This window comes from Cyanistes caeruleus, chromosome Z, assembly GCF_971803275.1.
Source record: "Cyanistes caeruleus chromosome Z, bCyaCae1.hap1.1, whole genome shotgun sequence".
Classification (NCBI taxonomy): Eukaryota; Metazoa; Chordata; class Aves; order Passeriformes; family Paridae; genus Cyanistes; species Cyanistes caeruleus.
In genome coordinates, this window is record NC_141732.1 from 9,193,494 (window position 1) to 9,265,582 (window position 72,089).

Consider the following 72,089-nt stretch of genomic DNA (forward strand, 5'->3'; position numbering starts at 1 on the left):
ATAAATTGTCCTGGAACAGAGCAATATATACAGTCATGCACAGTCTGGCTTGTGATGTCTTTGAGAAAAGATTATTTGCTGGCAATTCATGTAATTGTTCAGAAAAAATATGAGGAATTCTACTCTATTCTTGGGGGTTATTCAGATTTTTAATTATGAAGAAATGTTAATTCAATATCACATAAATGAATGACTCAAAATTACTTTTAAAAGACTCTTCTATATACACATGAAGTTGTGTATCATCTGGGTCTCATTATAGATCTCATCCCAGACTAAAATTCTCTACATAAGTTTAGATCTCTATGTTATCACAAGATGGAAAGAGAAGTTCAAGACATAAAGGCTTTTTCTTTTATTTACAGAATCTGTTTTGTTGAAATTTGGTTTGCTGATGAATTAGCAGAGCTACATCAGAGAGCCCTTCAAATAATTGCTACAAGAGAAAATAAAAATTGTACTTTGAGTATATTTCCTTGGATTAGAATGTATCTTTTTCACTTTTTTATATGATAATATATAATAATACGTTTGCATAAAATCAAGTGGGAGAAAAGGTTTCTCTTCAAATACGTACACGATGTTGATATTGACATGCTTAGACTTCTTAGCATTTGAGCTCTATTTCTTCCTCAGAAATAGATGAGCTCATCTCAGATGATAGATGATGCTCAGCTTGAGCATTTTTTGAAACTTAACTGTTCCTTTAAAAGAAGTGTTTGGTTCATTCACAAAAGTTAACCAACCAAAAGTTCGTAGAGACTTTTTTGTGGAAGAGTACAGCTGAGGACAGGCAGGGCCATGACAAAGAATGGACTTTGCATGATTAGAACCAGTTGAGGAGACCAGCACAGAACTCTCTGGGGAGCTGCCTCTGTTCCTGGCTCCTGTGTGCAAACTAAAGTGCTACTAGGTGACAGGGTAGCATATATCTCATAGGCTATACATTTTGGAACAGGGACATTTAAAAGCACAATGTCTAAAAAAATAATGAACAAAAAGTGAAGTCTAAAACAAATCCAGTGAGTAAAATAATTTGTAATTTGTAGTAGAACTGGACACTGTGCTGAATAATGTAAATCAAAATATCATGCAAATGGACAGCTAGTTCTGGGAAATGGGAAGAAGAGCATGAAGGGGCACATGTGGACACAAATACCTCTGCAGCCACAGGCCGTAGCTCTCCCAGCAATGCAAAGCTATCCTTTTGTGAACAATACTCAGCACCAGCAATTGGATCAGTGGGCATTACCCACCACAGATACAGTAAATATTACTACTGGTTATCTTATAAAAGTATCCTTGGAAGCATGGGGACCTATTGGCAAATGCTTTAAGTGCTCTTTTGGTTGGACATTCCAGTGCTACCTTATTAGGACTTAATGTACATATTGGAGTAATTGATGCTGATTACATGAGACAAATCTGTTCTATGATTTCAACTAATTATCCACCTGTTACTATACCTAAAGAACTTGCCCTGCTCAAATTATCCCTTTTGTGAGCTGTGTTTCCAAAACAGAAAATCGAGTACGTTCCACTGGAGCCTTTGGGTCTGCTGGGACACCTCAAGTCCTTTGTGCACAGACAGTTACTACCCAGCTACCTCAGCTGTTCTGCACTTTAAATTCTGAGAATGCAAAGGCTCGAAAGACACAACTGAATGGTTTGCTGGACACTGGGGCTGCTGTGATAATTCTGTCTTTACACTCATAGCCACCAAAATGGCCCTGGCAAACAGGTGACGCTGGGGTGATTGGACTAGGGGGCACCACAAGGGGTGGAATTTCAGTTAATGCTATTTTAATCACAAACCCTGAAGGGCAAAATATGACCATATGTTACCTCTGCTCCTTTGAATTTACGGTGTTGAGATTGTCTTAGTCAATGGGGAGTGAAAATTACTGCAGATTTTTGGCAGGAGCCACTGTGTTGCAAGGTGTGAGCAACGCACTCTTGCTTTGAGTTGGTGGACTATTACACCTGTGTGGGTTAATCAGTGGTCTCTTCCTGAAGAGAAATTAATTGCACTACAAGTATTGGTTCAGGAACAATTAGCTGCAGGACATATTGAACCCTCACACAGTCCATGGAACACTCCTGTGTTTGTTATAAAAAAAAAATCTGGCAAGTGGTGACTTTTACATGACCTGAGGCAAATTAATTGCTGTAATGGCCTCCATGGGAGCTTTACAGCCTGGCTGACCATCCCCTGTCATGATTCCTATGGAATGGAATATTATTGTGATAGATTTAAAAGATTGTTTCTTTACTATTCCTTCAGTAGAACAAAATAAAGAGAAATTTGCTTTCATGGTGCCAAAGATTAATCATTCTGCACCGACACAGGTATCAATGGAAAGTTCTTCCTCAAACCATGAAAAATTTGCCAAGTATTTGTCAATGGTTTGTAGCACAAGCTTTGACTCCAGTGAGAGAAAAATATCCTAACTGTCATTGTTATCATTACACAGATGATATTTTGTTAGCAGCCAAAGAACAGAAGCAGTTGACTGATTTGCAGTCATTTACAGTACATTCGTTACAAAATTATGGCTTAATTAAAGTGCCAGGAAAAATTCAAACTGTTGAACCTTGGAAATCTTTAGGTCTCATTGTGTCTCAGCGACAAGTGAGACCTCAACAAATACAATTACAGAACAAAATTAAAAATTTAACTCATGTGCAAAAATTAATGGGATCAATTAATTGGACAAGACCTTATTTGGGGCTTACTGATTCACAATTGCAACCATTTCTAGAAATGTTAAAGGGGTCAGAAAACCCTACTGATACCTGTGAGTTGACCCCAGAAGCCCTTTTTGTTCTTGAATTGGTTGAAAAAGCTTTGTGTGAGAAATTTCTCTTGCATTGACCTGGCACAAATGGTACAATTATTTGTTTTGATTGATGACTCGTTTTTCAATTCTTGTACAGTGGAGTGATCAGTGGGAAGATCCTTTACATATTTCAGAATGGTTATTTTTACCTTTCAATCTATAAAAACTGCCCCTGGTCTTTTCAAATTAATTGCTGAAATTATTATTAAGGCTCATAAACAATGTGTTGAATTGACTGGTTGAGATCCTGAAGGAATTGTTTTGCCTGTTCAGAATTAGTATTTTGAGTGGTGTCTTACCAACAGTTATCAGTTACAAGCTGCTATGGCTGCTTTTACAAGTGTTTTATCATTTACCAAGCCACCTTTTATTGAATTTTTTTCAGGAAGTATCAGTTGGCCAAAAGAAGTTAAGTATGGAAAGTTCTGTAGGTGGACCTACTATTGTTTTACAGATAGCTCTGGAAAAACAGGAAAAGCTGCAGTTGCATGGAAAATCAATGGTAATGATTTAATAATGGTAATGTGATAAAATTTCAAACTGGTTTGCCACAAACAATTGAACTGAGAGCCATGGCTACTGCATTTCAATTGTTCCCTTAAGCTGTAAATATTGTGACAGATTCTGCCCGTGTAGCAAATTTGACCCAAAAATTGGATAAAGTTTTTTTATCTGAAATCGATCACTGATCAATTATTCGATGTGTTGCTGGAATTGCAGAATACAATTCAGCAATGTACTGGATCATATTTTGTGATGCATATTCGCAGTCACACTTCTCTCCCAGGATTTTTCACAGAAGGAAATGCTGTAGCTGACGCTCTTGTTGCCAGTGTTGCCTTAACAGTTCCTGACCACAGACAACCAGTTATCTTATCAAGGAGAAAATGGAGTGTTTGTACAAACTCCAAAAGAGGTATATTCTCATTTCTTTGGCAGCTCTGCCTCCCTTTGAGATCACTGTTAGCACACCCTACCTCATCCTCCACATCACACAGCTCTGCAGGAGCTCCAAGGAATCCAGCCCCCACCCCCAGTGTCATTTTCATGATGATTTTAACACCTAGAATTATCCTGACCTGGTAACTCTGCACAGCTGGCAGGGTTTGAAGACATGAGGAGAATCTATTGACATTTTTTTGTTAGAGGGGAGGAAAACACCTGACAGACGACTGAAAACTTGCAGCTGCAAAGCCACAGAAGAACCATCTTGCTTTGAATGCCCTTTTCTTTCCAGAGGTGAGAGGAGTGCGTATCTGTGCTGGTATGTGTTGGTATGTGTTGATGGCTGTCCTACTGTGCAAGCAGAAGCCTTAGTGTGCCTCAATTACAGAGCTTCCCAGTAAGTCCTTAAGTAGGATTCCAACTTTTTATAGTGCACACTCTAAACTTTTCCTGATACTCTATGAATTAATAGAGCAAGTGCACACTGATTTTTGTTTGGAAATTCAAAACTTTTAAGTTTCTGCAATGTCAGCAGCATATTTCCTTTGCAACCTAAAATGTCTTGTTTTTTACTTCCATTGGGAAAAACTGGTTTGTGTTATAAGGGATCTTTTAGTTGAACTTGGGAGGCTAATTAAAGTTGTTATTGTTGGAGAGTTAATTGATGTTATGACAAAAGTTAGCTATGTTTAATTATGTTGTAAAGTTGTTAAGATGATTGTTAAGATGATTGTTAAGGATTCTGGAGCGTTTTGGGTTGATACTGGATTGGGGACGAGTGCCTAGAATGGGCCATTGGTAAACAATATAAGGGGGCTTATGGGGGCCTGGAAAAGAACATTCAAGAACATGATGTCATCAGCACCACGAGTAATGATTGGAAGAAACATCCACCAATCATTCGACGCTCTGGGAGAATGATTGGACCAGGATGAATGTGGCTATGGACCAATCAGAGCCCAAGAAAGCAACCAATCCTGAAACGGATCCAAAACGGACCAATCCAAGCCTAAGGGAGGGTATAAAACAGAGTGTTAGGTGTTAGCAGGGGCTTTTTCTGTTCGGGAATTTGGTTAGGTGTGTTGTTGCTGTCCCAGTTTGTAGCACGGAGCACACAGGACTAACCTGTGTTCTCCTTGGGCGGCAGCTCAGTATTAATAAACAGGCCAGGCTTTAATTACACCAAAAAGTCTCGAGCCTCAATTATAACAGTTTGGGTTGGAAGGAACTTGAAAGATCCAGGTCCGGACACTTCCTGCCAGACCAGGTTGATCCAAGCCCGATCCAACCTGGCCTCAAACATTTCTAGGGATGGGGCATCCACAGCTTCCCTGGGCAACCTGTGCCAGGGCCTCACTACCCTCACAGGGAAGAATTTTTTCTTCATCTTTTGTCTAAACCTACACCCCTTCAGCCATTTCCCCTTGTCCTGTCACTGCATGGCCTTGTAAATAGTCCCTCTTTATTTTTCTTGGGAACTCCCTTCAGGTACTGGAAGGTCACAATTAGGTGACCCCAAAGCCTCTGTTCCAGGCTGGACAATCCCAATTGCCCCAGTCTTCCCTCATACGTTGAAACTGTATTTAAATACACAAATATTTTCCCTTTTGTACAGTAATTGGAACCATTTCTCAGTAGCAGTTTTTGTGAAGATCAACTGGTGTTACCTTGGGGAAACTCCATTATTAGAGAGCACTTCTCATATGTGAATGTAGAGGACAAAACACACAAATGAGTTTCTAGACCCATTATGTTGGCAAATCAATACAAATAAACTGCTTAAGAGGGCATGACACATTAATTCCCTTGACAAATGTAGGCTTTATAAAGTTAGCTGCATTTTATTTAAAAAATAAAAATAGCTGAAGTGCATATAATCTAGTTCACTTCAAAGCATGTCAAAATGTTTATGCAACAGTTACCTACTTGACAGCAAACTTTTTCCAGGGTTTTTGGAGGCTTTTTTGAACGTATTGGAAATAAAAAAAAATCCACATCTTTCAAAGAAAACACTGTAGGTGTTTTTAAGCTCCTGAAATACGAGTAGCTACATAAGTATCCTTCTCCTCACTGCTCTCAAGTAGCTGTTGAAGTGACACGTACCTCCTTTGCCAGGGTATGCACATACTTGGTTTCAAGAATCCTCTTTTCCATGCCTTTGTGTGGGGTTTTTTCATGTATCATTTTGCATGTACAAAGCTAGTCCATGGGAAGAGTATCTGACAATCCTGCCCACGCTTGTACTCTGCAACAGGTTTAGACTGATACCTCTGTCTGTGGAGACCATAAACATGTCAGGGGCCTGTGTGGACATCAAAGGTGTCACATCACTTTGAGTGGTACTGAACCGAGCCGGTATCAGCTAGGAGAATCAAGGCATCCGTGCATATTGGTCATTCCTCCTACAAATAATGCTCAAAGGCTCCAGAATTACATGCATAAATTCAGGATCCCGTTTCAGGTATCAGAAACTTCAGTGAGTTACATTCACAGCTGCAGTAAAAGCAAAACTAACCTTTTTCTTTTCTGAAGACATCCTGAAACCAAGAATCAGGAACACTAGTTTACAAGTCTGTTGCTTTTTAAAATTGAGTTTGGGCAAAGACATGAAGTGCCTTGGCAGAACGGAGTCAAGTTCCATGCAAAAAGGCTCTTTGTTCTGGACGTGCCTTAGTGCTAAGCCTCAGACTGTGAAATAAGAGCAACACTCAGAATTTCAGGTAGAAGCTAAAACATTGCTTCTTATTTTATTACTTTGGTGGGTACGAGTCACATTATGCCCCTATGTTTTCAAAACAAGAGAAGAGTGATATAATATTTCCCCCAGATCAAGCTGCCGCAGGCAATATGTACTGCAGCCAACTCATTAGCAGTTTGTACAATAACAAACAAAAAAATCTGTAACTGCCTTATTAGACTATTGTATGATGGTATTTGCACGCACTGAATGGGTGTCTCAATTTGAGTGGAGGATGTAGAAGCCTTTTTTTTTTTTTTTGTATTGAAAAAGCTGAAAGAATAGCTGTTTTTTTTAGTTAAGTCAGTTTCCAAGTATCGAGAGAAAAGAAAGGTATATCAGAGTTAAAACGTGATTTTAATTTATCCTTAAAAACACCATTTGAAACATAAAGGCTGAAATAGATATAAATATAACATAAATACACACAAAAAATATATTACTGTATTATATTGTATATATACTACATATATACATCTGGACATTTCTACATTTTATTAAGCTTTTGCAATTGAGAACACTGATCACTGAATTTTGTTTCTCTGCATTTACGGGCAGTCTTTACATTCCATTTTCAATATTGCTCCTTTTCTGCCCCAAAATTATGTTCCAAATTTGGCAGGCTGTGTGAGGCTGGAGTGTAGAAGGTAAAGAACAAAATACCTTTATTCTATAAAAAAAAAATAAAGAAATCTGAAGTTACAAAGTTTTCCAAGTCCTTAAATTCAGATTTGCTTTTGAAGAACACATGTCAACAGTTTTGATCAAATGATGATCTTCCCTCCTTCTGCCCTTGCTGGAGATACGTATTACATATTCTGAAGCAAAATTAAACAGTCTATTCACATTTTCCCATCAACTCTCTTCCCATTCAAGTGAGGGAATGCTGCCATTATATGCTGCTCTTGAATCTCATCGCAACAACCATTTAGCCAAAAAATTTAGTGTGTAATCCCTTCTCCTTCATTATCACTGAAGAGGTAAATAGTTTACCAGTGACCACTGCTAGCCCTGAATGATACCAACAAAAATCTTAGAGCTGAGCAAGAAGCAGTGTATTAATGGAGAGATAGGCCTCATTCACTCATTTACATTGATTAGGTTCTTCAGGTGGTTTTTACTAACTCCCAAAATAAACTTCCCCATATTTTCACTAGGTACTGAAGGGAGGCTGACAGGCCTGCAGTTTCCAGGGTCATCCTTCTTGTCCTTCCTGAAAACTGGGACAATGTTCATCAGCTTCCAGTCAACTGAGACTTCTGTGGATTCCCAACAATGTTCAAAAATCATTGAGAGAGGCTCATGACGACATCAGCAGCTCTCTGAGTGTTCTCAGATGAATCCCATCGTGCCCCATAGACTTGTAGAGATGCAGCTGGAGCAACAGGACCTGCACAGCTCAGGGTCAGCTGGGAGTCTGTCACTCTCACAGCCATGGTCCTCCAGCTCCGGGCACTCAGACCCCCTTAGCCCATCAGCAGTGCTGGGGACAGAGGCAAGGAAAGCATTAAACACCTCTGCCTTGTCTCTGTCCCTGTTAGGGAGGTGACCATTCTAATCCTGCAGTGCACCAGTGTTATCTCTGCACTGCCTTTCACCATTAATGATTTCAGTAAACTCTTTTCATTGTCTCACGCAGTTCTGGCCAGCATCAACTCCAGCCAAGTTTTGGCTGCATGAATTTTCTTCCTCACAGCAGCATCTCCGTTTTTCTCCCATGTCACCTAACCTTCCTTCCACTGGCCATACACCTTCTTTTTCTTATTTTATCTCCAAAAAATCCCTGCTCAGCCAAGCCAGCCTTCTGCCTCACTTGCTTGACTTCCAACATTTTTGGAATTCCCTGTGCATTTAGGAGGTAGTGCTCAAAAAGTGACCAGCACTGATGAACTCTAGCACCCTCTAAAATGTTGGTTCAGAGACCTCATTACTAGTTCCTGAAGTCTGCTCTCCTCATGCCTACAGCTGAGGCACTTTTCCTCCTGTCAACAGATTTTAAACTCAATCAGTTTGAGGTCACTGTGGCCAAGATGGTTGTCAATCACCACTTCAGCCACTAAACCTCTGTTACTGGGCAGCAAATCAAACAAGGCATCTTTCCTACTCAGCTCCTTTACTACCTGTGATGCCATGGTACCATGAAGCTATCATGCAGGAGGCTTTAGGAATATTCTGGACACCTGAAGGACCACACAGTTATCTGTCACAGCCTGCAAGCCTTCATGAGGGGAAAGTCCTGTTTGTCAAACGTGATTTCTTTTTTGTACAAGGTAACCCACCTAGCTGACAAATGGAAACCAGTTGATGCAGGTTTTTTGGACTTCAGTAAAGCTTTTTATACTGCCACTCACAGGATCCTTCTGGACAAAATGTCCAGCCCACAGCTGGATAAACGCATCATGTGATGGGTGAACATCTGGCTCATGGGTTGGGCACAAATGGGGACAGTGACTGCGGTGACATTATGGTGCTGACCTGCCACTAGCAGCGTTCTGCAGGGCTCCATCTTTGGCCCTATGCTCCTCAACATCTTCATAGATGATCTGGACACAGGACTGCAAAACACACTGAAGTAGTTTGCTGATGACACAAAAAATGGAAGGAGCTGTTCAGAAGAGACCTTGATGAATTAGAGAGCTGGGCAATCACCGACGGTGTAGAGTTCAAAAAGAAAAAGCGCTGGATTCTGCACCTGGATGAGCAGCCCTGGCTATATGGAGAGATTGGGGAATAAGAGGCTGGAGAGCAGCCCTGTGGAAAGGGACCTGGGGATCCTGGCTGATGGCAAATTGAACATGAGTCAGCAGTGCCCTGGAAGCCAGGAGGGACAACCCTGTCCTGGGGGCATCAGGCCCAGCATCACCAGCTGGGCAAGGGAGGGGATTGTCCTGCTCTGCTCTGGGCTGGGGCAGCCTCACCTCGAGTGCTGGGGGCATTTTGGGGTACCACGATATAAAATATAAAGATTTTAAAGAGCGCCCAAAGGAAGCCCATAAAGATGATGAAGGACCTGAAGGAAGAGCTCTACAAGGAGCATCTGTGGTCACTTGGCGTGTTCAGCGTGAAGAAGAGACTGAGGAGAGACCCCACTGGCGTCTGCAAACTTCTTTGTGAGGAGAGGAAAGGGGAAGACACTTAACTTTGTGTCTGGTTACCAGTGACAGGGTGTAAAGGAATGGCCTGAAATTGTGTTGGGAGAGTTTTAGGTTGAGTATTAGGGAAAAGTTATTACCCTCGAGTGGGTTTGGGCATTGGAACAGGCTCCCCAGAGAAACAGTCTCAGCACCTGAGTTCAAGAAGTGTTTGGACAATGCTGTCAGGCACTTAGTGGGATTTTTGGGGTACCATGTGTGTGGCCAGGAGCTGAACTTTGATGATCCTTGTGGTGGGTCCTTTTCAATTCAGGATATTCTGTGATTCTACTCTGTGTTTGTAGCTGCAGGCATGTATCCAGCTGAATGACCATGTGAGATGAATACCTTCCACATACTTGCTTTGAACTTGCTGCTAAATTCAGAGGAGCTAAGAAAAACATGTAATTTTGAGTCTTACAAATTCTGCATAAATCTGTAAAACTGGACATTTCACATTATTACAGACAATATCCAGGGGCAGATCAACTCATGTGTGCCTCAAAGTAGATCTGCTAAAAGGAATGAACACAGCTGGAACAACCTTGGAGAATTCAGTATTGGCAGTGACACTGGATCTAAAAACTCCATTGAAACACAACTAAAAGCCAAGTGTGATCTGTATGCTGTCCATGAAAGAACACAGGCAGATATTTGCCTGTTTCCAGGAGGCCTCATAGCTCAAAGTTTCCTGCTTGGTCTGTTGTCACTTACTGCACATGAAGGCTTTCCTTATAAGAGACATGGATAAGAAGCCAAGTAATTCTTCACTGGGGAAAACATTAGTCTGTCTTTCTTCAGAACACCGACCTTCTTGAAATCAGCTCTCTTCTTTAAATATAAAAAAAAAAGGTAGTAAGAAAAAGTACAAATAATTGCTTCTATCAGGCACAGGTGCCTAAGAATTTTTCATGTTCCACCACAATTGACTTTCTACAGCCAATTCAGTATTTTGTAGTATTTGTAATATTTCAGTGAAATTTCTTGCTGAAGCCATCTACTGATCATTTGTGTGAGCTAAAAATTGAGTACTTCAGATTTTAAATCCAAATGGAAACCAGAAACACTTATGATTTAAAAGGTTAAAATTACTTTTTTCAGCCCATAGTCATTTACATTTTTGCACAGGCAAAACCCCAGCAACTTCAGACAAAATGTATTAAGTGTTTTGGAAGATTAAAAAAGTATACATGAAAAATCTAAACATATTCATTCTAACTGCTGGGAAGAGGACCAAAAAAGAATATAGCCCAAAGCAAAAGGTTTTTTTCCACCACAGAACAGCTGCTCTACACACAGCATTCTTTCTCACCCTGCTTAAAGTTAAACGTCTGAAAACCTAGACTGCAACTGTAAATTGTCAGCAAGGAAAGCAAGTCTTTGACACAATGAAATACTGTAGCAGTGCCTAGTGCCACTCTTGAGAACTCAACTTCCGTCTTGAAGAATACATAAAGGCAAGTCCTTCAATTCACAAGGCAAAATGCCTACAATTTTATTCCTAGAAAAACAGGATTGGCCAATTTTACAGATACATCTGGAAGTGCAGACTGCAAGATGCACTTAGTTACTTCTTCACGGTAATTGTGATAAAATGGTTGGCTTCAGCTCAGTTTAACACCTTTGAAAAGGTGTTTTAATACAGTTTCATGTATTAAAAATTTGACTGGACAGGGCATATACAAGTCAATGCTGTCCTTACTTAGAGCAGGAATTTGGACTGCATGACCTGATGAGGTGCTTTCCAGTCTGGATGATTCTCTGGCATGGCCATCTTGATACTCTTAGAAATTTTATAAGAATCCAACTCAGGAACTGAGTATTTTACCTAAACTCTTGCATGTAGTTTAGTTCATCATGTTCTTGCACTTAGAGAGGTTGAGGAACTTGAAAATACCACTCTGGAGTCTATACAGTAAAACATAACACACAAAACAGAATTTCTTTACATGCCTCTTTGGTGAATTATTTTATAATACATACAGCGAATTCTCTTTTTATTTCATACACTGTACACTAAAACTGCAATCAACAGTATTTCAAAAGAAACTAGTTTCCAAGTTCACCATACCTTCCATTTCAACACTTAGGCATTTAAAATACATGAAAGTTAGATTAATAATAAAGTAGACCTGAAGTCAGAACTTACAAAGAGCAACATCTTTGCATTATTTTACCATGACTACTTTCCATAAGTGATAACTACACAGTGATTGATGATTAAAACGCAGATCAGTTTACAGCATTCACAAAAACAGACTTGCCACATGAATGTGAAAAAAGCAGCAGCCTCTCATAATTTAAAAGTGACTTTCCACATGCTTGTCTTAACTTGCAAAAACCATCTCCCCACCCCTATATTTACTGATGAAACCAAGGACTTGGTTATTTAGAATAATTAAAAATAATTTTCAGGCTGAGTCTGAAGGGGGAAGAGGGCAAAAATTATATATTTCAGTGTCTCCTTTGCACATAAACAGGCTTAGCTCTGCTCCACGAAATATTTAAACCAGCAGAGATTTTAAATTACAGACATCAGTGCTAAGTACTTAAGGAGACAATTTTATACACACCCTTCCAATCTAACAAAAGAGAAACTCTAGGAACAGCCAATTGTTTTTTAGGTTTTCTGTACACTTTGAACACCACCACTACTACTACTACTACACCACAGATTTGTATGATTACTACACTCTCATATATGGAGCATTAGATTAAAACTAAACCCTGAAGTTGTCAGTGGAAAGTCAGCTGAAAATGACATGCACACAACAGTTCCTATTTTGCTTTATTCACACACTTAGTTAATGCAAGCCTTGCACACAAACTGCAGGACAGCCAAATCTGCATTCTGGGCAACTTTGCCCCACACTCATTTTTTGTTGTTTTTATACAAAGCAAGAGATTCCCATTTGTCACCTTCTGTGACACTGTAGCAATGTAAGTCTTCTATGAAGTCTTCTATGTACCTGTAAATTATTACATTTAAGTCTACTTAAGTCACTTTTACAGGCTCTATTTTACTCACAGTTCCATTAACAGTGAAGTTAGAAACATTTTTAAAAGACCAGTAAAGACATCAGTCCCCTTCTTGAAAGTCCTTACAACTTAAGAAAATAAACTCCTTTCAACTGGCTAACAGTCCATATTAAATATCAGATGTGATGCTTATAAAGCAGATACTAACAATTCATATCCATTCCTTACGTCAGAGAACTGGTAAGAGGAAAAGTAAATCCTCAATGCAATCATATTTGAAATCTGATCCCCTTTGTATGACTGCATATGACATACTCAGTTTGTGTCTGTAATTTTTAAACAGTCCATTTTTAATTACACTTCGGAAACTATATCCCCATTTTTAAAACAAGTTGTTCTACAGTGTAAGGAGAATCCACAGGGTGGATTCCCCAAAGTTCATTTTCTAAGCCATTTAAACAGTAACAAGGTTAGCAAGTCAATCATGTCCAATGTGCTAGATCCAGACCTGGACAGATTAAGGAACATTTTGAAGCAGTGTTGAGTAAATAATTTTGGTAAGCTGTAAAACTGCCACATGCAAGGTATACTGTACTATAACAGCTCCAAATCCTTTATAAAAACCTTGCATTCCTTCTTCCCGTTTTATAGTATTTATGCAGTCTTTCATTCCCTCATACTGAGTATTGATTGGAAGCACTTCATAGCCAAGGTCTGTATTGTCAATTATTGTGCGTGTCCCTTGAATATGAAGGCGGTGCAAAACTGTTTCCAGTGGGTAAAGCATGACATCAGCACAAAGGCTAGCTGCAAAGCTAGCAATAAGTTCTGGAAAATACGCATCCAGTATTCTCTGCACGGAAGTGGAGCTCTCAGTTGAAAGGTTGTGGGAATTATCCCTTTTCAAAACAAACAAGACAAGCTTCTGGACAATAGAACTGATGACGTAGTGAAGAACTCCATGCAGAGCAGTGGGAAAAGTCAGGATCATCAGAGGAAGGAGACGCTTGCTATGGGGTACTCCCAAGCCTACAACTCTGCCAATTCCTTCTTTCACACAGTCCAGGATGCCGGGATTGTCTCGAACGATTTCACTCTACAAGCACAAAGAAGGAGTTACAACTTGTGCTGAGCACTTCAAAATCATTCTGACATCCAATCTGACACTTCATCACTGCTGAACTTTTAAAAAAGAGCTAAACACTTCCATGCTATTGTATGTACACAGCTGTAGAAATAAAAGTCCCTTCTAATAACACTCTTCATAGCATTCAATTAAGCTGCTTCTTAAAAGAATGAACCTATCTTAAAGAGGTGAGTGTTTTTTAATGTATATTGCAGTCATCTGTGTTTCTCCTAAAGAAATTTAACTTTCAGCTTACTGCTGGAAGTATCAGAATGCAAAACAGTCATGAACTTAAAATGTCTACATATGAAGCAAAATGCGAGGAAGTACATATTTCATTCCAAATTCCTTTACAGGCTATGACTATAACCTCTGAAACTTTGAATCTACATAGTAAAGATTTATTATATAACTAGTGTTGAAAGGTCATTTTTGACATGAATTTAATAGGTTCTGTTTGGAATGTTTTCATGGCATTATATGCATTTAAAGCAGTTTTCTTTACCCATGCTGTCTTAGAGTTCTGTTCATGTACTGAAAACAAACATTGTGTAATAATTATTTACTCTGTTACATTCCACCTGTGAGTGTGGATTCAGCTAAAAACATTATTTACCCTACTAATGGTTACACTCCAGTGTTTTATCATGGGGTTTATTTTACATCCAAAATTCAAGATTTTGATGTTCTCCTAAATGTCCAAGTCTTTGAGTCCATGTGGTCTATGTCCTCACCTCTTGCCAGAATAAACCACTAGAATATTCTTAAGTATTTTGAGGTAATACTGAACAGCCTACAGAGCCTTCACAGTCTTTTCTCTGCAGTAGAGAAACTAGTTCAAATGCCTCAGAACACAATGTTGTTGCAGACTTCAAATACAAATTAAGCAGCAAGTTAAGCAGCACATCCCCTACTGGCTCCTCTTCTGTCCCACATCACTAAGTCACTGCACTTCATTCTTGCTTTGGCCTAACACGCCACCATGAGGTTTGACATGCTAATGACAAAGGAACAAATGTGACAGCTACAAATTTTCACCATTTACAGCTATTTTGATAAAATGTATTTACTTGGATAACTGTCAGATACTTTGAACAGCATGGTTTACCAGAATTAAGACAATCAAAGTCAATATAACCCTGCTAGAAGGAAATCCAACAATCTTTAACTTTTCTGGTTTGTCACTGGTCATTATCCTCTTGCAGCACAGGAATATAATGCAAACCTGGCAAGCCAAGTTGCTCCCCTGCACCGATTAATACAGTATAAAAATCTTCACAAATTATATTATTACCTCTGCTGTCCTTCTTACAAGCTTATGACGTTTCCAGGAACTCAAGAACATACACACACACGTTCACTAAAATACCTGCACACAGCTGAAGCTATGAATCTTAAAATCCTCAGACCTCAGTGGAATTTTCATAACCAATCCATTATAGAGAAGACCACCTACCTAAAAGCTGGAGAGATGCTTTTTTGGGCTTTTTTACTGTTTTCTTAATAAGTTGCTCTCTAGCAAAGAAACCTTATACATCTTTATGTTTTATCTGCTGAACACATAGATACAGCATGTTCCTATTTCATATGCAATATAGTCCAACTGTCTGCGTTAAATGTCCTTTCCAATTCTAGATGTAGAGTTAAGATAGAACACTAATATATCCTTCACAGTAAACACCCATTTCAGCTAAGTCACACAACCTCAAGCAAAACAAATGCAACTACTGCAACATACACTTGAATTCAGATTTATTTCTCCACATAATCTAATCTATAGAGTAACAGGAACTTTCTAAATGTTGCAAATATATATGTTACCTGTACAGTTTCAATCAGGCTCGCAGAATAAAAAGGCATTGCTATCACATGTGTTAACCTGTAGAAATTGACAATGTAAGAATTAACATAATGACAATACTATAATTTTAGCCAAACAGGCACCTTAAAGTTGATAAAGTTATCTACCAAATTATTGTACCTGAAAGAAAATTAACAAAGCATAACTCAATTACTAAAATGTACATCAACAAGTTGAGATAAGCTTCAGTCAAAAGTTTAGTTAAATTCTATTTCCATGTGACCAGACTAATTAAGGTCTAAAAGAATCTAATATTTTAAATCAGTTGAGTTCCATTGACACCGGGATCTAGTATGAGAAAACCTGTGAAAGTGGTATATGTAATCAAGATTGTTAAAAAAAATCAGCATTTGAAAAGTACTGTTAGCACCTTACCAAATAAACATAGCAGTAGACTAAACTTATGTTCATTTGCTAGTTTTATTATGTTTAGATAGTAAGACATAAGACACATGCCATACTTACCCTTTGAGTAAAAGGTGTCCACCTATCTGCTTGAAGTTCCATTTATGTGAAAGCTCTCTAAAAAGAGAAGTATTTATCACAATATTAATAATCATCCACATCTAATTCTCAAGAAATTCTTCCATGCGTGTCAACAACCAGTTTTCATATTGGTGTTCTATGATTTATGTTGAAGCATTTCCCATTTTGGAAAGACACAGCAAAACATTTAGTAAATCATGCTTAACTTCTAGTAGTTTTTTGGACCTGACAGACTTCTATTTGAAAATATTTCAGTTATTATAATAACATATTAAAATAATGTATTTGCAGCTCTCACTGACTGTACTGACTTTAATCAGTTCTGCATTTATTTAGCAACCTTATGTACAAGCGCTTAAAGCAATTTTCAGGGATCACTGGAGTACTTTAAAATCTTCATACTTCAACAAGAAATCATTTTTATTTCATTTTGGTTTGGTTGTGCTCTTCTCTTCTTTAGATTATGTCTACCCTGTTGTTGTTTCTGTCCAGAAAATCTGAATCATATTCTAGCACAGTTAGACAAGAACAAATCAAGTACAAGAGGTCAGACTAGAAGTTGCACAGTAATTCCATACAGACATAACTGAAGTTTTTTGTCTTATGATGAGTTCTTACCATATTCTGATAAAACAGAAGAAAACCCATGTGTTTAACACAAAGGTGACATAAAATATATTTCCTTGAAGTGGTATTTCTAGTTATACGCTTCAAAATACAAACAGCAAATGTTTACATTCCACTTGACAGAAAATGTAAACCCACCTAGCTCAAGATACCATTCAAATACCACACGTACTTACAATGCATATAGTCAATACTCTAGTCATGAGGTACAGATACCTGCCTGAAGTGCTGGCACACTAGACTTTGCATTTTTTATAACAAGCTATAAAGTGCTCAGCTTCAAGTGTTGTCCAGGAATCACAATTAGACACTGCTTGTAGTTAAAGTAACTCTAATCCAAGAGAGGCAAGCTTTTACTCTTTTTGAAGAATTGTGTGTTGCCACTAGCTATCTCATTTTAAATACATAGGTCTATCACTAAACAGGAACAGAAGATGATTTTTACCATTACATATTTCAGACACTTGGATCACATTCACTTACCCATAATACTTAAATGATGTGGAAAATTAAATCAGCCAAGCTAATGTGTGAAAGCCTCACCTGTCAACCCGCAAGGTGTAACTGTCCCTGTAGTGGAAGAACAATTACGCAACAAGTTTGTCTAGTACAAAATGTTCACACCCATTTCTGGTCTCCTCTCCTAAAACAGGGATGTTCTTTCATATAACTATAATATAGAATAGACATTTCACTTCTCTGTGTTCTTCGGAGCGTGATAATGTAATAAAATAACCTTTTAAATTGGATTTACTGGCACTGCTGCTACAAGCAATAACCTTCTCCTCCCTGTGACCAACCAAACATGCAAGCCACCATTATAAAGGAAGAGAGCATTCAGTAGAAAACTGCTGTGGGGTGGTGTATGTATGAGACAACCATTTAACCAGATCACTTTCCCAGTCCAGTTAATTTTCTGACTGTTCACATATTTTATTTCCACAAAGATGGGAGCAGCACAGAGGAAGGAATGAGCTGGGTCCAGGAGAAAGGTTTGATTCTTTTGGCAGCAGCACCAGATTACTTTTCAAACTGCTTAACTGGCCCACAAGTACAAAATCATTCCTCACATTTGCAAGAATTCAGAACTACGAAGATAAAAATACTGTATCACATCTCATGAACTTAAGCATACCCTAGAGCTGTATCTGAAACACACCTGGAAGAAAGCACATGTCTGGAAATTTCAATTACCTATGAAACAGTGCTGACCAAAAACCTTAAATACACACTCTACATAATTTAAAAATAAAATGCTTTTGAACTTGAAAATGCCTACTTTTATTAGTATGGATGCATGCATCATAACAGTATTTGATTTAGCCGAACCATATTTCTTTCTTCTTTTTAAACCCAGGGTAGTTTCCATATCCCTGAATATTTTTAGTAAAAATATAACTGAATTTCTGTAGCAGAAGATTGACACAGGGATGCAGAATGACGAGTATCACTTTGAAAATAAGTCAACAACTTATTAGTTTGTTAGAAGCAGTGGGGGGGGAAAAAAAAAAAAAAGCAGTACCTTGGCAAAGGTGTAAATTCACTGATGATGCCTTCTGTACCAAGGGTTATGCCCTGAACAATGAAAGTGCTGCCCATTCCTTTCCAGAGAGCTCTTGGACCCTGTGTGTTGAAATATGAAACATAAAATTAAAAAAATTTCTCAACTTATCAAGTAAAAAATTTCAGTAAATTCAGACCACACAGGGCTACAATTCTACCATTCAACTTTGTCATTAAATTCAAGTAACAACTAATTTTTTAATATTTGAAGAAATTTTTGTTTTTCAATAATTTCAAAGACCTGTCAATAATTTTGGAGGCATGTCTCCCACTGTTAATACTCTGTATTATAAACTTAACACCATTTTCTTTGGACAAAATGAGATGTCAAAAGTACATCCATAAGAAATTCAGAATTAAGGATTTCTTCCAGCCTTCTGATCTGAGTTTAAGGATTGCCATTCCCCTGCAGATCTGGAAATGTATTCAGTACTGTCTTTGGAAGGAGCCACTTCAGCAATAAGTTGCTTATCCACAAAATGATTAATTATTTTTCTGAACCCTAATGAAAAAAAAGTTAGTTTGCTTTCTAACATACATAAATCTTTCCCCACTAAGCACTGCACTTCTGAAAAAAATAATAGTTTACATGATCATCTTGACACATTTCTGTAACCATAAAAATAACAACCCATTGTAACAGCCATATTTTTTAACACCACATACATACACTTAGAGATTTCAATGTACATACATGCTGTAGGAAGTGTCAGTGCTCAGATACAGCCTGACAACAAATACTGACCTGTGTCTTATTGATGCAGTACATGATATTGACAACTGTAAATGGTGTGAGATGATAGTTCCGTGCATGATAGTTAACCTGTTAAAGACATAAATAATGACAGTCTTAGAAACACACTTGCAGATGCTACAACTCTGAAGGATAAAGGTGTTTCAAATGTAAAAATTTTATCTCTGTAAAGATCAGCTAAAAGTAATTCTCATTGAAATTTAGGGAAATGGGCAGCCTTTTCAAGTGTTTGTATGCTGGATGTTTAAACAATAAACCATGCAAAAAGCAGAACCTATGAAATAAAGGTTCTGCTAGTAAATGGGGATCTGAAAGTTGCTCTGCAGACCCCAAAACACTTACTTGCTGTAATTTGCTTTCCACTGCCCAAACAAAAATGAGTAAGATTTTTCAAAATAAGCTAACCTGAAAAATAGAAAATATGTATTCTACACATAAAAACTTTTTAATATATTAGAGTCCCCCTAAAAATTGCAAAGCTTCCTATACTATATACTTTAGTACAGATTATGAAAATACAGGAATATGACAGTACACAGGAGCTTTGACTGGAATAGGTAATATAAAAGACATACCTGACATTGACGACGTAGAACAATGCAAGGATGTGCCAACACATTTTCTGTAAATAGGCTTTAAAGGAAAATTGTATTTAATGCATGGGAAGAAACTAAAAATCCCTTAGAAAATGCTTGTTAATTGTCTCTAGCAGCAGCAGATCAGTATTTGGAAAAGCAAGCTATTTCTACCGAACAGGGCATTTTTGATGGCTATCCAAAGTGTCCCGAAGAACAAGTTACATAAAATCTGACATATGCATTTGCTACAAAGAAAACCCATATATATGTAAGTATGCATATTTTTATAAGCAAAAAAAACATAGAAAACTACTTAATCTCATCCTTCTCAAAGTATCAGGGTACAAAAAAACCCACAACCACAATTATGAAAGGATTAGTTCCCAGTTTTATGCTAATTCCGTATACTGCATTACTAACCAAGACTGTCCCTAAGAGGTCCAGAAAAGGACTGATACTAATGGCTGACTATGTTTTCACCAAAAACACTACTGACCCAAATCAAATCTCCTACCACTGCCAGAAGTTACACTTCAATGAAAACTCCACAGAAAAGTTCTCATTTCCAGAGCAGAATTCAGCCATTCAGAGAAAATATTAATGTGATCTCAATGTGCCTGAGTGATCCAAGTACTTGCTTACCTGTATGTTGTTCAAACCTGGGACATGAATTAGAAAAGTAGAACATCCAGGATTTTCACAAACACCCCAAGCTACAGGATCATCTGTGGTAGGTTTCTGAATTCCCAACAAACAAGTGCAAGTGGCACAGAAAAATACTTCAGTTTTGTAACTATTGAGCCAATTAGCAGTCAGCTACTACTAAAAGAGGTAAAATTTTCTCTGGACATCAGCATCTTAAAGTTCACCACGTTCTCAAAAATGCTATCAATAATCAGGGTCACCATAATACAGAATAAAATGGCCATCAGGCCGCTTGGTTATATGAATATTATAGTCCCAGGATACTTTGGTAACATACTTGAATACATTTTGACCATCTTAGGAAACATCTGTATTGCCTAAAAATATTAATAGAAGTTGCAAATGTCAAAAAAGTTTTCTGGTGTTACTTTCAGATCACTTGGAGAGGATACACACATCCTGGGTATTCCATATGAAAAACTGTTTCCTACATTCACATAGATATTTTCTGTGCAACAGTTAAAGAAAACAGAAACCTAAATGGGGACAGTAGGTTTCTAAACACATTTCAACTGCTTATGGCTACTGGAATAAAAACACAATATAAAAGTGTATGTAGGGTTTATAAGGCAAACAGGAGCTTTACTACCCCTTTGCAACTGAACACAACTCTTACCTTGCAAGGCCAATACCAAAGCCAGCAAATCTGTTCAACTGCTCTGGAAAAAAAGACAAAATACCAAAATAAAGCCAGATTATACAGCAGTGATAATCACAAATTAGGAGAAAATACCATGCACATGATTTGAAAAACTGATTTTATCCTGTACTTGCATCAGAAAGTTACAAGCACTAAACCACAATATTTATGGCAGCTCAACAACAGAGGATATAAAAAAAATTATTCCCCCAGGAACATTTGCACTTTGGACTGCATTTGAGTTTTTACATACTCATATATAAAATTATGCTTTTCTTACAGGGAAATAAAGAAGAGAGAAAGCAAACAATAAATCAGTATCTTAATATCTAAAAAAACTCCCCCAAACCAACTACTGAAAGATTTAGCATGCATGAGCTTACAGCAACTCTGAAACATAAATTTAGATAACTGAGGTGAAAGTAACATTAAAACAGTAAAAGGGCAAAATTTTGGGAGAAGTTACACAAAAAGCCATGGATGAAGTAACAAACATCAACATAAAGCAAATTTTCAAGCCTGTTGTTTATCTGCAGTTCTTAGCAAAAATTCAGTTACTGGAAAATTATGAAAGTGATGAATTCAACTCTCTGTTGTCTGCTGCCGAACATACATTTGGGACACTGGGAATTATCAGAAGGGTTTCAAAGACAAGCATCAGAACAGTAAAGGCATTTTAAAGTTAATGCTCTGCCCTACAATCTTCTAAGTGCAAACAGTGTGAAAGCATGGATAAAGTCAGTAACTTCAGTAACACCAATGTGGCAGCACTCCCAGAAATGGTAAGATACCATTTGCAGCTGCAGGATTCAGTGATTATAGCAACTCCTTATCAGTCCTCCAAAGTGCAGAATGAACACACCTTCCATATGTCGATAGGGGGGAAAAAAAATGTAGGGTCCAACTATCCAAGGATACCTAACCAGTGCCTGCATGGACAGAGTACAGCTAAAGGCTGTACTCTTTATAATACCTGAATAAAAACAGTGTACTACAGGTCAGAAAAGAAAGACTCACCTACTAATGTAATTCGATTTCAGGTAAATTAATTTAATAAATCTTTTGACACTCAAGTGTCTACAAACTGTTGCTTTTAATTAAAGACAACATACAGTACCCTAGATACAGCAAGTTGTCCTTAATTCACCTCAATTTCATGAAGACTTAAAATAACTTATGTGTGCGTTTACTCAGTTTCCCAATAATTACTAAAAAAGCCTTGAACTCAGTTGCTTCCTTAAATCCTACCATACCCACAGTTCCCTTGCTATCACGCGTGGAGGGGGGAGTGGGAACGTTTACGTCAGCAGCTCATGTTTTAAACCCGAAAGAAGCCACGCAGCCTGAAACAACAACACAATTACGTAGCACTCTAAGACCCAAAGACACTTCCTGACCTTAAAGAAGGCGGAGTGTTTCTGCAGAATATATTTTGCATGGGCAATGAGGAGCAAGCTGACCATACACTGCTTAATGAGAAGCTGCGGGGCGCATTCTGGCACTATCAAATTGCATTTGCGTGGAGCAACATAGTGCTGGAGCGCAATAGGCAGCGACGGAGCAGTCCGTGTTCTTCTAAAGGATTTTCTTCCCCCGCGCTACAGCACCATCAGTAAAAAGGAGGGCCCGGGAGACGCCCGGCCCGGCCGCAGCAGGCCGAGCCCGCCGCCCGTCCTTGCCCGGCGGGTCATTGCCCGCGGGAGGTGGGAACCGGGGCGCTCCGGCGGCCGCCCCCGGGCCAGCCCAGACTGGGCCCTCCCTTACCGGCGCCGGGGCCGCCCGTCCCGAGGTTGGCCTCCTCGTTGGGGCCGGCGCCGCTCAGAGGGGTCCCGGCCCCATACGGCGGCGTCTTCTCGCCCCAGTGCAGGTTGCGGCTGCCGGGGATGTCGGGCGGGCTGGTCACCCAGGGGCCCAGCTCCATGCCGCCGCTGAAGGGCCTGGAGCCGGGGCCCAGTTCGTCGCGGCTGACCCCGCGATAGCCGAGGCCGTCGAAGCCATCGGGGCGCCGCGGGTGCATGGCAGGGGTGACTGAGGGAACCTGGCAGGAGTGGGAGAAGGAGTGGGAGAGGCCGCGCTCGGACCGCACCGGCTGCAGCAGACCCCAACCCGCCGCTGGCCCTGGCACTTCCGGCCGCGGTGAGGCCGCCCGCGTGACCGGCGAGAGGGCGGGGCCGGGGCAGCTGGGCCAATGGCGACGCTCCGCTTGCCCGGCCTGGGGCGGAGCGTCCGGCGATGGGGGCGGGTGTGCGAGGGCGCCGCCTGGCGGTGCGGCGGGCCGAGGAAGGGCCGGGGCTGTGGGGGAGCGTCCTGGGTGAGCCCGGCTCCCGGCCTTCTCCTGACCGCGGGGAATACGTGACAAAGTACCACCGGTGGCCGGAGAAAGGGGGCCAGGGGAACATAGGATAGCACATTCCGGGGAGAAATATCCTTCTTATCGACCCCGTAGATGAGCACAACGCAGCACACAGCAAGCGCAGGGATGAGGCCAAGAAAAGGGGCATGGGCTATGGGGAGGAATACGAGCCACCCAAGATCCTCAAAGCCCTCCTTATTTCCATAAATGAAAGAAGAGACTTGCCCATGATCAATGATTGCATAGAAAATGAGAAACAATTCAAGGCAGGGGAACCAGTCCATAGAGAGTATTGCCCAAGCCCAGGCAGTGCCCACTGTGTCGAGTTTCAATGGGGATTCCAGAAATAATTCCAGGTCTCAGAGAGACACGAGCAGTTGATGTTTGCTAGAAAGGTCTTTATTATATAAAAGCATCAGCTTTAATATAATAGGCAAAAGGCAAAGAGTTCAGAGAGTTAAAGTATTTGCTAAAAGCTTTTGGCATGAAGTTTAAAGTTCTGAGTAGCAGCTTTCTGGTATAAGGTCCTGGTGTTCAGGGCAGCAGCTTCTCGGTGTGGAGTTTTGTTGTCTTGGGCTGCAAAAGCAGCTGGTGATGATGATGGTGCTGCTGTTCTTTTTCGGATTTTTTTTTTTTTTTCTGTCGGTCATTCTTCTCGTATTTCTGATACAGGGGATTAAATTCATGAATCATCGAATCAGCTAAAAACACGCTTCTAAAACAATACTTTCTACACTAATCTGAACTTAATTCTTACATGTGAAAGCAATGTTCTTTTAACATAAATCTTACGGATAGGGTATTATCTGTTTACATGAGTAATTTTATCTGTTCTTATCTAAGAATGCAAACTATATTTTCCTTATGTCTAGACCTAAGTTGAATTTGTGAAGGGTATTATCACTGAATTTTAAACTGGGTAATAAAGCTTTTCACTAGCTAACACAGGCTGTTAGGGCACTTAAGATATACTTTTACTTACTTAAAACTAAAACTTACACTTTTACTTTATATCTATGGCTTAATATATTTTAATTTTTTTCTCCCTCTGAAGAGCACAGAGAGGCTTTTATTTTAGCTTCTAACACCACAGGATATCCCATCGGCTGGATGGATGCAGCTGGATCGATTCTGACACCAGGACTGACAACTCTTCAGCTGGATCAATACTAAAACCAGGTGTGGTGATCTGTTCTTTTTCTCTCTTTATTTCTCCTTCTCTTTAATTCACCTCTGCCTTCCTGTCTTCCCTTTCACAGTACCTCTTTATCTAAAACCCATTGCCATGTGTTTATATAGTAGGTCAGGGACTAAAATACCCACTGAGTGTGTAAGTTACTAATAAAATTTTCTTATTATTTGCAGACCCTCTGACTTTTGTTGTTCCTTTCAACCATGAGCATTTATGAGTCTTCTCCCTTGAAGTGTGAGGCTGCACCCTGTGGGTTTAATGATCCCTTAGCTCAGAATCACAGAATCATTTAGACTGAAAAGACCTCCAATATCATCAAGTCCAAACTAAGACTCTGTCAACCAGACCATGGCACATCCAGTCTTTCATGAAACACTTCCAGGGATGGTGATTCCACCATCCCCCTGGGCAGCCCATTTCAATATCTGGTCACCCTTTCTATGAAAAAAAAAACTTTTCCTAGTGTCTAGACAAAATCTCTCTATGCACATTTAAGACCATTTTCTCTTGCTGTGTCATTTGTTGCATGGGAGAAGAGGCTGACCCCCACCTTGCTATGATCTCCTTCCAGGCATCTTGTCTTCTCCAAAAAAGCCCAACAAGGTCTCCCATAACTGGGTCTTAGAACACAGAAGTGTTCTTGTTTTGTGCACTAGGTTAAGCCAGCATTAGTGTGTTCAAGTCTAAGTATAGCACAGATATCAGGAGTCATCTATAGTTTTGTGAGAGGAAATCTCATTAATGCATATAAATATCTCAAAGGCAAGTGCCAAAGGATGGTGCCAGACTCTTTTCAGCAGTGCTCAGTGACAGGACAAGGAGAAATGGCCATAAACTAAAACATAAATTCAACACGTAATATTACAACATAGCTGTACTCTGGTTTGTTATACAGTTTTAGTCTTCCTAAAGTTATGGAAATCATAAAGTCAGGATAGTCAGGGTTGAAAGAAGTCTTTAAAGGTCATCTAGGCCAACTACCCTGCAGTAAGCAGGGACATCATCAATTTCCAGCAGGTGTTTAAGGCCCTGTACAATCTGGCCATGAATGTTCCCAGACATGTGACTACAGCCTCTCTGGGACACTTTTTCCAGTGTTTGACCAGACAGTCCTTCAGCTGTGTCAACAGCACTATTCAGCTTGGTGTCATCTGCAAATTTGCTGAGGGAACACTCAATCCCACAATGTCCATGTTATTGAGTAAGATACTGAATAGTACTGATAAGAAATTAAATATTAGTATTAAATAGAATTTCAGGCCTGGGTTCTGTGCCTTCTACACAGTGTCCCCAGACAATTCCCTGGTGTTTGACTGTGCTCCCATAGCACAGAACCTATTTTCACATGACACAGCAGAAGTTTGAGCTGCTTTCTTTTCTTTGAAGGAAAACACTAAGAAAACCATTCAGAGGTTTACTTTTGCAGTGAGAACTAAGTGGCAGCAGGCTAAGTGCACTGAGCAGCAATTACAGGACACAAAGCTTCTGTGCTAATGATCCCTTAAATTTAATTCCCATGTGACTTAATATAGAGCCAGGCATGCAGTTTCTGTGCTTGGTCTTGGAAGCATGACCAGCCTCTAGAAGAAAAAACAGAATGAAGGTTGTCAGAAAGAGAAACCAGTAAACCACTGTTCCTCAGAAAATAGAGAAATGTTGTTCCAAATAAATCACAATCTTTTTCCACACTAGAAAATGACATTACTATTGGAATAGCCAGATCTGCTGCTTTTTCTAAAACAATATTCATTGACTAAGTATGTATGAGAGAGGGAGAAGGAAACTATTACATTTAAAATCTACATTTCCTTTGGAAAATTACGCTCGTAGCTTCTGTTTTGTTAACCAGTTAGCAAAGGAGCAGACTGCAAAGCTGCTGACTTGGATTTGATTTACACCACACCTTTGAGATGTGCACAGCTGGTATCTGCCCACTCGTTTATATAATGGAGCAGGGCAGCTGTGCTCCACGGCAGCCTGGGGCTTCCTTCCAGCACCACAGCTTGAAAGACAATTGAATTAGGTCTATATATTGTGCTTGTGTGACTGCAGGAGTGGCTTCTGTGGGAAGAAGTTGCCCCTCTGTCAGGCACAGCCAACTCCAATTGTTTCCTGGCCAGACTTGCCAGGTCTGAGCCCATCCATGATTTTGGTAGCAGGAAGAGAGTAAGAGAAAGGGGTTTTTTTCCCACTATCTTACTGTATTGTAAATTGGCAATAAATTCATCTTCTCCAAGTGGGAGTCAGGTTTGAATGTTAATTTGACATTGGCTTAGATGGTTCACAGTAGTGCTTAAGTGTTAGGGTCTTCAACCCATGCTCGTATTTTGCTTCCCATAGCAATTCAGGATGAGAACACAGATGCCTGAGCACCAGCAGGAGGCTCACCCACAGCCAAGGAAAACAGAAAACTCAGCTGGGTTTGCTTTTTCCTGGGTCTCTCAGGTCTGACATCCATAGCATCCTTTGTCACATCCCAGTGGTGGGTGTCCAAATAGTTCTTTCTCTTCAGCTGCTCATTTGTTGAGTGCTCTCAGAAGAAAATCTTTGGTTTGCCTCACAGATTTGTTAGACACATAAATAAACTCTCAAGCAAAAGTTGCCCCAAAAGGGCCAGCAAAAGGGACCCTGGGGTTTTAATATCTGCTGGCAGTCTGCCCTTGAGTCTGTGACATTTTCCTGCTGTACATCTCTGCAACTCCCTGAATTACCCAAATAGAAAGCTTGAAGGTGCCACAGGCTCTTGGGTCTCTCCCTCACACTGACAACCCAGCTTGTCTGTGCTTTGGCTGGCTGATGCTTGTTCACCAATGTCCCTCAAGAGTGATCTGGGCAAGGAGGAAGAGCCTGCAAATTGTCTTCATGGGGGAATTTTCATTTCTGAGCTGAAAAGAAACAAGTCTGGAAGTTTAGTGGGTCATTGTGGGGTTGTTTCTCCTCACAGCTGAATGTCAGGTGGGTGGCTGGATGACCCTTTGCTGCTCATGCAGTAGTACCTCTACTTGAGTCTTCTTTTGTGTACAATGTGTAGAACATCTGGAATATTAGATATACCTCCAAACCATAAGACTGACACCAAATTGCAAAGCCAATATACAGTGCACATATACCATGCACAATGCATTAATGCTTTTCTAATGGTTCTGTCAGCAGAATACCAAATTCTGTAAAATGCTGCATATATGATTAAATAATATAAAGCCATGAATAAACAAAGTTCAGAACCTGTTCCTCAGCTGAGCTGAAGAAACATATATGGGAAATGGGAATCAGAACTAAAGAAATAAAAACATTCTTGTTGTCATAGGTTGTTACTGGAGTAAACCTACCACCTAAAGTGGTGCTATCCTGGGAGGGCTTGTCATGAGAAAAGTGCATTAAAAAACTCAAAGAACTTGTCTATGATCAAGATTTGGAGGTAATTAATGTTAATTCATCTACACAACAACAGAGATGTGCAACAGAATATGTGTACATGCAGTGTGCATTCCCTCACTCCTCTTGGGGCCTCACTATTATCTGAGAAATGCTCATTAGGCCTCAATCTTCACAAACAGCACCTGGGCTGTGCTTCTCTTGAGCTTATCAAAATCAGTCTGTGCCCAAGAACTAGTACTGTCTAATGAGCTCCTGTTTTTTAATGAACAGCCTTGGAAAATTATTTTTCTTGCCTGGTAAACAGCCCAAGCAGAATAACAATTTTGTTATCAAACTTTCAAAGAATGTACTGGCCCAAATTGCAATCAGGAAAAAATTGTTATGATTGAAGCCTACTCTTTTGTGATACTATAAACAATGGTCCAAAGTGAGACCCCTTGAGCTCTCCTAGACAGCAGAGACTGTGACCAGCACCTCACTCTATGCGGGGCCACTCAGAGCCAGAGAACTCTCAAGTTTGCTAAACTTGGATCAGTGAATGACAATGATGGAGCCTGAACTGACATCCCCACTTCTCCAGGCTCAACCCTTTGCCCATTTGGAACATCCAACAGCATCAAATGTGTTTCCTTCACCAAGTTTGAGGCGAATTTGTCACAGGTACGCTGTCAATGTCTTGTACAGACTCATTAGGTCTGTGTGCTTGAGGTGTAACGTGCTGTTGCAAATGTACAAGGAACACTGCTCTCCTAGATTCTTACGTACTTCAGATATGTAAGTTAGGCCCATGAGTTATAGTAAGTTCTATATTAATCTGTAGGTAAATTGTTTAACTTAACCAGTCAGTTAAGTGCTGTTAAAGTTACAGACCTAAACTGTTAGTCAAGTCTGGGGCACAGTTTAGCAAAGGGTTGTACTCTGAAACTTGTGACACAATGAGAGGCTCTTCTTTATTCCTGTTTGTCCTTACCCCTTTTCTATCCTTATCCCCAGCCTCCCCAGAGATAAGTTTTGGGTTGATTTTGGATTTCAATTGACTGGTTTTAGGTTTTAGTTCACTCCTTCTCTGTGTGCTTTAACCAGAGCAGTAGTAGTAAGTAGTAGAGGGAACTTTGTAAATAAACTCCATCACACTTTCTGTTTAATATTAAACCTTCTTTTGCCTATGCCTTTGCTGTGATTCTTCAAGTGACCTTAAAACACTCATTTGCCACAGATCCCTAAGAAAAATAAACACATGCACAGGTAAATCGATACATTGGCACAGCATCAGGTTTCTGTTGCAGCCAGCTCCGGCTGAAGTTGTGCATTGGCTGAGCAGCAGCACCGTCTTGTGACACAGGTATGAAACTCTCGGCAGGGTCACACACTTGGGTGTTAACCCTCCACTTGCCAAGCGGGGGACTCAGCTTCTGGCCTTTGCACTGGCTGCCCATCCCAACCCAAATCGTTCTCTTGGCAGCTACTTCAGCCTCTGTTTCATTGGTGCTTAATTGAAGTGCAGATTTTTGAAACTGAAATCCAAGTAATTATCAGCTCCCAAAGCACCCATCCAGGGAGCTGCTGGGAACTGGTCTGGTCATTTTAGTTTGTTTTGTTTAGTTTAGTTGGTCTTGGAAGCTCTACTTCTATCCTTATATGTGTCCTGCTGGTATATTAAGTCTTACCTGGTGTACTAACTCTTACCATTGTTAAAATCACACCAGGAGTGAAACTAGTCTATTTTTCTTGCTGAGGCTGAGGAGCAATGCAAAAGAAAAGCAAGCTGTGTGTCATCAATGGCGATGCCATGGGGTTTTTGAAGTTTAAGAACTGATGCCAGTTTAAATGCTGAGCTATAGGCAGAAAAACTGTCAGGCAGTTTAATAGATTCCCCATCCATTGAAAAAGAGAGCGCACACACTCTCCTGCACATCAGTTCGTCTTGGAGTATGCCATCAACAATCTATGAATAGTAAATAATAATGATAATAGCAAGGTAATGCAAGAAAATTGTGTGACAGAAAGGAAACTCTGGCTGATGGCAGAGCAAAGGACAGAGTTCTGTGGGCTGAATGTCACCTGTGACAAGGTCATGAATCTGTTTAGTTTCAATCTCAAATGCCTGATTGTAATTTACAGTTTCTTGGGATTTCTACTCCTTTCAAAAATGAAGCCATTCCTCATGCTTTATAGGCTTTTTGGCCTGACACCAGCATCTAAGCAGATGAAAATAATGATGATTGCTGCCACACTCCCTGGTACTATTGATTTTTCAAAAGGTCATGTTTCCTGTGACTGCTTTAAGGGGGGCTGTGAGGCTTGGTGCAAATGCTCAAACATAGACATGGTGTGCTAAACATAGGCATGTGTGTTAAACCCTAACACATAGTGTCCCAGGGTACCATGTCCCAGTTAGGCCCATCAGTTCAGAAAGACACAGGTCCTGTTGTAGGTTTGGTGTCACATCTATTGGCCTCCTCTGGGTGGTTTGTCTAAGCAGAGGTGTCTGAAGTGTGCCACCCCACCTGGGCTTTAGGAGCTCTGAGGTTTCCTTGCTCTAACACAATTTCCAGGTTTTCATTGTTACATGTCCTTGTGTGGGATGAGCAGAGGAGTGCTTCCTCACCTCAAGGAGGTCCTTGGCAAAGGAGCACAGTCAGAACCTCACAAACATGCTCAGGTATGATAGTGATACACTTCCAACAGTTGAGACAGTTATTTCACAATATTATTTCAACTTGGTGGCATGCTTTTTGACAATGCTGAGGACAGACACAGATCCTCTTCCAAGGAGCTCACAATCTGTGAAAACAAATGACAGATGGATGAAAAGTATGCCAATAGAGTGACAAGGTGAATGAAGTACCTTAGTAAATACACTTTTCTATGTTATTTATTCAAGTATATTATTCAGATTTTTCTGTTGATTCTTTTGTCTTTCATACAGTGCTTAGTGTTTTATAGCTGTTTATTGTCTATCCTTACTGTACTACAATGAGGCTGATCACCAAGTTAGGAACTTGAAAACTGTCAGAGAGGTTAAATCTCAAAGTCTCACAGTGAGACAATGAAAGATTTCCAGTGAGGTTAAAAGACAGGGTCCAACTATTCACAGTTTTTTTGCAGTAATAGTTTCTATTTATCATGTGCTTTTACTTTCTTAAACAGTGTATTATGCAAGCAACTTAATGACGTATGTGTTTCCTTTACAGATTAGAGTTACCAAATCAGATTCTGATCTCACCCAGTCACAGATGCCCAGGAACATTCCACACTCTGTGAGCTTTGGTGACCATTACCTCAAATTTTGTCTGCTTCTTCTCTTCAGCATCCCATGCCAGCCAGCTGCTCCAAAGTGGGGTGCTGGCTGCTTCTTAAAAGAAACACATCTCAGAGTGTGATATTGACCTGGGGTAATTTTCTAATTTTTTGCAGCCAAAATCTGTATCACATCCAGCATGCTGCATGTCCCTGGTGCAAAACCACACTGTTCCTAGACAAGGGACCACTTTTACCTGTCATATACCATCACTTTCCCCATCCCTTTACCCCACTCCCTGTAGCTGTTCCTTACCCTTGCCATAGACAGGGAATTCCCTGGTCCTACCTGCCATTGTGCCTTCTCACAGCACAGCCATCATCTGAGCTAAAAAAAAACAAAACCAAGCAATTTCAGGCAATCTGGGTCATACCATGTTAAGAGAATTTGATTCTTTGGTTCATGCAGAAGGACTGCTGATGGCTCACAGACATTTCTTTGGTACAAAATTCCCAGTTCTCCATCTGAAATTTCTAACACAGCCCTGTTCCACCTGTGCAACCCTTCTGCTCTGGTCTCTTTTTTCAGGCAGCCTTATCCTATTTAGAGAAATCCTGAAAGTAGGATACATACAAGAAGGGCATCAAACTGTGTGAGTGTGTCCAGAGGAGGGCCACTATGAAGGTGAAAAACCTCGAGGGCCAAATTTACAAAGAAGGGCTGAGGTAAATTTGCTTGTTCAGCCTGGAGAAGAGCAGGTGAGGGGTGACCCCACTGACATGGGGGCCAGTAGCTGAGGAAGTTCAGGTTGACATTAGGAAAAGGTTCTTCACTGAGTGTGGTTGGACACTGTAAGGACTTAAAGAGCACAATCACCTGTCTCAAATGCTTCTGCTACAGAAGGACTTTGCTGAGAGATAAGCACAGATGGGAGCAACAGGATGGCTCTAACTCTAAGCCTGGCATAGTTGAGATCTGGCTAGCACATCCTGGGTAATGGGTGCAGACAAAAATTCCCACTGTGGCAAGCTGTGTAAAGAAGCAACTGCTAATAGGGTCAAAGTTCCCCACAAATTACATAACAGATTGTACCTGTGACCACTGAAGCCCCCACCACCAAATATGCCTACATAGATACCTGAAACCTGGACTGTAAATTAGGCCACTGTGGCCAACTTGACATAAAATAAAGGTGTTACTGTTGTCTCAGTGTTATCTTAGGCCTAGGGAGAGGTAAACAGACCTGGGAGAGAAGAACATGTCACTAATAATGGACATAAAGAATGAAGCCACAAGAAAAGCCAACTCAGCAACTGTGCTGAAATCAGCTCTGAATGGGTAAAAGGTAATTCTGGCAGGGGAGATTGTGATACAATTCAAAACCCACTGACTTGAAAGAAGAGAGACTGAGCATGGAACTAAGTAGTATGAGAGGAGAGGGAATCATTTTACCAATAGAATAAGAGAACTGTGTGACTAGTTGTGAGAGACTGGAATGTTAATGGTTAATGCCTCAAACAATCTGCCATTTGCTCTGACTGCCCAGGTGCAGAGGAGATGCACACCCATTACCCATCACTCAAGGCAACAGCTGAGTGTTGAACAAGGGAAGAGGCTGCTAAGAGGCAAATCCTGTGAGGTGGAATAGTGCATTTTATCATGCCAGTGTCCATACAGAAGTGGCTCAGCTGTGAAGCCTCCCCTCTGGGAGAGGAGGACATTCACCTCTGATGGTGTTAATTTCTGCTGATGGGCCATAATTGACACAACTGATACTACACTGGTGTAAGAGGCAGCTGTAAAGTCTCAGAAATTGTCAAAAACCGTCAAAGATTCCAAAAGTATCCCTTGATCCACAGCATTGCATCACCCATTGTAAAACTCACCACGCCAGGGCAGGTACTTGGGCATCCTCACAAGCCTGAGCCTATATTAACCCACCAGATTTTGTGTTCCAGGGGCTTCCCCTGCCCCAAGTGGATCAAGGTTGCGACCATCACTTTGACAAGACTGTGACCAACACGTTGACCAATGGACATAAAAATTGCAAGAATCAAATCTTGCCACAGAATCCACAGGCAGTGACCATGTACCTGTCTACACTTATCTTTTCTTTCTCTTTCTTTTCTTTACCTTAAACATTTTCTTAGATGTTATTTTTATACTGCTATATTGCACCATTTCTAATGAAAATGGCTACATTTTAAAATTTGCCAAGGACCTTATAATGTTCTGAAGTTTGCAAGTAAAAGTTCGTTATTGAACCTCAGGAGGATTTTGTTGTTTCTTCTGCACCAGAGTATATCCCTAAACCCGCCAAGCAGTCTGGGGCATAACAACAATGAACACTAATTAATTAATTACTTAATTAATTTTTTTGTTTGCTAAAATGTGTGGGTGGTGAAAAGTCTTGAACAACCACCGCTGAGAAGCCCAGGATGACTGAGGACAAACAGGATGCCACTGGATCCTTGAGTGGTAACTGTCTTCTGCTTGATCTGTTTGCCTTCCTCCTCTCTTTTCCATTTCTTCCTCTCTCTCCACCTCACATTTTATTGTTGAATTAAATCCATATTGTTGACTTCAGTGTAAGGTCTCACCTTAATTCAGGCAGGGGCATCTGTCAGTAATCAGATCATATCAGGCACTGGAACAGAGAACTGGTCACGGTCACGGTCACGGTCACGGTCACGGTCATGGTCATGATCATGGCATTAACCTGGCAGAGTTCAGGGAGTGTCTGGATGATGCTCTTAGTCATATGGATAATTTTAGGTAGTCTTGAAAGGAGCAGGGAGCTGCACTTAGTGATCCTTATGGGTCTCTTCCAGCCTGAGATATTTTATGACTCCCACCACAGCATGTTCTCCCAATGGACAGAAACACTGAGGGCACAATGTGGTTAGTTTATACAAAGGCTGGTTTCTCCATATTCACAGCAAAAAGAGGAGAAATCTGGATAACTTGCATGACAGAGATATGCACACCACTATTTTCTACACCTTGCAATGTTTTTGTGGCATGAAACTTTCGAAAGCTGTACAATATTTCAGGTTTATTTGCAGTGAGGTCTGTACTGATTAGTATAGACATTTCAATTCAGTCAACAGGAGTGTTAAAACTGTGCTTGAGAAAAATGCCTTTTGCTTAACTTTAATAGCATTTCTGTTTGGAAAAAATCAATCCTAAACAAAGAAACTGTCAGTGTCAGCCTTATCTAAATTTGTTTGATCATGCTGTAACATGTATCTGAAAAGCACTTTCAAGTTTTAGAAGGAGAGTAAAGGTTAAGTATCAGCAACAATGGGCAAATGCAGCTGGTAACATCATAGATAGTTAACAATATTATATGGATGTCATGCTTTTCCAAAGTCATTACTGCAGTTTTATCTTCAAAACTTCATGGGGAATTTGTGAAAGGTTTGACACAAAATGTCACTGAAAGCAAAAAAGAGAAATTACAATTCTGAATGTGATGATGGAAGCATTTGAAGACTGGTATTTTTTGTCCAAATCAATAGAAGAGAGCAAATGATTCATTTTTGCTGGCTTTATTTCTCACTCTACTAGTCACAGCCAAGGTTGCAGCTAGGAAAAAAACCCAAACAAATCCAAAAAACCAATACAATGAAATGGAAGAAAATGATCACACAGCAGCCTCAGAGAGAATGGTGGGGGGACCACTGGAAATTTCAAAACATCAGCCTTTTGCTGTAGTGGTTACCTTGCTAGAATTGCAGGTATGTACTTGAATTTTGTGGACCAAATGAGGACACTGAAGGTAAAGTGAAACTAGATGCTTTATGTGTCTAGTGCCTTTGTCATTTCCTCTTGTCATAACATTAAAGAGATGCTGAATGAATCTTTGATTCATTCTTGATTTCAGATCCATTTTTGCCCTAAGCACCTTGCACATTTCCATAATCCACAGAAAACCAGTCCTGAATAATGAGAGTTGAAAGCAGGTCTCTATGGAGTGATGAGTCTATTTCATGCCTCTCTAAGGATGGTTTCCCATGCAGAGGCGTGGAGGAATTCAGCAGAACTCCTTCCAAACTACTGTCCATCCATCTCCTTTGTATCATACTGTGGATCCCTGAAGTAGTTTCTGTTTTTACAGACACACCATGGAAGGAAGTCACACCTGGTGCTTTGCAATGCAGAATACTCACAGAAAGCAGAGAATTCATGGACAGCAGTAAATGCCCTGCAGATCCCTTGCTGTCTAAGCCTTTTCAGACCTTTCTTCAGTGTTTAAATGCTCCTCACATCAACTTGCTCTCTCACTGTGCTTAACTTTGACCACTTTCCCACCCTCCTACCCATCTGGCCTCCAGTCTGGCAGCATTCCTGGCCACCAATGATTTGGTGGTTTCAAATCAGCAGCAACAGCTCATTCATATCTCTACTTCCATCTCTGGCATCATGTTATGCCTGCTTGAAACCTTAGCTTTATGTTATGCCTCTGATCCTTGGAAAGCATTTAAGCACCATTACTTCTGCTTTTCCTCCCATTAATAATCTGGTTTTTCTAATCAGTTTGGGATAAAGCATTTATGTATTAAATAGGTTTGAAATTCTATTATCATAGTAAGAAACTTAAATCTAATGATTAAGGAACATAAATTCATGCAGTACTTGTTTTTAATCTTGCCAAGTCAAATGATCACACAGCTATCATGGGAAGGTATTTGCTAGTTAATGTGGATTTGCTTCAGAAAGAAACCCCATTCTTCACTCATACTCTATCTGACAACTCCTCAGTCTTCTCACATCATCTGCAATGCTCTAAATGCAGCTTACCATCACTCCCTGTATCTGCTTAGCCACCTGAACTCTTGCAAAAGTTCTTCCTCCAAAGACAGTATAGGACACACTTGTTCCCTGCTTCCTCCATAGTCTTTTGATTGTGTACATATATACTTGTTTAAGTTCCAGTGGGGCTGTAGTCTTTCTGAGGCCAGAGGACTTCCCTATTGATGAATATAAAGCTATACAAGGGTGTCACTATTTGCAGACTGACAAGGTTAAAATCTGCAAAAAGGTTCAGGTGGTGATTATTTGACCAAAGAACCTTACATTGCAATATGTGTGAGGCAGTTTTCATCTCCCTTGCCACTTCATTTTTTATTGTGATGTTCGCCACCTTCCTTATTCCTTTGTATGTTTCCAGTCACTTCCTAACAGAGAGTCATCTGTTTTCCTGTTTCTTAAGCTACATGCTCAAAAAAATTAATATTTTTGCTTTTATGCTTCCTTGTAGTGTTCTTTAACTATTTTTCTCTTTTATGTTTCTGGAGGAATAGAGGCAGTTAATTCTCTTTACTTTGATCACTCAGGTTCTCTCATTTTTTTTCTGCTTAATTTTTTTATTTTAGTCAATTCCCTTCATTATTTTCTTCAGTGGTCAAGACATTTCTTTCTAAAGAACAAGCATAGCCGTTGCCAGACAATTTTCTCCTTATTACATTCCCACTGAATGTAAAGAAGTCATAGCTGCTCCTTAATGTGAGACTTCATTCTTATAATCCCAGCCCTCATGGTGAAATCCAGAATGTTTGGAAATATCATCCTACAGTTCCTTCCTCCCTTCCTTTCTTCCTTTTTTTCTTCTTCCTCCCCTCCCCACCTCCCACCCTCCCCCCTTCCCCTCCTCCCCTCCACAACATAATGATATTTAAATATTTAGGTTTTTAATGCTTTTACCAACTGCAGTAGGCGCGCGTGGCTGTCTATAAATTCTGTTTTAATCATCCAACAGAGATACTGAGGTCAAGTCAAACAGGGTTCTTGTACTCTCGCTTTCAAAGGAATCCTGTCATACCAGGCAGAATCCTGAAAGCAAACCCAAGCACCATTTAGTACAGCCCTGCCCACTGATTGCCTGCAAAAAGCTCAGTGAGTTATTAAAAACACTTGTGGCCAAACAGGGCACAGTCTGTGGCTGAAAAGGGACAGCTCTAGGAGTCTGTGGCAATGTTACCATAGTGTTTATTTGTGCGATAGAGCAAGCATCCATAACCTTAAGTAGCTTGAAATCTTTGAGGAGTCAAAAGCTTGCACAGTAGTTATTTTTGTTACTACATGTTTTTGTTTATTTCTAATTTTAAAAGGGTGACATTCATAGATTGGCAATGTCTTGACACTATAATGAGTTGTCTTGACATTATGTACCTTTATAATTATCCACAATAAATTTCCTTATGAGATATGAACTGACAGATTATTTTGGTTCCTGAAGCTGTAGTGCACTATCATCCAAGTACTTTAGGAATATTTCATAAGAGAATATTGCTCTAAAAAGAAAAAAAGCACATCCCCAAACCAGACTGAAATGCAGAGGCTACACTTGCAAGTCAATAACTGAGTTTCTTCAAACTGAAAGTACTTAGCCATTGTCAAAAGAGATTTACTCAAAGTCACACATGTATGAGTCATTATAATAATGTCTTTTCAAAAGTTTAACTCTGTAAGAACAGGAATATAGCAATATTTTGGCATTTTAGATACTACTTTTGATGGAAACATTCTTGTGATATTAAGGCAAATTTCAGAAAAATAAATAAAAAGAGTAAAAATATAATTAATTTTTTCTAACATCAACCATAACAGCAGAATATGTTGGTTTTTAAAGTTTACAGAGTTACAGTGCTGTCTGGTAAACAACAAAAAGACATACAAAAGAAAATTCTGAACAGCAGTTTGAAAGTTCTTTACATAAAACAAAGAAAGGAAGGCATAAGTAAGTTGCAGCAAATAAGTAACTTTAAATATATGTGTCTAAAATAATTTCACTAAATTTTTTGTACAGCATCCAGTTAAAATTTTCCTTCCTGTAGATCATTATATTCCAGCAAAAAGCTTCTGATTTAACTAATGTGTTATGTGCTAAATGCCTCTATTTTTTGGTTCCTTACAACTCAAAAATAAAAGACATGTTCTTAACTGAAAGCAAAACTGATCTATCTGTATGGTACAGAATAGAGAGATTCTCAATTATTTTTTCTCTCAGTTTGCTCTTTTTCTTCTCTAAACATGAGATAGTAAAAGCTGTACTTAATACTGACTTTACCAGATATGGCATGCTCAGTAAAAAAGTGGCATGGTCTCATTTTTCTTAATTGATTTGAAAAACTAGCATGTTTTATTATTTTATTGAACATGGCACAACTTGTAGTTGTGCCTGCTATGTTGGAATGAGTGTATGACGACCTCTGGATAAACACTGGGCTCTCTAAAACTTTAGGTCAGCAAATCACAAAAAAATTTCTTGTTATCTAACCATGCTAAGTTCTACATGTTTTGAGATGACTGATGATAATCCTGCAAGATTGTAGATTCTTTTTAATTTAGTTGGCTTTAGTTTAGTTAATTTATTTTTCACACTTAACTCTGTCATCCCAGGACCTAAAATTTTGTAATTTAAATCTGAGCTTTTTAGTTCAGATGTTCCTTTGCTCCAGAAAAACAGTTTTTTCAAAAATGGAAGGTTTTAGATTATCCATGCAAAGAGCCATAAGGTATATATAATTTTAGAGGATACAGTGCCATCAGACATACAATGAAAGTCAAGGAATTAGAGGCAGCAAAGCATTTTCTGTAGAACTTTGCTCTCCAAAAATTGTCAGCCTACTGGTCTATACTGTTTTCCTTTCTGTTAACACAGAAAGATAACAAAACAGAACAACTGTTTCAACATAGAATTTATATTAATACTATATGATTTTTTTCCTCCCTGTGAAATCATAGCATGGCTTTTCAGAGCAATTCTATATAAAAAAGGGACAAATTGGCAGCATGGCTTCTTGGGAACATATTGACCAGACAGCAGGGCTCCTCTTGTAGCCCATTTGCTGCCAGTGGGATGACTGGCTCTGGCAGTTAACTCAGAAATGGAGCAGGGCAGCAAGCCTTCAGAAAAATGTTAGACCTGGGGCTACATTAATTTCACTCTCTGCCTGAATTTGCCTCTGAAGCATATTGTGTAGAGTCATGTCATTATGGATCCATCTCTGTGGGAAAAATGACTCAAAACTGACCCAAAGAACTGCAGCTGTTGCTCTCTAAAATTAGTGCTGCAGGTTTTATGCATGGTGGGGAAAACAGGAAACATTTCTATTGCAGTTTGGGAGAGTGACTGAGAATCTGTAGAATTGTTTCTTTTTCCTTCAGTCTTTCACAACAATCATCCAAGAATTCATTAAAAATATAAAAGAGTTATTAGAAACAGACTAATCTCAACAGAACCAGTACAGATCTTTTAAGACAGTAAAATACTTACTTAGTAATTCATTTTAAAGGTAGAAGGTAAGTTTTATTTCAGTGAGCTTTCTTTGTGTCATTGTATGTGGGAAAACAAACGGGGGATGGAACAGACCACAGTTGAACTTGGTGTTCTGGCCTTGGTTGGGTACAGACCATGGGATAGGCAAGCATGGATGTGAAGGGAAGAGCTGGAAAAAGTACAGCATATGCAGATATCAAGGTTTTTAAAACTGATTTTGTGAGAAATTTTTGCTAGGGCTGTCACTGCTTGGGGCTGCAAAAGTGTATAAACTGAACTTACTTCAATGACTTCAATGACTTCAATAACTTCAATAAATGACTTCAACTCCTTTTTTGCTTGGACTTCAATGACTTCAGCTCAGACTCTGACCTCTTTTTGCCCAGGCTTTGATTTCTTTTTGCTGGAGCTTCTTGCTTAGGCTACTTTTTGCACCCCTCCTTTGAAGTCCTGTCTCTCAGTCAAGCAGCAATCATATATATATATTTTGAAATAGTGACAAAATATAAAATACTGAATCATCCCTGCTTCTAAATCATCCATATTTGAGATAAGAAACATGCCTTTACAGTCACAGGTAATTGTTTTTGAAGCCTCCAAACTGTGGTCCATGAATCACTGCCAGCTATAATTATTGACTCAAAAGCCTTTGAAAAAATCTTTGTTAAGACTATATTCTGTAAACTAACTGCAAGCAGGATTAGAGGTGTGTGACTGCCTGGATAAGAAATTGGCTAAGAGATGGCAGAGCAATGGTTCCTGGATTGTATTCAGCATTGCAGAGACCCTTTCGTGCCACACTAGAAGTAATGGTACCCAATACATTTATCTATTGCTGGATAAAAATATGTTATCAATGAGAAAAGAGATCTTGCATAGTTATATTGCTTAGGTAAAATCAAAGAAAGCTGTGAAGCAACCTAGGAAGACCCAGTGAAGTTAGACGAGTTGACAAGAGATGAAGGCATGCTGAAAGAAGTATTCTGAAATAACATTAAATTATGTTAGAAGGGGTAATGGAAATGTTGGGGGTTAGGTGTCTTTCTTTTTAGTTCTGGCTTGCCTGTGGAATTTTTACCCATTAGTTTTGGGGAAAACCTAACTGTGGGTACTTGGTGGGTGCTTGACAAAACACAGAGTTTGGCCGGGTCCAGGGGGGGAAGGGGGCAGGAAAAAGGAGGGTGGGGACACTTTGGTGGGCTTTCTTCAGCTTTGGAGAAGAATACTTTAGGCGCGGAGCTGCTGCGGTGGGGAGAAGGGAATTTTGCCATCACCCAGACGGAGCTGCTGCTGCTTCTCCTTCCTCCCTCTTCGTTGGTGGCCTCGCACCCCCTGTCCTGCCGGGACGTGTGGCAGTGCCAGGCACCGCCAAGGAGCTGCTGATACACCTTATCCACCAGCCCAGGATCTCAGCTCATTCAGGATCTCTGCTGTTCCAGCTGACTGTTCCTCAGAGCCCTGCAGGAGCACCGGGACTGCCCAAAGGGGTTTGTGAAACAAAGCCTCTCCTCCATCCCTTCCCGTCTCAGCCAAAAAAGCTGTCACGGGGCCCCTGGTTCTGTTTTCTTGCTAATGCTGTAGTTATTGTTGTTTGTTTGCCTTGTTATAAATACTAGTAAAGAACTGCTCTTCCTATCCCCAGATCTCTGCCTGAAAGCCCCTTGATTTCAGAATTATAATAATTCGGAGGGAGGGGGGTCTACATTTTTTTCATTCCAAGGGAGGCTCCTGCCCTCCCTAGCAGACACCTGTCTTCCAAAACAAAGACAGGAAAAGATATCCAAAATAGTTTGACACATAGTTTCAGATGCTATAATTGCTTAGAAGAAATATCCTTATAAAATCAAACTGGAAAAATAGTTCTAGCACTTTTCACCAGTCTTGAGCATTAAGTTAAGAAGGAAAAAAAAAATAGTTGTTTATGAATATTTCAGTAAAAATATCACTTCTCTATATAGGACAATATACAGAGAATTCCTCATGTGAAATGCCATAATCAGTTTTGATGTTCCTTTCTCAAAGTGATACTGTGTTGGGAATGTTGTCTGTCAGCAAACAGAAAAGATTTGTTGGCTTGGGCTAAAATAAAGGATTATAAAAAGCAGTAACTATGTGTACTGTGCACTCTAAACTATCATTTTTCATAATAAAGGATATGAAGAGATACAAACAAATTTAAAGGAAATACATTTCATTTAAGAAATGTAGGGGGGATACAAAACATAGTAAATCCTATGAAGCCAATTGTTGGAAAGATCTTCACCTTGAGACACCACCTTTGCATTAGTACAAATACATACAGGGCATGCTATAACAATCACTTCAGATCAAGAATTAGAATGTATGTGCCAGTGCAAGGACCATTTCTTAACTGACAAAATTTTTGCACTTCTGAAATTTGCAGTTTGCTGCAAAGACACGGCTCTGGAGCACATGAAAGAACAGTGTAGGGTAGCAATTACTGGGTTCAGAAGAGACTTGTCAGACCAACCCTGACCTTGTCAGACCAACCTTCAATTCCAGGCTGAAGTGATTGGGTTAATGTTGGTGGCTTGATCCCATGTTATCCTTTGGTCATTTTCTCAGTATGTATGAGCCAATAATCTGTTAGGTTCCTTTGCTGTGTCTTTCAGAATGAAGGATGGAAGATAAGGGAACCTGACCCTGCTGATCACTCCAGGTGAGTGAGACAAGACTGGCTTAAAATATATGGAGACTGCAGCAGATACAGAAATGAAGCAGTGGCTTTTCAGGCATGTGGGGTAAAAGAATTACTGTAAGCAGAGATCAGCCTGAGGTCCAATGATGTCCTCCACAGCTCACCTCCTCCTGGATGAGCTGCAGACTGACTATCCAGCTGTCACTAATGGCATTTGAACTTTTAGGGTCACTTATATTCCTGCAAGGACTGGGGAGCTTTATTGTGATGTGTTCTTCAGACCTGGATTGTAAAAACTTTTTACAATCAGCTTTTTACATTATCAGCTTTGTAGCTAATAATGTAACCCAGACAGAGAAAAAGGAAAAAGTAGTAAGGCAGTTTGGAAAAACCAAATGAAAAGCATGCAGAAAAAATACATTGCATATTTTAATTTCAGTAAGAGCATCAATTTTCTCTGTACAAGAATGCAATTAAATAATTTTTGTACTGAAATATGTTTGGTAAACAGAAGAAATCATCAGAAGACCCATTCCACTGGGTCATAAACGTGATGTGATTCATAGAAGGCAGGATGAAGGTCTTGCCCAAGACCTGGCTCCCTGTCAGCTGCCAGAGCAGCAGCTTTTGCCCTTGCCTTCTGGCAAGCCAAAACAGACCAGGCCACACAGGCCACTCCTGCTCTGCTCCTGCTCTGCACAGAGGCCAGAGGCAAGACTGCCCAAGGCCTCCTGCTTGCCATGGCTGGCAAGCTTTCATGCCCTGCCATGGCACATGGCACCATAACTCACCCAAAAGTGGCAATGCAGGACCACTGGGCCAGATGAGGATGATGGAGATGGCATCATCAACTTCAATCAGACTTTCAATCAGACTTTCAATCACCCTTTTTGCCATAGCTCTTCTGCTGCCTGTGGCTCTGCCTCCTTCTTGGCACTCAGCACTCACAGGATGGTCCAGGCCAGGCAGAGCTGTGGGTGCAGGGTGCCTGCAGAGAGCAGAGGTGAACAGTGAGAGGCAGGTGGCCTCCCTGGTGTCCCCTGGCACAGAGCCTTTGTGCATCCCTCTTCCGTAGCAGCATAGACAAGTTTGGGATTGCTATCCCAAAAGAAGGTGAAAGGAATGGCAGATTTGTCTTTACAAACAAGCTGTGGATCTGCTGGTAGATAAAACTAGCACTGAGAGATAAAAGAAACAATGGGAAGGATTCCAGTGGTTGATGAATAGAAAAAAGATATTTGCCTTTACAAACAAACTGTAGGTTTGCTGATAAATGAAACTGGATATTAAAAGATAAAAGAAACGATGGGGAAACACCATAAATTACATAAGAATTAAAAATTATACTTTAGAGGGGAATCTTAGGTATCAGGCATTCCAGGAGGAATGTCCCTCTCAAGTACCTCAGCCAATAGGGAAAGAGAGAGGGACATGTGGCTGGGAAATTAAGATAAAAAGGAGGCTGCATCCTCTAAAAATTTGAGAGACCTCAGGGGAATGCACCATGGCCTCTCCCTTTATTTGAATAAAGTAAAAGGACTCCTCTGCCTCCTTTTTGGACATAAACCTCTGGTGTTTGTGGATTAACTTTCCTGACAAAGGGAGATGCCCTCTTGGACTGGGGCTTTCTTTCCTTTGCCCAGTTTCCCGATGGTAATTGCAGCTTTCCTTAGCAGGCCCTTGCAGCACCTTCTCCCCAAACATGTGGCTCTGCCACCTGCCCAAACCTGTTGTGGAGGATGAAGCAGGGAAATCTTATGAATATGATTGTTTAGCAAAAGATTCTGAAAATATGAAGCCTAGAATTGAAGTAGAAATGAGACCTAGCTTTGAGTCATGGGATACTAAGTGCTAGTTAATAAATATCCAAAGAACAATAGCCTAGCCAACTAAAGGAGAATCCCTGTTGGTGAAACAATGTCTTTCTGCTGACAGAGAATCCAAAGGTCAAGCAGCAAGAGAAAAATTTGTAAAGCTTTTAGAGTTTGAAATGTAACACTGTATGGTAATGTAGTTCTTATAGGGTATATGTAAATTCTTTAGTGGGTGTGTCCCATAGTGATTGGTTACTGGGAATTAGAATATTCACTATAGAAAAAGTTATATTGGATTGTAACAGGAATTTCTCTCTCTTACTCTTCCCACCCTCTCAACTCTCTTGCTTCCCTCTCTCTCCTAAGCCTCCCTTGTTCTCCCTGCTCTCTCTCTCTCTTGATTCCTCTCTCTCCCTCTTTAACCTCTCTTCTCCTGCTCTCCCTGTTCCACTCTCTCTCCCTCCCGGACCTCGTGGATGCTGAGGCTGGCAGTGGACATACATCTCTCCCTCTCTTTACCCTTATAATAAACTGCTTATACCTGAACAGCTTGACCCTGGAGAAGTCTCTCACCATGAGCAACTCTTGTGAGCTACAATACAAACCCTTTTACAGGTTCTTGCCCCTTTTTTATGCAATGGGGGGATTGCCTGGGCAGGCCTGCCTGTTTTCCCCCAGCCCTCATCACTGTTCCTTGCCAAATCCCTCCTGGATTCCAAGGCAGGCATCTGCTAGTTGCTCCCAATGACACCAACCAACACTTGTTCCAGTTCCAAAGTTTCACTGATTGCTCCAGCAGTGCTGCCCACAGATAAGTGCATCAACTTGAGGCAACTTGAGTTGAAAAAGGAAATGTATTACAGCTTGTTCTACCTGTGCTTCTTACGTACAATTACAAGTTGTGTTACAAGTTTACTGCACATAGTTACATCTCTGCTGACTCCATAGCAGGTTACAAAGATCACTGCCAGTTCACAGCATCTCATCACTGACAGGTTACAAAGCGGCACCTGCACAGATCCATGTACAGAGGGAGAGTGACTAACATCCCTGCCCCCCTCTAAATACCTACAGAGCTGGAAGGAAACTGTCCAGCACAATGCAGGTTTATGTAGACAAAGATACAGAGATAAACTGGACAACAAAATGCACATTTACATAGGAATTGATGCAGAGAGAAACAACGATCTCCATTGTGTAAATATATTGAGTTCTGTGTAAAAATGGCTGTACACAACGTGAACCCATACAGAGCTATACAGTGACCAAAGTACCCAGCGACACCTTCATCCCCCTGCAACTAAAGACAAAGAACTGTGTAGAGCTCTACCACTCCATACATACTGAGGTAGAACTGGAGACAGATGGAAACATAACTATAGACAGGCACAATGCTAACCCAGTACATACAGGAGCAGAACAAGACACAGGGCAAACATAGCTGGTCTATTGCCCCCCTGTTGGTCGCTGGGTCCTGAGCAGAGCAGCCCTTCTGGAAACGTCAAGCAGATGGACATCTGGGAAGCAAAGGGAACACTGAGTCACTTGCAGCCTGCTCTCAGCCCTGCCATAGCCTCAGAACACCCACAGCCTCCTCAGTCCCTCCAAAGCCTCCTAGCCCATCAGTCGCCCTCAGTGCTGCCATCCCCCTGAGCATCCCCAGCTCCCTGAGCCCTCTCAGCCCGTTCCTCCTCCCCGCCCACCCAGCCTCTGCCGCCATTTCCCTCAGCTCCCCCAGAGCCCTCAGCTCTGCCGCTTGTCCCGAGTCCCCACTGCCTTACCATCCTCTGGGCCCTAGGCACCAGCAGCACCTCAGCAGCAGCACAGTGCCTTCAAAGGCCCTCTTCCCCCTGCGGCAGCCCCGGTGCCCTCAGCCTTACTGGCTCCTCAGTGGCTCCCCGGTGCCTTGAGCCCCGCAGCCCCTGAGGGGGACGGTGCCCGGTGCCCCCGGCACTTCCCGCCACTCCTGTGAGGGGCAGGCAGCCGGGACCGGGGGCTGAAAGTGCTGCTTTGCCTGGCCTGGCTGCCAGCCTGCAGCCCAGCACGGCCAGAGACAGACAGGGGTGGCACAGCGAACAAGGCAGGAAGGCACAGGGGAAGCAGAGTGGGGGAAGAGGGGAAAAAAGCATCACCTCCCTCTCTCAATAGCAAGAAACCTACCTTCCTAGCCATGGAGCTAAAGTTTTTGAAATAGAGGCCTCTAGATTGAAACCTTATCTCAAAAGTGCAGCTCAAAAGACATCTACACAGAGAAGTGGAGAGGTTTTGCAGCTGCCCCATCTTCACAGCCTTTCCTTCAGCCCCTTTCGCCCGCATTGAGTACTCCTCCTGCAGAAGCACAGCACATGGCCGTGTGAGAAGCCAAGGGCTTGCATAGGAGCTCTTGCCAAGCCCTGGCCAGCAGCCCTTGGCAGCCCTTGGCAGCTCTTTGGCTGACTGAGGGCAGTGTGGAAAGAAAGGCAGACAGCAGAGTCTGGCACCTCCATACCCAGGCTTCTTGGCCTGCTGCAGCCTCCTGCGTTGTTGGCGTCTCCTGCTGTCCCTCTTCCTCCTCTTCCCCTTGGGCATGCATTCTCCATCTCTGGCCCAGGCCTCTTCTCACTGTCATTTCCTCCTGGGTTCCTCTACCTGGGGGTAGTCTGCAAGCCTTGACATGCATGGTTGGATTAGATGGGCAAAGCCAGGAGGCACAAGCTAAGTCACTTCTTGCTGGAGCCAATGCAAGCACCTTTTACCTGCTCTACTCAGGAAGGCTTGTCAGGGCTTTGGCCTCAGCCAGTGCCTCCTTGAGGCTCTTGTTCTCTTTGCTTGGAGGCAAATCTGGCAGACTAAAATCTAAAGATTTAAAGATTTAGATCTAAAGCAGAAATTCTGGAGGTGTGTTGTACTATTGTAGAATATTTCAGTGCTTTTAATTTTCCTCTTCATTGCCCTAATTTTTTAAAGTTGTTTTTAATAATAATTTTTGGTGAGCTTTCTTTTATCATACATGCTTGCTCATGTTTCTGTCTTTGGGACTCTTTTTTTCAGTGCATTGCATTGAATCCAATATCACCATTTGCAAAGCTTTTCTTTTTTTTTATGCAGTTGTCAGCAATTTGTTAAAAATAGCTACATTATACTACCATTAAATATTCATTAAATTGAGTTGTGGCAGGCTATGAGAAACATCCAATTTAGCTGTTCACTTTCTACACAGAAGTCTACAAATGAGCAGTCCTCTTTCTTTTCAATAATGCATCACAGGCTGCCCTTAGTATCTGTAAAATAATTGATAAGGCAAAAGTTATTTGCAAAATACATACTAGAAATAGAAAAGTAGATTAGAGGAGATGATTTTGCCTTGGGACTTTCTTCTGACTGTGGGAAAAGCACAGCATACTTTGATTTAATTTTTACATAGCCTTGGGGAACCTGAAATGCCATACCTAATAATTCAATATTTTCTATTTCTGACATTAATTATGTATTACTAAGTCTTAAAAACCAGAGCAGGAAAATACATCATAGGCTTTATTCACCCTGAAACTGTTACAGGGCACTAAATACACCTGGGTCCCAGGCAAGGCACAGTGATATTTTGGATCTATACAGCTTATCTTTTTTCGTAGCTGACTCGCTGGTACACCTGTGGATGTGTGTGTGCGCCCAGGCTACAGCTGGAGGCAGGACTGCCATCTGTGCAGGCAGAGTTGAGCTGGCTGGAGCAGCAGTGACAGCAGAGGTGAATTGGCTCAGGCTTCAGCGTAGCTCAGAACATCTCTCTGGATACCCAGGGCCAGCCCGTGCTGCTGACCCCTCCCTGGCACACCGACTGCAGACATTAAAGCTAGCTAGGTTTGCTATAGGCCTTATCAAACAGCTCCCTCCTCTGCAGTGCAGACCTGCCTCAGACCCTACACTGGTTCTGCCAGAGGGGTGAACAACCTGCAGTGAGGCACTGCAGGGACCTGGGATCTGTGCCCTGAGCTGGGCTGCTCCATGGCTAACAGTACCACAGGACAGTGACATAAGCCTGGTGCCAGCCTCCTGTTTCCCCAGCCCTGGGCATGTCCAGATACAGAGGTTTCTGGTGAAGCCTCTCTCTTCCAGGTTATACATTCCATGACTCTTGTATACCACCTATCAGTTTCCATTTTGCCTTGCATGTATTTTTACCTGCTGTCACTTGCTCATTATTTCTCACCTGACTTCACTTACTGATGTCAGTTTTAATTCACCCTTCTATTTAATTTCTAATTCCAGGGCATTATTTTCAAATGTACTTTCTGGTTATTACCAAAGCCCTGTGTACATGTTGGCCCTAAACTCCATGGGATATTGGTTCAGCAGATCAGAAACAGTTTGGCCATCTCATTCCCATTTAAAATGTAGGATTTGACTTAAACTTGAAGCAAGGCACTACAAGATGTATAATACTATTTTTTCCCCTCTTTTTTTTTATTGTTTAACTTGAGATAAAATTACAATTACTTTTTTTGTTCCTACAGTTTAGTGTTTGACACACAAAATCTTGTATTGACCTTGCACTGATGTCAGAGGAGGGGTCCTATGAATGTGACAGCTAACAGTGACCACCTAAGCTACTTAGAGCCTTACAGACAAAGGAAAAAGCCTGGTGAGGGGCCCAGCACTGAAGCAGGACATACTTTTTGATGTGGCTGAGAACTATCTGCCACTGCAAACCCCAACCATACCAAGAAAAAGGGGTGAAATCCTGGGAGAAGGAAATTTTTTGGAGTAGAGGTAAAATTCCTACCTCAGAAGTAGGATTTCTTATACGACAGAAGTGAGAATGCGTGTAGGAACTCAGTAATAAGCTCATTCTTTACTAATTTTTCAACTTGCCCTTGAGGCAGTTATGGAGGGAGGCCAGTCCTCCAAAAAGCTTCCACCTTGGAGGTCTGTTCCCTAAGATAAAACAAAACTTAGTCATGATGACTAAGTCATGTGGACCCCTTCCTGCTTGGGGACCCCATGTTATCTCCTTGTGAAGTACTGGTCATTTTACCCTGGTCTTAAACCATTGGTGCTTTTCCCAGTTCTCCCCTTCCCTATAAAAGCCCCAGCTTTTGCCCAGTTCAGGGGATGTGGCTGTCACTGGCTCCCTTCACAGAAGCCTGCCAATAAAGGACTCTGGAATGCTCCGTGGCCCTCTGTCTCTTCTACATGTCAGCTGTGGTGACTCATGAGCTGAGCTGAGCTGATAACTATAGAGCTGAATCACATCTAAAAGAGCTGATCACTTGAAGCCTCAGGGGTCATAGGGATTACCCCATCTGGAAACTGCCTGAGACCCCTGGACAGCTGCTTGTCATGGAACCCCTGTGGTTCCATGTGTCTGGGAAGTCTGTGGCAGCAGACAGGGGTCGGAGAGACCCCCAAAACCAGCAGCAACAGGCAGTGTGCAAGAAAAATACTTTGTGAACATTTAGATTGTTTAGTACAGTATTGTTATTAATATTACATCTCAATTAAAATATTTTTTAAAACTATGAAAATAATACCTTTTATATCATAAATGCAAAGCACAGAAAATAACAATTAGAGATGAAAAGTAAAGCTGCAGTTTTGTTTTCATACTTTTTTTTCCATGTTTTCTATATTTTTCAGGAAATCACAAATTTACTCAGAAGTCCAATCTATCTGAAAGTCCATGCTTGTCAGATGTATATGTGCTGAAAGAAGAAAACAACTTCTCTGCTATGTACTGGTATGTATAAATAATCACTTCACTTATTGATTTTCTCTTGTGGTTTTTCATATCCATCAACAATTTCTATAGAAATAGAAACAGAAGTTTGAAGTTTTAATAATTAAAATGCTGAGATGGTAAAACTGTGACATAAATGAAACAAAACCTAGTCAGACTGTGATCTTTTATACTGGTATGTATGGAGACAGTGGCATTGTTCCTTAAAAAAGGCTTTTACAGATTTTATTCTGTGAGGCTTGCCACAATTGTGCCTGGATATCAGAGGAAATCTTCCTGCCAGGCATAATTAGGATTGCCAGCTTTTGAAGTTTGTCTTAGTATTTACAGGGATCAGCTAAAGCCCAGTCAAATCAATGGAAAAGCTCCTGGGATGTGTCTCTGCTGTGCCAAGTACAACAATATTAAGCAATGCCTGACTTGGTGTTAAGTGAGCTGCCTTGTGCAGAGCTATGCAAAAGGCAGCAACCAGGGGCTAGAAATGAGCACAGTGACAGAGCAGGTTAAACCTCAAAGAGGATTTGGTTGCAGGGGTTGCTCACTCTCAGCTGGTGCAACACCTCCCTGCAGTTAGACAATGCATGGCTTGAGCACTATGAAACCATGAATAGTTTGGCCTCCAGCTGAAACTTAGGCAGTGTCTGATAATCAAATGTCTTATGGTTTATGTACTTCTCACCACATTATTTACCCAGTAACCTGCAGGAATATAACATCACTAGCAAAAAGAGGGTGTTTGAAAACTCAATCTACTTCTTTACTGCTAACCTGTCAGGTAATGCATAATCCCTTAGATCTCTTATCTGAGGTAACAGTCCTAATGCTTCCATAATACTTTGAAACTTAGCAGGTAAGTATGCAGATTTTAAACTAGCTTGTAGTAGTATAAATACAAACTTGTGCAAGAGAGTTTTTCATAATATGAGGAGCAGATTAGCTATAATACCACTTCGGTGAATTTTATGTTCCCTTTTATTTTCTCCATTAAAATCCTTGCAACTGTTTAGAAAGGAGAACAGTAACCACCATATTCTGCAGTGCAGAATGATTCTTCATGGGCTTCTAAAGCCAAAAATAGATGATGCATAGAAACAGAGTGGTCATTCATACTGGAAAGTTATTATGAAAGTGATCCATTTGGCAATTTGTGAGCCTCAAAGAGAAGTTTGTGGTGCAAATAAATTTTGTCCTACATTCCAAATGGAAAATGCAGGGATTATGAAATACACTTAAGGCCCTATTTGCAAATTATGGACTTTTGTTTCGGGAGTTATCCTTTGTGCTGTGTTTCTTAAACTTGGCAGGAAAAACGCATTGGCTGAAAGAGCTCAAAAAACTCTTAAAATTGGCAGCCCAGAATGAGCTTAGTGAGCTTTCACTGCTTTTGGGCTTGAGTTTAGCAATCCATTTTTGTCCAAATTAAGTCTGGGTTCATTTCAGCACCAGCAGTATAGTTTGTAACACATTCTGTGATAAAGAAGCAGCATTTAGTGAATCAAAACCTAGGGATGAAATAAAAAAGCCTCAGCTTTGTGCTTTTACTGACAATGTTAATTCTGCAGTCTCCAGTCTGAGGTGGCTCTCATCTGCTCAGCAGTGTAGACAAAATTGAATTCTGTGGCCTTAAGGTTACGAAAAAAATAAGTAAACTATGCTTCTTGTTTGGAAAGAAGATGTGGTGCGGCTGTGAAACCATCCCCTTCCAGCAGTCACTTTTAACTGTGCCCTGTCTGACCTTTTTCTTAGACTCTCTAGCAGGAAAAGCTCTTCAGTTGTCCTGTGCAGGCAATGTAGTTGGTAAAAACTTTTCTGCCCCTTTCTGGAATGATTTTACCCTGGTTAGGCTCCACCACAGAAAGCTGCCTGATCTTCCTAAGCTTGCAACTGGTCCAGTCCTTTGTGTCCAAAACTGCTGCCTTCTCATTAACTACACCATTGTTGAGAGAGGGTGGTCATATTTTAATTTCATAAAGGTGGAATAAATGGTACTTGAAGCCATCTGTTGGTGTCAGCCCCCAGCATCACTTTGAGAAGAGTGATTATATTGAAAAGAAAGTTCTGTCTCTCAGTTTTTACAGGAATTGCTGATCATATGCAAAATGCTAATGAACTTAATTATTATGTATTTTCCCAATTTGATAACCATAATGTGCCAGCATTTTGGCTATTGAACACTTCACATGGTTATAAAACACTACAAAACAGGATGTCTAGTGAGAAAAAAGTGTTTTGATCTACAAAAAATGAATGACAGAACTTCAGAGTAGAGCAGGGTAATGCATTTTCAGATTTCTGAGCCATCTTATTGCTGCACTGGTTATTATAGCAGTATCCTTGCATACTTTGTCTGGAGTTACAGATTTATTAAGAGATGGTAAAGAGGCTGTTTTGTTGTGTTTAAAATGGGTAATAAAACTATAATTACAGGTATGAATGCCTGTTCTTACTTAAGTTCTAAATCCAGAATTTTAACACTGATGCCTCATTAATTCCTGCTCTAGAGTTTTACATCAGCAAACTCATTTAATATCTTTAAAATATGCAATTTACTTTCAAATTAAGCTAGTTTTTCTGCATGTAAGAAAGATGTTCCATCAGACAAATGAACCAAAAAAATGTTTAACTTTTCTTTAGCCTTTTACTCTTTTCTTTTCAAACAGAGAACATTAGGTCTTAGAACTTCAGATTCTAGGGAACATATTAATTTTCCAGTAGCCCAAAATGAAGCAATTATTCTGTCTCAGTGCAAATGTGACACTCAAGGAGGTACACTTTTCTTAAATTATATTTCCATAAATTACTCTAAGCCTTTCTAACTAAGCTGTGAAAAGGTAACATGATTGCTCTCAAGTACAAAATTTGGAATAAAGCCAAGATAAAATGTCTTCTACTTCTTACTTGAAGAAGAAAACTTTAGAAAAATAAATTGACAGTATCAATGAAGTAGATACATTTTCTGTTTGAACCTTGTGTTCTTCCATTTAATCTATCAAACTGCAAAATCATTTCCATTCAGGCACCTGTCATCTTACACTTCTTATGAATAATTTCTTTATAATCTATTCAGAAATAACAATAACTACTGTTAGAATAGAATTTAATAATACCAAACTGAAAAGTTTTAAATACTTTCTTATTCACACTTTTCTTTAATTATTCATATTAACAAAACCATTGAATATTGAGATAGTGTCTAAACTAAAAATGTTAACTAGTTTACAGTTTGGTTTTACAAATGTTAAATTTTTATGCAGTGATTATGTGTCTTTGTCTGTCCCCTCAAAAAACTTCTCTCTTCAGTTACCTACTGTAAATCAAACTTAATGTTTCAGAGTGTGAAGCTGATGAGGTTTTGTGCAAATCAGAGGATAACTGGAGAAGAGGATCCAGTGCTCTCCTGTGTGCATTGAGGGAGGAACAGCCATAATTCACAGCCCCATCCCTTTTAAGAGGCAGGAATCGGATGCCTCAGTCAAGATGTGCATATGAGATGATCTTGCAGCACTTTGACAGCTCCAAACCAAACTGGCATGAGCTGATAGTGCATGAGTCAAGGAGGAAGGGACGTCAGAAGAAATGGGGAAATACTGTGAGGAAGAAGAAGGAAAGGCAAGTGTAATAGAAGGAGGCAAGGGCAATGTGCTGAGTGTGGTAAAAGTATTGGGGAGGTGCCTAGAAGGTCCAGATATAAAATTACAAATAAGGAGGCTTCCTGTTGTGCTCTTTGTGGAGGAAATCTCAATCTCTCTGAATCACTCTTGATAAAATCAGATAAGAGGAAAAGCTATGCACTCACCTGAACAGCAAAGCATTGTACTTTCACATGGAACTTTAGGTAGAGTAAGATTTATGTAAGCAAAGCTGTATTAAATTTAAAACCAGTTTCATATATACTTTAGGAGTTTTTTTGACAGTTGAAGTGCAGACTAAAAATGTGATTTACTGTTGCAGAGGGGAAATGAGAATGATGGATGAGTGTGTGAGCAATGTCCATGATGTACAGTCCACCAGGCTGACGTGTAGGACAAAGCAAAGTCATTCAGATTTTATTTTGTAGGAAAAAAGAATGTGTTATGTGAAAAATACGTGTTATTTTAGTTTCAGGGGCAGGGTTGCTACCCAGTAAAAAGGAACTTCAAAGGGGCCTGAGTGTGGGACCATGGTTTGCCATTGTACATTGTACATTGTACATTGTACATTGTACCTTGTTCAGAAAGTGCTGATGTTGACAGGTACAAATTTTCAAGACAAAAATGCAAAAAAACCCTGGACTGCCAGTTTGACTAAGTGCATATTATTGTTACAATGTTTGTTAGAATTTGATGACTGACTCAGAATAAAACCTTACAGATCCAATTTACTTAGCATGCCAGTAGTGTACTGGCATAAATCTATGTGCCATTTACATGGTATTGGAGAACAGACTTTTGTGTAGGAGAATAGACTCACATGTCTACTTTTTAAAACATTATGGAGGGGGAAAGGAGATTTTTTGTTGACAATACATGGATCCTATTACTTGGCAAGTCAATTATCAACACTTCTAAAATTAAATCAGTCCTCTAAACAAAATGAAGAGTGTTTTTAACACCTGCCTAAGATGCATTATACATTTAAAAAATAACAGTAATTCACTGTTGTGCTAGTGAACCATCAATCCTTAGTTTAGCCACTTGTTGACTATGTGGGAACTGCATGAATATCAGGCTACAAGACTACAAAATAACATGTGATTTTAAAATATTTTGCTCTTCAAGAATCCTTTGATGCAGAGAATGCTGATTGGGAGGTACAAGAGCTTGCTTTCATCTTGTGATAAATAAATTAATATCCCTTTCCCTGGCTGTGGAGAGGAAAAACTTAAATAATTATTTTGAAATCAAGGATGATTTTCCTCCCATGTTGATATGTTGGAGAGGAAAGATAATAATAAGAATTAAGAATTTTACAAAACGTCTCCAAAGGGTTCATGCAAGGTTCACAAACGCTGTTCAGAAAAAAGAGAAAAAAGCTACTGTACTGTAAGTTTGTACTGTGATTCTTACTCTGAGGGTACAATTGACCCTCAATATGAGTAGATTTCCATATTTAGTGTAGAAGTCTTTCCTAAAAATGGGCTTCTATGGAGTTGCAATTCCTCTGTCCTGTCTCTGTAGTGGGTTCAATCTGGAAAACTCTGCTCCTTCTGTGATTCATCTTCATGGTGCTGTTTTCAAGGTACCTGCACATTTCACACCTCTGTGAAATACATGTCCTGGACACCTGGTACTCAGCAGCAGCTAATCTCTTTTACAGATCTACTCCTCCTGGGCTAAATCCACTTACTGAAATAAATATAGCCATATGGAGAAGACTTAGCTGGGGAGGGGATCAAGAAATGCTAAAGGAATTGGGCAAAATGGGCCTTAAATGTGGCATCTAGGACTATATGAGAAGTAAGAGCTGAGCTAACTCCTCACATTCTTTCAGATTTTCAGAAGACAAAAGCTAGGACTGGAAACTGGGGATCAGCAAATTTACACAAGCTTTTGTTACCAACATATCTAAGCATATTAAAAAATGACCCATACATAGTGGAAGGAGTCTCTCCCTTCCGTTCTGATGTTAGGAAGTACAATATCATTTAAATGACTAAAAAATGACTAAAAGATCAGAGCTAATCTTGACATATTTCTGCAATATAACTGAGTATTTTTGGACCTGACAATGAAATCTTGTTTCACATCAGGAAATGCCAATATATATCTCTCTATTACCAGGTTCTTTTCCTTGGCTTTCCTTCTTTTTAGCCCCTGAATTTGCCTTGTAAAAAGTAATGACACAGTAGATCATAATTCAGGTTATATTTTGATGCAGGCAGTGCTGTGCCACTCATAGCAACTCTCAGCTAGTTGCTCTGTGCTAGAAAATGAGCCTCACCCAAGTTCAGGTGGAGGCACTTTTGCAACTAATGAGAACCTCATCTGCTTCAAATTGTTGGACCATCTCCCCATCTTTCTTAGGATGGTGCAGGCAGAGGTCAAGCATTCTCACATCTGTCACAAGTTCTTCTAGCACTCAGAATCTCAGTCAAAGGCAGCTGCATGGTGTGTGAATACCAATACCAAATTTCCAGAGCTCTGTTCTTAGACAAGGAACTCTCCTGATCCATGTTTTCTGGACAGTCCAGTGATCTATATAGTCCCAGGCAAACTCCCTCTTAGTCTGTTACCAGCAGAACCCTTGCCACAAGGGAGGAGCATAACTGCAGTGCAGCATCTCTGCTCTGCATTTCCCAGGCCAAATAATCAGTATCAAATTGATCAGCCTGGGAAATTCTTCCATGGAACTTACTCAGCTTAAAAGATCTGCTTATGATCTCTGGATGCCTGTCCCTGCCCAAGACCATCTACCATGTTTATCATATTGCATTCCCAGTACAGTGCTCACACTAACAGAAACTCACATGTGGATTAAAGTTCCCTTCTCCAAATGCTCCCTTCCCAAGAGCTTGCTATTTTTAGCAATCATTTTAAGAGCAGTGCTGCTGTACTGTGTCTTTGTGTTCAAGGCCATGTGGCCTTGCTGCAGGGAGTCAGGGACAAGCAAGGTCTTTTAGAGCTGATCTGCACAAACTCAGCCCTGGAAGTGAAATTTCTATTATTAACACACCCATGACACTAGCCAAAGTGGAAACTATAAACATCAACTCTGAAGGATATTTTGCTGCCACTGCAGCTCCTGATGATGCTACTATTACTACCTCTGCTTGACAGCAGTAACAAGGCATGGCTGTGAATCAAAGGAAGTTAAGGTCAGAAAGGAAAATAAGGCCTTTACCAACACTATCCCTGAAAAAGTGCTGGCCCAGACTTCATTGAAGTGCCTGGTGTGGTGCCATCTGCTCCAACTCCAGGAGAGAGACCATTCAGAAGAAAGCAGAGCCAATGACCAGTGAGATGAACCACAGTCATGAGTTCTTGATTGCATTTTTTTATCTTTTTCTATTACACATCTGTTTACATCTGGCATCATCTTTTTCAGTTCATTCAGTTTCTTTTGCTAAAAGAATATTCATATTCTGAATCAGATCTCTCTTGATTAGGGCTGCAGCTTGTGGCAGTGGTATCCTAAGTGATGAGCCACTTAAACTCCTGTCCTGCCTTTGGTGCCTGTGGTGCTGGAAAACTTCTCTCTTTTGTACTTGTGGATTATCCTGCTCTGCTCCAAGAACTCCATGTAGCTCCAAGGCAGTGGTTGGTCACCTGGATATCCCTAGTTTAGCTTTCCCTCATCCTATATGACGGCTGCCTTTCCCTAGCCTTTTGGCCTGCAGAAACAGTCAGTCTCTAAAGGTCAGTCATACAAAAGGGTACCCTGAAGTGTTGTGTCCGCGTGCTCTTTCTCTCCTTGAGAGTGGAGTGTGAAAATAATGTGCTGTTTGGCGAAGATGGGGGCATACCGGGGGTGTTGCTCTCAGCCAGACTTTGCTGCCTCTGTGTTGGTCTGTCTCTGCTCACTAGACAGGGCACCTTTAGTTTTCCTGAAACTGAGGTGCCTCATGTGACCCCAGCTGGGACACACACTAAATGGAAACTTCCCCTTGCCCTGAGTAATGTCTCCCACCAAACTCTGTATAGGATTTCTTGATTCTCTTTTTTGCACCTGATCTGGAGTTTCCATAATGTCCATTAGATTTCTCTCTTCTTTATTGTTGCTTCTTGCACTGTTGACACCAGGTGGAGGAATATGCATAATTAAGAGATTTTTATCAGGTAGAGATGTGCCTTATTCAAGAGCTGTCCAATTGGTCCTGGCATTACAAAAATTAGTACAAAAATATACTGTCTTGAGTTGCAATGAGAGGTGTAGCCAAAAGTATGTATTTTATTACCATCTCTTGAAACCAGGTGGGGCAGTGTTCTTTATCTCTTCCACCACCCATCCTCCCTCCAGGGGGATCTTCTGTTAATGGGCCATGGAGTCTCCCTGCAGGACTGATAAAATTACATCATCCCATTGGGAGATGCTCCACCCAGGGGGAGGAGCCAAACATTCCTACCTGGATATAATCTGAGACTTGGAACACCACAGGCAGCCTTTCTCCACTGGATTCCCAGGGGAGAGAGACCAGACCCATCAACACCAGCATTGGACCTTCAGAGGAAAACTACACCCTTCTACAGGATCAGTGCTTCAACAGAAGCACATCTGTCACTCCAGGAGGACTGCAGCCACCATTTAATGGGACTGCTACCAACACCCTGACCAACAGGGAGTCAGGTTGAATTCTTGCTCTGTCAGCGGTTTCTTTTTTGTTGGTTTCCTTTTTTTTGTACTACTGCATTTTTATTTTAATTTTCTTAGTAAAGAACTGTTATTCCTCTTCTCATATCTTTGCCTTAGAGCCCCTTGATTTCAAGATTACAATAATTCAGAGGTGGGGGGTGGTTTACATTTTTCCATTTCCAGGGAGGTTTCTGCCTTCCTTAAGAGACACCTGTCTTTTCAAACCAAGACAGATATAAAGATCAAAAAAACTTATTGCAGCTGTCAGTATGGAGAGCTGAATGAGCAGTTTTGGCTATGGTTTAAATGCACAGAATAACATGGATTTCCATGAAGAATCTGTACAAAGGGAATAGTCCAAACCATTTTTCTGTGAACATCTGAATATAGTTGCCTGCATGGGAGAAAACAGCAGAAGTATTTCTTGATGGGAGAGAGAAGCTCAGGTGAGCACCTTCCAAACAGCAAAACACTTGAATCAGTGCTAGTAATCTACTTTTAGAGAGGTAAATTACACCCCGACTTCCTATCTCACTTGTGATCTCTAGGTGTTACTGTGCTATAAATAATAATAACACTTCTTTTGGCAAGAGAAGGAGATTGAGAAATTAACTAGGAGAAAGACTGTTTTTTTTTCATTTTACAACATATGGATGATCAAGATGGGGAAGAGAATGTGCTGAACTTGGAAGGTTTGTGTGAGGCTGTGGTTCCACTCCTCCTTGCATGATTTGTGACATTTCTTTTCCTATACAGAAGTTGGCAGATAAAGTAAAGATTAAAACACAATGACAGGCAAATTTGGAAAAATTCAAATAGTAACTGCCTGACTAAATTCTGCCTGTGAGATCTATAAATCTGTCACTTTCATGAACATAAGATTCTCACAAATCATTAGCCAAAAAATGGAGAGAACCATCACTGATTTTCACAGAAGAAAAACTAGTTGCAGGAACAATTTAACTATCTTTCCAACCATGAAAAGCTATCTTACCTTCTCAGCCAACATTTTGTATGTCTGTGCTCACTTACAAAATAGAAACAAGAATCACTATGTCCACTAGTGATTGATATTACACGAACCTCTCAAAGATGAACAGAACAGATTTTGTTAATACCCTCTCAATAAACTTTGATGTTAATTTAGAAAATTTTGCATGAAACTCTGTAACATCTTAGCACAAAACATCAGTAATAGCTCATACTACTACAAACATTCTTTATCAAGGAGAGAACCTCACTTCTAAAACAGGCCAGGGGTGGTATTTACCCACTCTAGAATTAAACAGCTATAATATACATGACATAATAAATCTACCATAAACTCACAAGGCACTCAGGATAGAGCTTCATGAATTAGTTTTCCATTTTGTTTCTACAGTAGAAATCCTAGTAACACTTTTAAATTTTTTGGACAGTGCTCTGATGTATCCAGAACACGTCTCTGCCTTACTTTTTATTGCAGAGTCTATTATATTTAAAATTGCCTATGATGCAGGACAGAAATTACATTTACATTCAAAAAATCTCAAGTTGATAGTAAAAGGCCTTAAAATCTTAGAAAATTCGGGGACTTAGAAAGAAGTTAGGTTTGGAAAGCCCTGGGAAAAGCAGGCCCTGGAAATGTTAGGCCTTGTGCTTGCTAAAGACCAGGTCAAGCTGCACTTGTGTAGTCAGTATATGATAAATGATACAATTGTTAGATGTGATTAGATATAATTATTGTTTAGAGAACATGGGGAACCATGTTAGGGGGCTAAGGGGGGATCACAAGAAATTCATGCTTGGGTAAAAACAATGTATACAATAGAACAATGTAAGTTTAATAATTAATATGTAAGTTGCATAACGATAGAGTATAAAATATGTTCAACTCGAAACCCAAGACGGGGTCAGATTTGGGTATGTGTACCCCTGACACCCAGAGCTCTTTAAATAAAGCACCTTCATATAACCATCCGTGGTTATGTGTGTTCCTGAACGCTAACAAAGTTATCAAAGATTGTAAAATTTCTAAAATTGCCAATAATTGTCCATTATATGTCATAGCCCCCCATATTGAAAAATGTTAAATGATTTTATGAAAACTATAGAGAATTCAGATTTACACCTTAACAAAATTAGTAGAATCCAGTCAATTCGCTAATGTGCTTTCATTTCAGTACTTGAATTCTTTTGTCCTATTTGCTCATATTATGAGTTTATTATCTATAGTGCTCAGTACTCATATTCCTGGAATTCTAAGTGAAAGCTGAAAAAAATGTCATTGATTAAGTAATTGGCAGAGCAATAGTAAATGCATGCCTCTCTTTATATAGATTTTATCTTGTTTCAATTGATGGTGCTTCCTGATAAATTGTTTAAACTATTTATCCTCATACCTATCTATATCCTCATACTATCTGTTACTAAGAACATCAGGACATCTTTTTAAAAACGCATCTGCAAGAAGAAAGAATGATTCTGTGGATTGGTGAACATCCGACACATGGGATTAATCCAAATTAAAGATCCTTTCTCTAAAGTTTTGAGAAAACATTCCAACCATATTTAAGACGTAATTTATGTTTAATTTTTTTGCACAAGTCCTGGATTTATTTTTTTTCCCATTTTTCCTCTTAGGTCTTTCTTCAGGATTCTTTTGAATAGAGAGAAAGAACATAGTAAGAATTGTGTTGTTGGCTTATATGAGCACTTTAAACCACAAATCTGGGCGCTTTTTCTTTTTTAACTGGGTGAAAGAAAACTAGGATTTGGTGCTGCTAAACCTTCTATTTTGCTATATCTCTTAAACTTTCATGAAAAGCATTTTGGCTGGAGTGAATTCTGATATTTTATGGAAGGTTTAAGCAAGAGAAATTCTGCCATCTCCTATTTGTCCTGAGGAATACAAAGGTGTGCTGTACTCACTTATCTCTGGAAGAACAGTTTTCAGATCTGTCAAGTCTGAAGTTCAGACAATACTGAGTAATCTATTTTGAGTAGTAAATCATGGAGAATAAAGTATCTCACTGTGTATGCTTTTAGAAACAGAATGAAGTATTTGTAGCATGTGCTCATGAAGACTGAATTAATTTTTCTCAGCCTTTAGAAGGATATTTGCCTTTTAGCATGACTTATACATGGAAAATTTCATTTTGTAAGATTTTATATGGAAAATAAGCAGCTGCAAGTAGGATCCTTTGCAGTCAAAATATTAGTCAGAGATCTATGCCATCTGGACTTAATTTAATGGGAAGATACCTCTTCCAGAATACATTGATGCTGAATGAAATTGAAAACTTACTGTGGCAGGAGAAGTGCATGTATGGATCATGAGGCTAATAAACATTATGGAAAGATAGATGATTTCCAGGAATAGTGAATAATCATTTAGTGTTCAGTGTTTTTTGTACAGGTTTTTCTCGTTTTGTGAGATCTGAGGTTTCTCCCCTGTGATGTGTAGCTCAGGCTTGCAAGATCAATGCATGTTTTACTACATTTGTCCACTTTCCAAGCTCTTGGAAGCTCTGTTAGAAGGGCCTATCAGGGCCAACAGCTAGTTATTTGCTAAGTTTGACTTCTTCTCATGAAAATGGTATTTACAATAAAAGGCATCTCTCAGGGGTTCTGCAAGAAGTTTCTCTTCTTAGTAGTATGTATAATGCTGGAGGGCCAAACCAGTCTGGATCTTTCCAGATATTTCTTTTTAATATTTTTATTAAAAAATATTGGGAACCAGGGAGCCTCCTTGAAGTGAAATGTACTCTCTTTCTGCTGTTTAAAATATGTAATTAGGAAATATATTTACTTTCTGATTTTTTTTTGTGTGTGTCAGATGAGCAGCAGGAAAAGGGACGGGAGAGCCCAGTTCTCATCAAACTGAAAGTTGTGAGGATTTCTGTCACTGATATACAGGTGAACAAAACTGAAAGCTGCAGAACATCTCCCATTAAAGTCTTGAATCTACTCTCATGTTAATTGCTGTGAACCTGAAAAAGATGAAAAGTGGGATTATTAAAATAGAAAGTGAGAGACAAATCAAATCTTATGGGTTGATCCCATAGTCTGCATGAAGGCTGCTGCCATTAGGATTTTGTAAAGTTAGCTCCCATCAATTCACTTCAATGTTCTCAAAATTCAGGGTTATTTTATGAGTGAATAACAACAGCCATTCTGCCTTCATGCACAGACTATGACAAGGAAAACCCATCTCATTGCACTGTCAATAATAAGGGAAAAGAAAACAGATGTATCCAAAGCTCAGGAACAGTTCTTCTTGAGGTCAACCTCCGAATTACTCCAGCTGTTCATTGTAATAGCTCTTCAGGCTTCTGGGTGCCCAGTGCTGCAGAACTGGAGTGATTTGGGGAGTGGTTTGGGGCAGCAGCACCAGCTGGACCCTTCTGTCTGGCATTTAAGTCTGCAAGGAGCTGCAAGTGGCAAATGGAGCCTGCAGGGCAGGAGAGACAGGTGGGGAGACAAAATCTTGCATTAAAATTTGCTGGAGAGATTAAGCAATGCAGAGAGGTATAAATGGGGTGTGATTTTTGCTGAAGAAAAGGAAGGCTGTGGGAAGAGATGGACAAAAGTAGTTTATACTTCTGAAGGATTCATACTAGTCACTATTCAGGGATAGTAGCCCAGGGGATTAAAAAATGTGAAAAAAAAAATAAATGAAGAAATATAAAAGAAGTAAAATAGAAATAAATTAATTTGTTTCAAATAAATAAGAAATAAAAAGGTTTGTTTAAAATACTTGTGAACGTTTTTATGCTGTTTTTCAATGCACAGGATCTTTTGCTGCCATTCCTGTTTAAATGGAAATTGATTAATGGGAAGTCAGATACTGGAACTTTTATTACAAGAATAAATTCTCTCACTTGTCTGTGTTTACAGGTTCAGATCTGAGGCTGAAAAAAAATCTCCCAAGATGTTTGTAATAGAAGATATCCATTATTTCCCTTGTTACAGCCAGAATTCTCTCTGTCACCTACATCTGTCACAGTAAATTGGAGTGCTCTTTCTGCACCTTGCTCAGGGGTCTTACTTGGAACCCTTGCTTTGGTTCCCCATATTCCTTCAACCTCCTCCTATTACATCTTCAGCTACATTAATCCACAACATATTTACAACCTGCTTTTCCAAAAAAGCAGCAAGTTTATTTTCTCTAGCAGCCTGAAGGTGTCCAGTCATTCTAATATTTAAAATTATGATTTGCTTTCAGAAGTTTTCAAAATTATATTTGTTTTGCATAACAATGGATATAAAGAAGCAATTGGTTCTCCTGTTCTTTTTTGCAGGTTTTGTTTTTTCACACAGCTCCTATTTTGTTCTGTGAAACCACCATTCAGGTCAGTGAGCCATCAAATGCAGAAGATGACTTTTGTCCTTCAAAATGGGCATTATTGCATAATCATATCACTTTTCCCCCCCCTTTTCCCCCCCCTTTTCCCCCCTTTTTCCTTCTTTTTCCCCCTTTTTCCCCCCTTTGCCCCCCTTTTTCTATTTTCCTCATGGTGCCTTAACATGTAATAACTTTGGGAAGTTTTATTTTTCTATTAAGCCTTCTTAAAGTCTCACCACAAAAGTTCCAAAGCAACACTATAACTATGCTATGCATCCTCAATGAAAGCTGAGGACCCACAGTAGAATAATTAATTAATTCTGAATTATACAATATATGTAAATTTCAGCCATATTTTGCATTTTCTCACTCTAAAGTGTTTTCTTTCTTAAAGGTGTTTTTTTATATGCACACATCAAATGGTTTGCTGTATCATCAAAAAAATTGAGGTTTTTTTTTCCATTTTCAGTTTGAATGGCTTTTTGATAAGCTGGATTTTTAAGATCTTTTGTTTTCCACCTTTTTGGTAAATATATAACCTTTACACGGAATTAGAAGGTAAAGGACTGTATATTGCCAGCACAATTGACATGAAACTAATTTTAACTAAACCAGGAATCACAACTGATACAGGAAAGCAGTCAGCAGTTGATACATGTTAAGTACAGTAAAAAAGAAAATATTAAAATGTAGATAAAAATGGGAAATAAAATCAAAACCACTTCACATTTCTGAATTATTATCTTGAAAACTACTGTACTGCAAGTAGGAAAGAGGAATATTTTTTAAAGTTTAATCAAATATAGATCCTCCTTGCAGTGTTGTTAATGCTAATTACTTGTTAAGCCATTTTTGAAAGTGTTCATAGACATCACTGTGTATTTCAACTAATGAGATGAGATAGTTATAAATAGGGATAAAAGAATGACATTGCAGTATCCTTAAGCTTCTACCAGCTTTAAAATTGCACATAGACTAATACTGCAAGGTGTCACTCAGGGAGCTGAACAACTTGGGCTACATTAGGAACAGAAATGAGGTTGTTTCTGGTTTCAGCCCCAGTGTATTTATTGAATCAGTGTTTCTTCTGCAGACACTCAATGGCAGGTGCCCATGTGGGACTCCATTGCTCTCATCCTTCTGGTGCAGTGCACACAGCACATCAGTAGGCTGGTGCTGGTGGTGCTGCTGGTGCTGGTGGTGCTGGTGGTGCTGGTGGTGCTGGTGGTGCTGGTGGTGCTGGTGGTGCTGGTGGTGCTGGTGCTGGTGGTGCTGGTGGTGCTGGTGGTGGTGGTGCTGCTGCTGGTGTTGCTGGTGGTGCTGGTGCTGGTGGTGCTGGTGGTGGTGGTGCTGCTGCTGCTGTGGTGAGACTGCAGAGGCATTGCAGTCTTGGTGCTTTCGTTAGTTGTCATGGCCACAAGTAATAGAAAATATGAAGCACAAAGGTTCAGATTTATTTTTTAAAAATACTGCTTTTTTCTTGATTTTTTTTTTCTTTTTCTTTTGAAGATTTATGCATGGTTATAGAGATCAACTACATACAGTAACAGTACATTTGTAACTTCCTCTGCTGCTTAAGGAATGCCAGTACCTACATAGATACATAACATCCAGTCACTGGTTTTGCAAAGAGTTGCATTTATTTTATACATTTGCTCTTGGCATGTGTGTATGAGATGTCCTATGTGTACAATCAGATTGATTAACAGGTTTGCTTGTTAATCAATTTATTCACTGACAAACATTATTAATGACAAGCACAAAGTGACATTTTCACTACCAGCTTCTTTACATAACTGCTGAATGTGGAATTTGAAAGTTATAAATGAAAATTAAAAGTAAATAAACTAAGGATATATTGAGTTAATGAAAATAGAATTAGTAATTAAGAGTTATCCAAAATACATGCATTTATTAAATGACTGAAAATAAATTCATCATTAATGAGAATTTTTCAGACAAGAGGTATTCTTTGGTTAATAGACATCTAACCATCCAAGCAGATGGGCTGCATGTCAATTTCAGGTTGTAGAAACAGCATGACACATGGATGATACGTGTAATATTTTATTGCACCACAAGAGGTCACAAAACAATTATAAATCCATGTGGTGAAAAAATGGATAGTTCTATCTGCAACAAGGTGAAGTTGAATTTCATCTGCTAAGTAAAAGACAAACAGAACAAATTGTAAAACAACAATGAGATATGTTTATCCTGTTAAAACACTCTCAGCCTGCGTGGTCTGCTGTGAGCCATATCCAAATAGCCTCTCTCGTACCCATTTCATGCTGAAGGCAGGGAAAAACATAGGCTGAGCTGTGGTACTGTCTGAATCATTACCAGCATATGATGTAACCTTGGAAGAAGGACAAGATCAGTCTCTCCTTTGCATGGTGGGTAACGTAATCAGATGATGTTTGATGCATTGGATGGGATTACAGTGATCAAATAAGCATGTTTGGCAGCTCGGTAAGAAGTATTAAAGCTGAGTTTAGGTGGACAAATTGCTCCTAGTTCAGCAAAATGTTAGACGCAGGAAGGTTTTTATTTTGCAGAGATTACAGCCTGAATTTGTGAAACAAGATCACTTCCTAAGGATACCATTCAGAATTTTGAACAGAAGTTGCAGCATGGTGCAGTGATGTAATTCTCAATGTTTTGTGTGGCAGCAATGCCCCTCTGTGATTCCTGCTCACTCTCACTAACTCTGAATGAAGCAGAGCAAAAGAATGGAAGCAGTGTGGTGGGTGGAGGGAGCTGGGAAATTAATGCAGTTCCACTCTGTGACAGGGCAGGACTGGAAGTGCCTTGCTGCCAGGGGAAATAGGTTTGGGAGGAAGTATGAAGAAACTGGTTCTTCGTTGTCTGCCCTAAGGCAGATCTATGTGACATTGCACAGGTAGGGAGATGGATGCTCATGCCTCACTTCTTCCATCACTAACCCTTCCTTCTGGAGGGTTGTTGGATCACATCACGTCAAGGTTATTTCTGAGTACCTTTTCTACTTTCTAAGCTCTGTCTCTAGTGGGGGAATGATAAGACCATAATTATTTGACACGAAATAGCATATCGTTTATGTAATTTAAAACTGCCTAATTATGTGCCTAGTTCACAGGCTATTATAACTTCAGTAGTGTCCTTTGGGTAAACAAGTCTTCTTTCACTCAGGTAAACATGTAATTAGTAATTACATGTAATAACCCTCAGAATTAACTGACCAGTTGTCATTTTGGGTTTCTTCTCAGAATCCAAATAAAGATGTTATTTAATGAATTAATAATTTCTGGTTCTTGTATTTTTTCTCCTTGGAACTCACAAATTTTCTTGAGAAAGCTCTATTTATTTATCTCTGTTTCTGTGTATTTATCACTGTTTTATCTCTTTATTTATATTTATCTCTGTATTTATCTCTGTTTTATGGACAGAAAAACAGAACCAAAAGCTCAAACTTTCATGAGGAATAAACAGCCCCAAAAGAAAAAAATATGTTTCAAACTTAAACTGAAACACCTTACCCAGTTCTTTTCTAAGTGCAGTCCTCTCTATCCTGAGAAAGGTGACACATAGCTAATGTCAATTATGTTCTGTTTCATATAGTTGGTTATGTTAGCTTTGACTTATGTTTGTGTACATAAGCTGTACCCATTGCAGCTCTTCAAAGGAGCATGAGAACAAGTACAATTAAATCTGTTTTTCTGTTTCAGTTTCTAAAGTAAGTTCTCAGGACTGTAAACTCTTGGACATTTATAACTTACAGCAGAAGAATAATATTTTCTGGAAATACCAGATATTCAGTAAACCTTAATGTGATTGGATGAACTGTCACTGTGATGTTGAATGAGTTATTTAATACCTTTACACATTCATTTCCTCAGTTACCTCAGGTTTTTTCTCTGAAAGACATTCAGTACTTATGTGGTGGTTGGAAGAAGGAGAATAATTGGTAAATATACAAAATAATAAACTGCCACATTGACAGAATTGACACTTCTCTCCAAAGACAATTTATTCCGAAGGGGAAAATAAAAAAAAAAAAGGAAGAGAGAATTAAATTCCTAAGGAGGAGGAGGGAGGACTGTTTGTTAGAGAAAAGCAAGGGACTGAAACAGATGGGAAGAGGGAGAATGTGGCACATCCTACAAGCCTTATGTCAGGGCAAGGCTTTAGATGGAGATTGTGAATATTCCTCTCTTCAGAGAGCTTGCAAGACCAAACAGACCAATTTAAACTTAATCCTCCACTTAATCAGAAATCTCCAATACCGTGAGGAGTGGCAGTGACATGACCATTATTACATAAGATTTCAGGTAAACATTGTGTCTTGTTTCCAGCAGTTGTCAAGCAATTGAGATACTTTCATGAGAATAGCTCAGATGCATGGATAGGAGGCTTTGGGGAGTGTTTATTGCAAGATTATTGTGTAAGGAAGAGAGGGACAGCATAAACAAATGATCAGAGCAGCAGCCTGACAGCAGACACTTTTCACCTCCACTGGTGACCAGATCCAACATATGAACAGGTTGCAAGCAAAAGTGATAAAATTGAAACTAATTAGACTAATTCACTCTGAACAATTTCCCAGTGAGTAAAGAGACAAAAGGACACTGAGTGCTCTCATAACAGTGTCTTCTATTCATTAATAAGCATATCTTGACTACATGGATCATTAGAGAAAGAAATCAAGGGAGAAATGAGTAGTCTGATACCAGGACCTTCCTGACGTGCTTTGAGATCCTTTCAGTTGCAGAAAGTGCAGGGAATGTGTAGCCCACTGCAGTGATAGTCCTTTACCAGCCTTTATTGAAACATGAAACCATTTTAAAATCTAATATAACATCAGCATCTGGCATTTGAAGAAATCTCCTCTGAAATCCAGATACGTCTAAGGTTTTTGAGTGTAACCATTTCTCCAGACTATGCTGCTGATAAATTATAGATGACACACACCTACACTTTTCAACAGTAGATTGCAGCAGCTTCTTCTGTGCCTATTTTTATTTTTCTTATTTCAATGTCTACCGTTCTTTGTCACAGCTACAAATCCCGAAGTAAAAGTAACAAAGCTGAATAGGATTTAGAATATTAGATAAATTCAGGAGAGATAGATAAAACATACGATAGAGGTGAATTAATTATTAAAGCTTAATTTTTGAAATGTTTAGAAGCACTCTGTGTAATAAATTAAGGCACTCTGTAATAAATTATCCCTCATGGTTTACCAGAATGAGAAGTAGGATGTTTTGGCAGGCAAGAATGAGTGACCTCTGAATTACCCTGGGTAATTTAAAAAACAATTTCAATCTAAATTCAGTTCTCTGATTTTGCTTAGTCCCTGATTCATGTATACAGTCCTTCAGAGGCTTAATACAACCTGTCAGCTGCATGAACTTATGTGCCTGCAAAGTGAGGATCGTGAGTTCATGGGGCTTTTTTTGCAATTTACAGAGCTCTTATGTGGGGTTATTTAGAGTGGGAAATTCAATATGGTTGACGTTTCCTGTGGAAAGACTCTCTGCCAGCAAAGGAGTTCTTTAAGGACAGGATCCTATATATACTGGCAGGAAGTTACCCTATTCGGCCATGCAGAGTGATTGCAAATGTAGAGCCATTCTGAACTATTTTAGTTCAAAGCCATTTTCACAGTTAGAAGGAATTGGACATTCTGAAGATGTCATAATTGATGATACTTTTATGCAGAAGGATATTCAGTCACATTTTCCAGGGTTAGAGCTGATTTTCAACTCTTTGAGAGAAGGATGAGACCAAAAGCTGTTGGAAAATTTCCACTTGTCAGATATTCAAAGGGCTCCATTCTGTCCCAAGGTCTGAATGATAAATATAGTCAGAAGCAAGACATTAGGCTAGCAGGTCCTTTTGAGCCTGATGCAGGAGATAATCTAACAGATATCAGTTACATTAGTGAGAGTACAACACTGACACACACATAATTAATTTTAAAATGCATTTTTTTCCTCACACTGGTTGAGAGAAACACTTTGGAATGGGCATGGAACTTTGCATTTAAACAGATAAATACTAGCCACTGATGAGTTTTGTTTGGTGCTGTTTATTTCATTTATTTATCCTCTTCTATATATGTGCAGGCTCTGTGAAGTTGCCACACCTCTCTTGAGCTGCTGCAGATTCTTTAGAGAATAAGTGACAAAAGAATTCTGGCATGCAAAGTAATAATACTGGCATTTAAATTACATTGCTGTAAATAAAAGTGCCTTGGACTGTGTTTTTAAGTGTCAAAAAGGCAGTCTCACAGCTATATGTTTAGACAGAGGAGGCCTCTGCATGAGCAGAGGGATGTCAGATGAAGAAGATCTGGCTCCAGATGCTGAGGCTCAATCCATCTTCATCAGTGCTGATGCTCAACTGCTCTATCCCTTTGCATGGAGCAGCAGCAGCCCTTGTGCTGCTCCCAACAGTTAGGAACTGGTAACAGCTTTTAACTTATCCAGTCAAAACTCCATTTTCATAAAGCTCATGTCTGAGTGAGGAAAGATCCCACAGTCAGTGGTCCTGTGACACACTCTCTGTGACAAAAGTGTCTCTGTAGAAAAATAAAACTTCATGCTAGACATAGCAAGAAGAGAACAATCCTGAAAAAATAGAGTGGGCAGTCTTTTTTGAGACAGTGTGAAAGAATACTTGGCAAAACCTTTTTCAAAGGTTTTTCAAAACCAAGATATTATGTACTTTTAGAAAACTACAGCAATTCAAATTCAAATAAAAACATCTTAGCAATGAGTTTAATTTTATTTTTTAATTTCCTTTGAGTCATAACCTATCAGTATCATCACAGTTTCAAGAAGAAGAGTCTGAAGCTGAACAATTTCTTTGACATAACCGAATGAATAAAACCTCAACTCATGATGCATCTTCTCCTCTAAGGATTTTACACCAAGGTGGCTTAAAAATGTGCGGTTTTAAATGGTAAAAACTTTTGTGTTTAGAGATTAATAACTCTCACCTACTTTCTGGAAATTGTTTATAATCTCAGCAACAAAAGCAGATATGTTTAAAGCAGCTTGCTTCTCTTCAATATACTCGTAAATTGCTACTATATTTTTTCTTTTTCTTGGAGAACATAAATCTCTTCCTAGTTTGTTTTTATTAAATTAAATTTGTTATTGATAGGAATTTTGTTCCTGCACTCTAAGTTGCCTTATTTCCTGACTACTTGGACAGCAGAAATGAACATACTATTCTTCTGATAAATTCATTAGGCTTTGATTTTTCAATTTTTTTCTTTGTATTTGTATTTGTGAACTGAAACAAAAATGTATCTAGAATTAATAAAAATAATTTTTCATTGGAATGCTTTCTGGTACACTTTCTGTTAATTTAATCATAAAATATATCAAACTTTACATCTGTATTGTTCAGCAACTGTCAAGCAAATAAAAATCTCTGTAGAACAAATATTAAGTACAATTAAAAATATTCCTTTATAAAACTATCTGTTTATAGAAAGATAGAAGATATTGCATTAACAACTAATCTCAGGCATCCCAATGATCAGAGATGTTGGTTTCTAACACTTCACATTTAAATGTGAAAACTGTAGCAAATTACATCACTGGAAATAAAAAGTCTGACTCAGAATTTGTTTTCATTTCATTTTGCTTCCTTTATTTTGTCTAGCTGCAATAGCTAAGCCTATAAGAAAATTATATATCCTAAGGAAACATCTCCTGAGGCCCCTGTGAGTAAAATCTGCTCTAACTCAGCCCAAACCAGTCCAGAGTGGATTTTCTAGGCCTGAAGACAGAGAGAATGGGGACAATCCTTTTCCAACAATGGCAAACAGACCAACTCAGTTTCTCATGCTCAAGGATGGGGACAGAAGGGTCACCAGTGATTCCAAAAGCCCTGCACCAGGGAGGAGCACAGTGCCACCCAACTATACACCTTGCTGCACATGTGACAGGTGGACACGATCTGACAGAATCAGCTGTGTCAATGCTCTGTGATCTGAGATGTGACGGCATGAAATCACAACCAGAAATTACAGAATGCTCTGAGTTGGAAGGGATCCAGCAGGATCATTGAGTCCAGCTCTTAAGTGAATGACCCATACAGGGATCAAATCCAAAATGATGCCATCTGGAAGCTGAGTGCAAAAGTAAGAACACGGCTCTTTGATATGCAGCCCTTAACACAAGGCTGCGTGTTCTTAACACAGATGTGTGCTAGTGGGATTGCTTTTCTATTTGGCTACCTGTCTTAGAGTCCAGAATTCAGAGACAGAGCATGACTGTCTGTATGAAGATGTGCCCACAATTTCTGCAGACATGTGTACAGCATTTCAGCATCTCATAACACATTTCCTGCCTCACTACAGTAATTTTATGCCTTTTTAGTAACACCATATATGTGCCATATATGTGGCACGCACTGCACTGTAAGTAAAGTAATGCTTTGGTTTTACTTCAGAACTGATTTAATTTATGATTTAATAACTATGTAAAATCTTCCCATTTCCAAGTTACCTCCAATTTTAGTTCTTAGGCTGCAGTAACCTGGGTGTGCATCTCTGTGCTCTATGTGTCTCTTTAGAGACACTGACAGTGCTGGCAAGATCCAGGGGAAAAACACAGGCCTGACCAAGATCCAGGCTAAGATTCTTTCTTTTATTCCATTAGGCCTGGGCCATCAACTGCTGTTGTTGAGCAACTTCATATTCAGAAGGAGCTCTGTCCTCCTTTGACCTATACCAGCAATGACCCAGCTGACACATCAGCAGACAAAACTGCTATAACCACCTCCACAAGCTTCCACTGTACAAATTCTTCACTGTCAAGAACATCTGCTGCCTCTGTAGAATTTTTTGCATATTTTATTGCTGGGTTTGGCAAAGAGAATACGTACAAGTGA

The 72,089-nt window shown here is 39.8% G+C and overlaps 1 protein-coding gene and 3 long non-coding RNA genes across 4 annotated transcripts; 1 reads left to right on the forward strand and 3 right to left on the reverse strand.

Annotated features, from left to right (window-relative positions):
• Positions 1–11,593: 11,593 nt before the first annotated feature.
• On the reverse strand, positions 11,594–23,175 carry SLC25A46 (solute carrier family 25 member 46). Its single transcript, XM_086867000.1, has 8 exons — positions 22,737–23,175; positions 20,949–20,991; positions 19,625–19,682; positions 19,041–19,118; positions 18,255–18,355; positions 16,085–16,141; positions 15,580–15,637; positions 11,594–13,728 (listed from the first exon to the last, which is right to left on the reverse strand). The coding sequence occupies exons 1-8, from the start codon at positions 22,987–22,989 to the stop codon at positions 13,150–13,152; spliced, it is 1,227 nt and encodes a 408-aa protein (XP_086723126.1). The 5' UTR covers positions 22,990–23,175; the 3' UTR covers positions 11,594–13,149.
• Positions 23,176–26,760: 3,585 nt separating this feature from the next.
• On the reverse strand, positions 26,761–36,971 carry LOC147648084 (uncharacterized). The gene is made up of 3 exons (XR_015280085.1): positions 36,843–36,971; positions 31,485–31,523; positions 26,761–30,679 (listed from the first exon to the last, which is right to left on the reverse strand). It is a non-coding gene; the product is annotated as an uncharacterized LOC147648084 (long non-coding RNA).
• A 7,757-nt stretch (positions 36,972–44,728) lies between these two features.
• LOC147648085 (uncharacterized) lies at positions 44,729–45,764 on the reverse strand. The gene is made up of 2 exons (XR_015280083.1): positions 45,675–45,764; positions 44,729–45,410 (listed from the first exon to the last, which is right to left on the reverse strand). It is a non-coding gene; the product is annotated as an uncharacterized LOC147648085 (long non-coding RNA).
• Positions 45,518–54,178, forward strand: LOC111940788 (uncharacterized). The gene is made up of 4 exons (XR_015280084.1): positions 45,518–47,617; positions 48,384–48,639; positions 49,507–49,606; positions 52,939–54,178. It is a non-coding gene; the product is annotated as an uncharacterized LOC111940788 (long non-coding RNA).
• The last annotated feature ends 17,911 nt before the right edge of the window (positions 54,179–72,089 follow it).

Bases quoted from the DNA above. Each gene is read 5' to 3' on its own strand.
- SLC25A46 (XM_086867000.1), bottom strand. From the start codon at position 22,989: ATGCACCCGCGGCGCCCCGATGGCTTCGACGGCCTCGGCTATCGCGGG. The intron at 18,356-19,040 runs GTCAGTATTTGT...TTCAACACACAG, and splicing joins ACTGCATCAATAAGACACAG to GGTCCAAGAGCTCTCTGGAA. The intron at 13,729-15,579 runs GTAACATATATA...TTGTGCTTGTAG, and splicing joins GCCTGATTGAAACTGTACAG to AGTGAAATCGTTCGAGACAA.